This window comes from Festucalex cinctus, chromosome 7 (genome assembly GCF_051991245.1).
Source record: "Festucalex cinctus isolate MCC-2025b chromosome 7, RoL_Fcin_1.0, whole genome shotgun sequence".
NCBI lineage: Eukaryota > Metazoa > Chordata > Actinopteri > Syngnathiformes > Syngnathidae > Festucalex > Festucalex cinctus.
The window spans coordinates 21,220,252-21,281,199 of NC_135417.1; the positions used below are offsets into that span (position 1 = coordinate 21,220,252).

The window sequence follows — 60,948 nt, forward strand, 5'->3', positions numbered from 1 at the left end:
AGCGAGTGAGGGAAAGAGAGTGAGCAACAGAGAGACAGCGTAAATGGAGAGACAGAATTGATCTACCCCTGTATTGCTGCTGTTATTACCTTCTTGAGAAAGCACGGTTGTGCTGTCTTTTGACGGGACATGCCCTTTGCCAACACCAAGCCCAACTTTGAATGAGCCAGAATTCCCAAAGGAAAACAAAATATCTACTTTATAGTTAACAAAAACATTTTTAAACAGAGTGGCTCGTCCCCTGAATCTTTTGATCCAAGTAAAATGGTCTCACCTCTAGTCAGAAACGTACCGTGTATCTCAGTGTCTAAACAATAACAAAACAGCTATGCCGTATATTCTTGATGGAGAGGTTTTAGATAATTTGGACCTTTGGCATTGTCTTTGACTATGTGAAGCATTTCTGTTGACGTGTCTTACATCAAGCGTAATTTGTAGCTTTTGTCTGTCCGCCGAACTACTCTGGAGTTTAGTGATGCCTCCAAAGACTGTCAGTGTCTCAAGCTGAGGATTGTATCACTGTATCCGCCTCCCTTTCATCTTCTTCTGCCTCTGCTTGTTATCCGCTATTACTTTTATCATTTGAAATGCACAATCACTACAGAATAGTGCTGCTGGAGAGTGGAGGAAGCATAAGAGGTACCTTGCCCTCATGTTATTGTTTATGGAGATGAAGCGGCACATATAGGGTGCACGTGAAGATCATCAACACTCAATTCTTAGTAAAGAACTGACTTCCTGGCCAGCAGCAACACTGTGTTTGTATTGTTGCTCATGCGCGATATGTTGTCATTAACTTTTCACATCGCTATAGTATCAGTGCTCCAATGCGTCGTGGCCTGTGGCTCAAGTCTGCTTGCTAGCATGAGTCAGAATCACTTCTGATCAAGAGAAGATGTTTTTTTTGAGCATGTGAAAATAAATTTCCTCAGATTTCACTCCTTGGTTTTCAATGAAAATTCATCGTGAATTTCACTTTATCACTCAATTCACACTACATAAACTCATCATAAAAAAACAAAACTTAATTGTGTTGGTCTCTTGCCATTGACCTGGTGCCCAAGCTAATCGCACAAGTGTTCAGTTGACTTAAACGTCAGGATGGCATTCTTTCTACTCCTGAATTTTGGAGGCAGCTGCTGATGAACACCATTTCATGACCATTTTAGCACAGGTGACAGTACTGAAAGCTCAAAACACGATTCATCAGAACCAGTAAGAAATTAACTGTTTGGCATATCCTGCGGAAAAGTTACACATTTTACATGGCTGGAACAATTATGTTGTTATAAATACAAAAAACAATTGGGCATCCTTTACTAGAGAAATGCACGGGCTTTCCAGGGGAATGAACATCTTTGTCAACAAGCATTCTTGTGAAGGAACTTTCTAGAATGATTGGAAAAGAACTGAGAAGTCCACAGGTTCACTTTATTAAAAAGAACAAAACAAAACAAAACAATGGGCTCGGTGCCACCACGCATCCATCCATCCATTTTCTTCACCACTTATTCCTCATAAGGGTCGCGGGGGGTGTTGGAGCCTATCTCAGTTGGCTTTGGGCAGTAGGCGGGGTATACCCTGGACTGGACTCGAACCCGTGTCCTCAGAGCTGGGAGGCGGACGTGCTAACCAGTCATCCACAGTGCCACCCCCCACCATGCGTCACAATAGTCATTCTTTTTTTTTCGACGTAGTTATGAAGGGATTACAAAAATAAATCACAACAGCCGCAAGTCAACCACTGACCGCACCAATAGGTCGCTTGCACATGTCGTCACTTCCGCCTCGGATTTCTCGTAGTCGCCATGCTGGGTGGCCTCCATTTACGTAGCGATTCGGTCTAACACGTATCTATCACGTTTGTTTTCTGCGTTTAAAATGGTACATTGTTGCTGCATCGTTGGCTGTTCGAACAAAGCCAAGGGGGAAAATGGTCGGTCTTTTTTCCGAATTCCGAAAATAATTAGGAACCAGGGCCTGGAGACAGAGGAGTGCGGACTCCGGAGGGAAGTCGTTACTTTGGGCTCGTGTGTGCAGCGATCACTTTGTGAGCGGTAAGCTTGTTTACCTTTATTTAATGCATGAGGATTAATAACGTTTCGACCGCCCATATATGGGCAAGTTGCTTATGTTTTGGATTCATGAGCAAGCAAGTTCGGTAGTACAAGCTGGCTAGCGGACGTTAGCCGAAAGCTAACATCGAACATTTTCACCCAAGTAGTGCCAGTGCAAAGTGTTTACTGCTGAAATTGGATTGATTAGTCTTGGGCTTTTAATGCCGATAACATGTTTTTTGGTGGCAAAATGTAAACTTGGAAAAAAAAGAGACAGAAGGGGCTGATGCAAGAAAACAGACCCCCGGGGGTGATGCAAGAAAACAGAACCCCGGTAGCCTACACATCATGCTAAAGAACTTATTCACGGCCACCCTACTGCGGTAAAATAACCAGTCTTTCCATATTTTATTTGTTTATATATTTGTTTATTTTAACAGGTCGCCCTGCGCCCGTTTTTCTGTCCAATCATCCCGACTGGGCTCCAACATTAAAGTTGGGTCCCAAGTTACAACATCTATGTCTCAGATATGAACGTGCACAGGAGAGACAAGCAAAGAAAAGACGACTCGAAGTGGCAGAGATTGTTGCAGTTATGCAGCCAGATGGCTCCAGTAACCTGTACCCTCAAGTACTGCTGACATCATTGACTCTGGTATGCCACTCAGAATTCATTACATGATATATTGTATGCATGAGTGAATGTATGTGTTTATGTTTGTGTGTGTACACGCACCTTATATTTTAGAGACATTTGGAAGTGTTTATAGAAATAAGTATTTGCCTGTAGCAATGTTCATACATTAAAAAATGCAACAAAATGTGTACATTTCTTTTACACTGACAAAAAAACTATACTACTTTACTATATTAAACCTATTACTGGTACCGTATTTTTTTGTGATTTTTTCTTTATTTTTTTCTTTAGGGATCTCATGCCACACCGACTTGATTGCCAATGACATGATGGTAACGAAGGCGAGCATCAAAGCATTGGAGGAGGACAACATGCGACTGTTTGTTTGGCGCTAATAAAGGCAGCGTTTATACAAATTCTATTGTTGGGTTTGTTTACAAAGCTATACATAATACAAATGACAGGATTTGACTCAATGTGCAATATGGTCCCTCTTAAAGTAATGGCATAAATCTCTATTATTTCTAAAAGCACAAAAAATGAAGTGAATAATGATTAGATGTAGTAATTTCAGGGTTAAAAATTGAACTGTTAATTAATGTAGTTTATTTTAGCACAGGTGCCTACCATCCTGAGATGACGGTATGATGTAATGTTGATGGGGTACGCAATGACTTTCATTATGCTATGTACAGAGGAAAAAGTTGCTCTCTTTTAAATGTGTTTAATGTAAGACAAGTACCAGTACTGTGTTACAGTTTTCCCAATAATCCTTGTTTCACACTTGTCACAAAACCACTGTCCTTTTGGCAGTCTAGATTGGCACACTTCAAGTGACATCATTTGATTTTACAATCTGCTGCAGCACAAAAAACTACTTTATTCCGCATCTTTGAAGTACATGAGCAAGTGGTAGGTGACAGCGGCTGAGCAGGAACACTGGAAGTCCACTGCTGATCTAGTAAATGCTCTCCCGAGCAGTTCAGGTAAGGAGGGGATTTTGGGGAAAAAAAACTCTGGCTTTTCCAGCTGGCCAAAACGAGCGATCTGGGTGGACTCGCTCAATCACACTTTGTCCACACCACAAAGTCGCAGAAGTCCGTCCAGTTAAACTCATCTGTGCCTGAATCTGAAAATATTACAAACATTGTAATGAAAATATGAAACATAAAATTAAATAAACTACAAAAAGTAAAGCCATACATACCTGGTAATACTATTGGTGTTGTCGTGACAAGTGATGGGAATTGTTGCCATCCGGCACCAGACAGAAATTGGGTGTTGTGACAGCCTCCTTAACCGTGAGATCATAAGAAAAGCTGTCAGTATGCTCAGTAGTTACCATGAACACGTTTTATTGTACTGGAAACTGAAACTAAAAATGCGTCCTCTGAGAGTGGTTAACCTTAACCATTTAGAATAAGTTGATTAAGTAACATGTAACTAGTGAAAGGGTAGCATTAAATTTAATTAAGCCACGGGGAGGCTGTGCAGTTACTTTTTATTCTTATACGCTCTGCCATATTTGCCTGTTATAAAATGATTAGAAAAACCACATCAGGTAAACCTAGCTGTGCATGTAAACACAATGATAACAGGAAGCCTGAGAACAAATCAACATTTTTGTGTGCAGAATTACCAACACCATGTGGTTTACTTACGTGCAACAGCAACCGTTTCTTCTGATGCGATGTTAAAGTTTACACTCTGTATCCACCCGCTTACAAAATAATTGTAAGCCTCCGGGGATTTGTTGGCGTGTTATGGAGCATGTTGTCAACACGAGGTAGGGAAAGATGTCCAGAGATGTCACATTTGGCCAGCAAGCTTTCTCCGTCAAAAAAAAAATCACCCTTGGTCAGGACGTAATTAGGATCAATCCCGCCACACAGAGACACCTTCTGCCTGTATCGTTGTTTTTGATCTTCCGGTAAATCGTGAAAATACTGCGAAAATGACATCAGGTTGATGAGCTCTACCGTGTAACTCGCGAGTGTACCTTGTGAACCGGCGGACACCCAATATGGCGCCCGAAGGAAAAACTCCCATGATGCATTACGATGTGCAAGCGACCTATCGACCTTAAAGTGGCATGCACCTCCCCCGCCCACTAAATGTGACGAGCAACAAATTGCCTCAATTTAGGGTGGGACCAAATAGACACAGTTTTAGAGTAATATTTACACTTGGAAAAGAGTAAAATAAAGAATTGAAACAATAAAAATAAAAGTCACTCAAGGGTTGAGGAACAAACTCACAACCTTCAGCTTGGGAGACAGCCGATCTACTCCCTGAGCCATGCCGCTCCTGCTGTGTGTTAGTATATAACTCGTGTCAGATGGAATATTCCTAATTCCAATGCCAAAATAGATGTTTTTGGTCTCCTCTTGGACATAAGCAAACAGTAGGAGGGGCATAGCTCAAGTGGTATTGTGGCAATTGTCTCCCAAGCTGAAGGTCATGAGCCCATTCCTCAATTCTTGAGTGACTTTTACATATATATTGTTTTAATTCTTTATTTTACTCTCTTCCAAGTGTAAATATTAGCATACTCTAAAACTGAGTCTATTTGGTCCCACTCTAAATAGTTAAATTTACTCTAAATAGAGTCAAATTTACTCTACAGAATTTACTTTGTAAGCCTACTGCACAAATCACTGATACTCATTCTGCATCATGTCTTCATGCTGGTTCTGGCCAGAGGACTTCATCCACGTCACAGGTGATTTTCTCCCTTGCCAGGCAACAAGGGAAAAATACTCTGGTGTGCCGAACCCAGCCTTGAAATGACTCCACAGGTAGATCATCATAGGCCTGCTCCATTGCCTCCAATAATTTTGCCCTGGTGTAAGGCTCTCGGTCATGGACCTAATCATCATTTGAAACGTGTGTGTTCAGTTATGGGTTGTTGTGTTTGAAAGATGACAGATGTGTTGAAGTTGTGTTCATATTCTGCTGCCAGTGTTTAAAATTTTGCAACACACGTGTATCACCATGTGAAAAGTGTTTCCGAAAAGTGTGTAAGGTTTATCAAAAAAAAGAGTGGGTGAGTTTTGAGAATTGGGTCCAACAAAGTGTGTAAGCTTTGGCCGGAAAAGTGTTTGATTTGAGAATTTAGTCCCGGAAACTGAGAATTTTGTTTAGAGAATGGGGTTTAGTATTTTAATGATGGAGAAAAACTGTAATATTTGAGTCACAATTGCATCATAAAAAATTTACCAAGGTGAATACGTTGCGTAAGTTTATTGGCTTCAAATTCATTTGTCATCCACTTCCACACAAATTAATTAAAAAGTTCATGAACTTTATATATTTTTGTATGAACTAATGCAGTTTTATGGAGCAGGTAAAATATTGAATACAATCAATTAGAATAGAATAGAATAGAATAGAATAGAATAGAATAGAATAGATTTTTATTGTCCACCATAGAAATTCGTCTTCAGCTCACCAAGCATGGTAATAATAAACATAAAACAATAAAAATGCACACAGTTCATGTGATAGTTGTGTTCAATTTATTTGTATTTTTAGTGAAGAATAGAGACTCTAAATGTACATATTTAAGTTTCACCAATTTACTTGAGTAAATCCTTAAAGAGCAGAAACACCGCACATTTCCATTAGCATTTTTTAATACAACCTAATCATTTGTACTTAACTCCATCTAATTGTGACACCCTTGTATTGTATGTGATTAGGTCAGGATGTAAATGTGGGGCATCAGGATTTATCTTCCGGGAGTGGTAAAAGTATAGAAATATCTTTTCATGTCCAAAGTTGAAACTGAAATGATGGCCTGCCCGTGGCTTATTTTAACTCGGGCAAAATTCAAGAACAGACTTCATCACATGTCTGATGTGTCAGTGATTTTGGGGTTGCAGAATTGACACATAATGCCACACATTCAGGCTTTCTGCTCAGACAGGCTTTACAAAACAAATTGTCACATCAGGTTTTCCGTTTATGTTTGCCTCAACAATGTTGAAAGGATTTCAGAAGGACTCAGATTGATTAATCCATCCTGACCTGCTCTTTTGTACACCCCAGTGAATTGTAGGAATTGGTTTATCACAAATTGGATTTTCAACCGAAAATCCTGAGTAGGGACGATATAAGGGATAAGAAAAACCTAGTGTTTGATGTATACTGTTTGTATGCTTGTAAGCCTGTTCAAAGAGTGCGAATGGCTCATGGAAAGTGTGGTAATGAGAATGATTTTAACTTTTCAAAGCATTGGCTTGTGGCTGCATAGACATATCTTCAAACATTATCTCTGATATCAACACATGGAACTCGTGTTACACAATACTTCAAGAATGTTACATTTCATCTGCTGGGAGCTGTCTATGCATGCTTGAATCTGCTGCCAGTGTTTTGCTGCTACAGTCACTCTTCTCATTTCATACAAAGAACAGAAAAGGACAAGATGGGCTGGAAAGAGGAGGACCAATTTGCTTGACAACTGAGGCACAGACTAGAACTGGAGTGACTCAAAGCAATTCTAATCTATAGTCGCTTAAAACCTCCATGGGAGAAAATTGCAAAATTCAATGAGAACTAATGCAAGCGCTGTATCACAAAGACTGATGCTAATGCTTAATTTTGATTATCTAATAACAAAAGTAGAAGCAAATCTCATTATGATGCAGTGCTGCAGACCCAAACATTTGAAACTGCTGTCAATACGCAAAATGGGGTTGGTGTCTGGTTCCTGGAATGCGGCTGGCGTGGGCCGCTCTGCTGGGTGAGCTAGGCTGGGCAGCGCACAGGAGTCATCAGGAGAACAACAACGTGCTAGCAACCAGTGGTGCTAGCTGACTAGAATCGAGGCAAAAATTGCTTGAATAGCAATGGGCCGAATGCAAGCCGATCTACTCTTCTGGAAAGCACAACATGTGTGAAAGCTGATCCGAGGTCAGCGAAGACGCTACTGGTGAAGGAGAAGAATTGCGCTTGCCTTGGATGCTCGCCTGGCCGGGTGGGCCTGCTGGTGGCGTCTGGGAACCGAGACCAGTTCCAAATGACTGGGACTAGCCACAATCTACACACGGACATTAAAGATGAACTGAGCGAGCAGTGTCTGGGATAGTATGGGATGGATAACAATAAAAATTAATGACTATTCTAAATCATGTATATGACTGATGCATTCTGATGCGTTATAGTAATGGGTCGATGGGGACGGGTCTCGGATAAGCTTCGGCTTCTACCCGTCAGCCCCTCTTTCGGATGTCAATGTTGCAAATGATGTGATGTGGTTGATGTAAGCTGTAATGTGTCCGAAAGGAAAAAATGAATAAACCTAACCAAACCAAACCAAACATTGCAACATTTTACTGTCAATTTTTCCCCAACTTTTTCAGCTTTGTACTTTGTGTTAGAATTTACAGTGGCAAAAGTATTCATACCTCTTGAACATTTTAAAATGTTGCAACCTTACAATCACAAACGAGTGTATTTTGTTGAGTTTTATGTTATCCCGTCCACCAACGCAAACCAGCACATAATTGTCGTGTATAACAGAGTGACCATGAGCCTATTTGCTGCTTCTCTCACCAATGAGTTCTTCGCATAGTCAGTATAGGCCATGTCTTTTGCAGTTGTGCCACACTCTTCCCATTTGTGGATGATAGATTGAACGGTGCTCAGTGAGATGTTCAAATCTTGGCATATATATGTATATATACATAACAAAAATAGTGATAAGTGTGCCGAAGGAGGGAGGGTAAAAGTCACCTTGCATGCACACGTCTCACTTTGTATTATATTCCAACTTATTTGATTATAATTGCTGATTTATTGTTCATTTAATCTCACTGTATTGAGCGGCTAGGACAAAGATTTATGTGCTGAACCACTGACCGTTAATTGGCTCGTTTGCCAACTCAGCAGTGCCTTCCATAACTGGGGACACGTGCTGATGGGCTTTGTGTGGTGGCAATAGGTAAAGTGCACACAAAGGCCAAAGACAATAGATACAAACTTGCAGTTCATTTTTGAGATGGTCATAAAGCGGAAGTGTCATGAGATATGCTGTCTCACAAGATTTACTTGATTAAAAATTGATGAGTTGTTTGGCAGGCTAGATTTCACAATTTGCATCCAATGAATTATTCCCAGTCTTTTGCTGCTCCTGTGTTACCTGCTTGGAAACACTGCAGGCATCAAATTCAAAATAAGAGAATATATTTTTGGACGTTCATTAGTTTTAACATTAAATGTCTTGTCGTCGTAGTGTAGATAATTGACTAGAGGTTGAAAAAGATTTTTTAATTTGTATTCTGTTTTTATTTACGTTTTACACAACATTCCAACTTCATTGGAATTGGACTTAGTAAATCAAATGTAGGATTATTTTACCAATACAGTTCATTTCCCAAATTATATTCACAATATATATTACCACAAGTCGAGAGACGGACTAGTTGTATCACGGGTAAGTTGTCACATTGCAATTTTCTTCACCACCAGAGGGCGCAACGAAAAAGTGGAATACTAGTTTTCTTCGTATAAATGGTCAGGGGTTGTGTACTGAGAAGAGAATAACACATTGTGAGCTGACACGAGTGCCAGTTATCTGTTTTGCACAACCCAGAGTAAGAATTTTCAACTTCATATATTTTGAAACAGGCGTTGTACAGAGACTAATTCTAGCAGCAAATCATGTGTGCTCGTTCGAGAAGAGATTCAGGCATTTTGTCATGCCTCAGTCAGTGCTCTGTTTTAAGCTAACTTTAAACTAGAGCAAGTATTAGCCAACATGGTAGTTTGGGGCAAGTTGTCTCAGTCATTTGGGGGTTTGTTGTCACATGCTATGCAAAGAATGAGTCAATGAAAAATGCACCACTGGCAACTCTGTTTACGTATGCCAGAATTGTCCAAATCCAATGTGACATCTTACCCCATACAGTGTGACAACTTACCCATTGGTGGGGCAGCATGTCACATGTTCACTCCCTCTATTTGATGGCTTATAACTTTGCACTGACACAAAGTATGAAAATGACATGAATACAAAAAAATATACCTAAGACTTTGGTCTTTCATCTGGTATACATTTTGTTTATATATGATGTATTGATTACGAGAAATATATAAAAGTATAAAAAGTGATACTAGCCCCGGTCTCCCCAAGATGTGAGTGAGGTATGCTCATTACACTACAATTCACTTCCTCATTCCCTACTATACTGTGAACATATGCAGTTTGTTTATGGTAAATGGAAAATATAAGCAAAGAGCAGGTTATTAAATCTGTCTGTATTATATAATGAGCAGCAAAGATGCATGGTACAAAGATTCCTGTTTCCACTGTGAGTACTACAAAAGGAAGAGCCGAGCACCTCTCCCAGATTAATGGCAGGAAAAGAACTGTCATATTCGCTTTGGACCCTGTTAGACAGTTTCTTCAAGGCCTGCTGAGCATTCTAATTTAAAGAAAGAAAAAAAATGAGTACACACTTTGAGAAGGGGGGTGTTTTACCATATGACCTTGTAGAAGTCTCACAGGGTGGTAGAGTCAAGCTCCTTCAAGCTGTCTCTGATCCTGCTGCTTTGCTGCTGTGTCACTGAGGTTGTTAATCACTGCGACAACCTGCACTGCTCTAAAATGTTTTACCAAGCATTTTATAGTATTGCCTAAGGACCATGTGAAAACGCATGCTCCAAATACATCATTAAGTTTGTGAAAGTCCTTTCCTCAGTTTAACCATTGTATAATCACACGAGTACAGTACTTTGAACACATGCACATTCTCTATCTTTTTTTAAGCAAATATTTGACCTCACGGGTTTTGAAGTGTTTGGAGAGGTGTAATTGTGGGTTACGGTGTATTATGAAAAGTTTCACTTCAAAAAGTAACTTTGCTCACAGCTATTGCTTTTTCTTGAAATGACATACACATGATGAGCCAACACAGAATGTTCATCATGTTCATGTTTTTATTGGCACTGTCAAAGTTATTACTTTTAACAAATTATTTTTTTAGGGCTGTGGAACTGCTGCACAATGTCATATAAAGTGGTGTTTCCAATATTTTGGTTTTAGCCACCTCATAAGTAGAAAATGCTCCCTCCTCTGTTATCTCAATACGCTTTTATACACTACAGACTAATGAAAATATTAAATTAGTTTATTTTTGCATAAGTAGGACATTTGTTTTCATTGCATTAATTTGTGCAGGAACATTAACTTAATTGGCTCTGCTTTGATTGTAATAGAAGTGTGGGCCACTGGGCCCTATTTTCATTCCCAGCGCAAGTCTAATGCAATGTGCAATCCAACTGTGCACATCATGGGTGGAGTTTCGTTTCTTTTCCTATTTTCCTAGACTTTGCACATAAGAGGATATTCGCTCGGTGGTGGGATGGAACGTAGCCGACTCACAGCCATTCGAAGCGGATCATGGCTGTGATGTTAAAAATATTTTAGGATGATAATGCGTTCAATGACTGTATGTCTACAATAATAAAGAGGGATTGTCTCACGCTGTTGTCATATTTATGAATTAAATATAACATCCACCAAATGTCTGCGGAGCGCAGAATCTGTCTGCATCTCAAATCCATCGTTTCATCCCCTGTGCTACTAGTTAGACCTGGTTTTATTGAGACTAAAATATCAACTTTTTGTCACCAAATTGCAGATGCACCTGTCTATAAAAATAGAGCACAGTATGTTGACTTGAAAATTCATATTCCCGAGGCAACACTAAACGGACTTATAAAATAGTTTTCACTAATTATTTATATACATTTACTTGGTATTTTAATACTATTGTGTATTAAATATACAGTGGTGATGACAGACAAACAGTCATTTGCTGGGTTTAGTGAGATTCTCATTTTTTACAAGTCTAAACAAATAACTGGTCATGTTGTATGCAGCATTCCCGCTAACCATTATGTGTAAAATTCCAATTTAAAGCTTCTTGACATCATTTAGTCAACGAGTTGGCAGGGAATCAGAACAGTTTGACATATGGATATCTAGCATTGGTTCATTAAAGAAATGATATTTACAGCTTAGTATCTGATGAAACCGTCCACTGAGCTGGAGACATTATTGATTATTTCCCAGTTTCCAGTCTCTCCCCTGCAGACATGCAAGTTTAATTATCTAGCTCTTCATTAGAACATCGATGATATTATCTCCTAATTATCTTCAAACCAAATACCCAGTAAGATAAAATAATGAAAACATATTTCCCAAATGAGCATTAAAATAAAATTTGTAGCACAGTGACTATCGGATAGCACATTTGCATGTTTTTCCCCATGCTTTGTGGGTTTTCCTTCACCCACATTCCAAAAACATGCATGTTAGAGTATTTGAAGACAGACCAAGTGAGTGTGAATGCTTGTTTGCCCATATTTACCCTGTGACTCATGGCTGGCGTGTCACGACCAGTCCATCGTGTTGCCAAAATTGAGCTGGGGAAGGGTCTAACTAATTCTAATTAATAATGTTGGCTGGCAACCAGTCCAGGGTGTACCCCGCCTGCTGCCCAAAACCAGCTGAGATAGGCTCCAGCACCCCCTGCGACCCTTGTGAGGAATAAGCGGTCAAGAAAATGGATGGATAATAATGTTTAGTATAATAAACTATGTAAATTGTTGCCCATTCCATTGCAGCCTGGTCATTCTGGAAGGGGGATTACCACACCTGCAGCCCCTTCTCAAGGTTTTGTTTTGTTTTTAGTTTTTTTAGTTTTTCCTTGCCCTTTTGTGGTTCGATCAGGGGATGTCGATATTTGTCAACTGTGATCATGTGAAGCCCTTTGAGACGTTTGTGTGATTAAGGGGTATATAAATAAACTTGACTTGACTAGAATGGTGTATAGAGGATATCATAGAGTGCAGAGACAATATTTCCATGAGCTCAAGGTAGAAGGTGTTATCTCGACCTGATGATCATGTTTCCAACAATTGAAAACAAACAGCAGCAGTTAATCTAATAACTACAGTTTGTGTAGTTACTTCTATGCCAGCAGAATATTGTCATCTTCTAATTATTCCGAATAAATCTTCCAATATTAGTCTCATTTGTTGGCAGAGTGTGGTTATTTATGGTCTAAGACCAAGTGTCCAAAATGTGTATATAAAATGTAGTTTTTTAAGGCAATAATCACGAGAGCTCTATTTTGACATGGTCTTAATTGTGTATCCATTGACATGATCAAATGTGACTTAAACTATACTATTCAAATATTAAACCACGAGAGAGAGAGAAACCTTTTGGCTGTGCATAGGAGCATTGACGCCAGCTTCTTCACAGGCATGTCAAGATGTCAGTTCATTAAAGAGACAAATATGCACAAAACCATTAGATAACAATCAAATCAGTATGTCCATGCAATTCATAAGCTTTTCAGGAGCCTTTCTGTCTTGATACAGTAACAAATGCTGACGCACATTACTGCAGATGCACAGAAACTGCATTAAAGGCTGTCACATTGATCAGATATACTATTGAACACTGGGAAATTGACACAAAAAATTGTCCATGCATGTATAATAAATTGTTGGTGGTGATTGGTGATGTTTTGTGGTCATGCTTCATTATTTATGTAGGAATGTAACGATACCGGCAATATAGTGTTATCTCAATATTAAAACTGCCACAATATATTGTCGACGTCATGTCACAATATTAAAAGCAGCGCATCTGTTAAAAAAGTTGATTTCCATTTGTGCACTTCTAGCACCCTCTGGTGCCTAGTTTTTTTTAGTGCAGTGTAATTTTCACAAGGCATGTTTTGGCCCTTATATGTTTAAAATCCATGCTAATGGTCAGAAGAAGGGGCACATAATATGTTTGTGAAGCGAGTCAATACGTGGAAGAACTCAGTGGGTGCTTGCATTAGCAAGTGCCTCAATATTAAGTGTTATTAGAGATTGTAGGTTGTTTATATGCCTTGCTGTAATGTACAAAAACAAAATATTGTTTGTTTGTTTGTTTGTTTGTTTGTTTTAAATGAGCTCACTTTTTTTTTCTTTTTTTTTTACAATATTGTGACCTTTTTTTGTATAGCCAACCTCCCTACAATATCGTGATGATTATTGTATCGTGACCTTCATATCATGATAATATTTTTATCGGGATGTTTGGATATCGTTACATTCCTATATTTATGTAAAGTGATTTTTTATTTTTTTTTATTCCTGATATTGTGACTTTCATTTAGAAACTGAAGAATGTTGCAATTGCCGTTTGTATTTAGTATTTTTAAGTTTATTTGAAAAATAATCTGTAAAACATTGAACACATCATAGTGAAATTAATTATTTAATCTTCTCTCTCAATTTGCAAGTTTAAAGGTGACTTATGAAAGCTCAGTATATTCTTAACATTTCAGATCCTCAGCTATACTCAGAAAGACACTAAAATCCTTATTCATTCCTGAAACACTTCCCCCCATAAATGCTATTCTATCTGAGTTGTTTGCCACTTTACAACATATACAGTATGGCATTGAGCCTGAGTCACAATGCTATGTTCCTTGCTGTGTTGCTTTTCCTCGAGAGCATCCCTCAAGCGCATGTGGCGAACGCCTGAGCTATAGCCTCCGAGAGGCTGCGGTGCTGTCAGCTCAGATCCGTCTTCATTAAGTCGAGTACGGCTCAATGGGAGACTTGCTTCCAAAGCATCGAATGTACAGCATCATAAATCCACATTAGAGAAAACGAGGCGTCTCGCGTAGAGGTGGGATGCTGAGGGGGTGATGATAAGTTGTGGAGGTCAGCAATGCCCTACAAAATTCAGACAGAGTATATGTCCTCAGAGGCATTAAATGGCATATCAGCGTGATTCAGGGAACTGGCACTGAAAATCTTTGCATCGTAATTCCTCGTCTTTTGTTTGTGTTTTATGACAGCCTTAGATCGCCTTTTTCAGACGGAAAGGTCACTCACTGGGGCAATTTGCCAGGTGTTTGCGGAGCAGCAGACCAGTGCTGTGTAGTGAATGTAATTATGGCTCTCTGGCAATCTGATGACCCGCCAGTCTGTCTCTCAACACAAGGAAAGAGCACTGGCATATTAAATGTGGCTAAACAAACATGCTTGTCAGAAGGGCACACAGTCTTGTGGGTTAAGGAGGTTTTATGGCGCCAGGTCATTATGGTTTTGAATGTCAGGATGGCCGCCTACTTATTCTGGACCATAAAATTTGATCATTTTCATTCCAAGGGCTAGAATGAAATGCTACTGTTATCCAAAGCCTTGGGTAAGTTTTCTAGTACCTTTGTGTTGAAATTCTTCAACATCTACCTTTTAATTCTGCCGAGCATGAAGCAGTGCTTTACCAGATCTTGATTTTCTTCCTTCAGTTATGTATTGTATTTTGATTGCAAATTAATAATTCCATTGCGTTGTGTGCATTGGTTTCCAAACTATGGCCTGGGGCCCATTAGCGGCCCACCAACCACCAGCATATACAAAAACAACAACAACAACAAAAAAAGACATTTAACACAGCCCACAAACATTTTTTTTAAAAGGTGGAGACGTGCAGAGTGAGTAAGGAGGGTGTAAAAAAAAAAGTGCCACTATAACTAATACATTGGTTCACATACTGTGGGGCTTTTCTAGATATATACATAGATACAAATTAATTATTTACGACTAAAATAACCCAATTTCTCTTCAAAACACCGTGATGAATAAAGATAATCCTAAAAATGGTTTCTTCCACTTTCTACTTTGTGGTTCATTTATGTGTATTAATAATCCTCAAGAAGCTCTATTTTTTTTTATGGACATCTTACTACTGTTTGCTGAATGAGGAGACGGGATTTGGTCGCTGTTCAGTGCAGCGTTGGGTCTAGTCTAGTGGGATACAAAAATCTTGAAAATCCCCAACTATTTGCTTTGTGCAACAGAAAACGGTTATGTAGCATTTTTTATGAATAACTAGAAAATATAAACAATGTATAATTGCTTGCTTGATGATTACAGTGTGATTTTAAAATTAAACTCAAAGAATTTCAACACAGTCGTTGCAGCCTTCCATTTTTCTTAACGCAGCCATCAAATGAAAAAGTTTGGACACCCCTGTGTTCATGTGTATAAATGAACTTGGGGGGTTTTTCGCACTTGTTGATGGGACGTAATAAAACCTGATGAACTCTGTCCAGCTACAAGTAACTGTCTAAAAGAATCAGAGACAATCTGTGGAGTTGCATACGCTACAGCGAACTTTTATAATCAATAGGGATGGCCTGATACCGACACCAGGTATCGGTATCAGGCCGATACCAGCCTTTTTTCGAATGCTCGTGACGCAGACGAGGACAAGCGACCGATGGCAGTGGGGGAAGACGTTAAGTGAGTCCTCCTTGCCTGTAACTGGCGCTAGCTTGCAGCAGTTTTTCACCAAAACTTCACCGGTTTGGAAATACTTCAAAATTGTGAATCTTAAACTTAAAAGAACTTTTTGTGTTTTATTTTGAGAGTTGAGACTATTGAAGAGTGACTGTGCTGTTTTTTTTTGTTTTGTGTTTTTTGTCAAATTAAAGGAAACATATTTGTTTAAAAATATCTTTTAGTGATTTTTTTTATTTGTCAGAATGTGCTACTGGTATCGGCAGTTGGTATCGGTATCGGTGAGTACTGAGGGTCTGAGTATCAGTATCGGTATCATGCTGAAAAAAAGTGGTATCGAACCTCCCTAATAAACAATGGCCATTTGTGGCCTGATGTCCATATTTGAGCGTCCCGCGACATTTACGGAAAATAGTTTCTGACTTGGCCCGTAATGTCATTTAAACAAACAAACAAAGAAACAAAACAAGCAAATGGTGGGGATAGGGTGGGGGATGGTGTAGCTGTTGAAAAAGGGATGTAATGTGAGGAATGGAGGCTACCACTAGTACTACAATAATCACCCTTGATAACATTGCAAAGACGCAAATAAATTTATAGCTGAAATAGCAAGAGAGAATTTCACTATGAAGAATAAAGATAAGTCAGTTTTGGAAACCAATATATTGTACTCATATGCACTTTCTTCTTAGTGTAAAGGTCTGATTTGTGAACATAACCATACTTGAGGACAATAATGATTCAGGGAACTGGCACTGAAAATCACATTATTGTCCTCAAGTATGGTTGTCTTACTACTACAGATTGCTCTTGTTTTGGTTCAGAAGGTGAAGATGCGATTCAGCTGGAGGGGAGGAACACCGCAATGTTGCGGGGACCTACGCGAAGATCCTGTTTGCTCTGCGTTCAACGCCTTCACCCCTAAACTCCTCTCCCCCAAGTTCCTCCGGCTCAGTGTGTCTTCTGACTTCTGCCAGTGGATCTACAACTTCCTGACAGGCAGGACAAAACTGCAGGTGGAAAATATGCACCCTAAAACCAGCAGACATTTCAAAAGCTTCTTTCCACTTCCCCTTAACTGCCTAAACAATGACTTAAAATTCCATAGTGACATAGTGCTCCAATTGTGTGATAATTCGCTGCATCATTTGGACACCTGTCATTGGATGATGATTACTGCACTGTCACTTCACTTTGCTTGATGACTCTCCGCATCATTTGCACAGCTGTCATTGTTTAGTACTTCCGCACAAATGGTATTCTTACATTACTTCACGACTCTCTGTAGTTTTGCGTTACGTCCTAAATGTTCTTTTTGTTATAGTTTCTTAGTGTGGCTCACTACCGGAGAAAAACTCTTAGGGGTATATTCACTAAGATGGCACTGGTAAGAGCACGAAATATTGTACCACAACTGCACCCACAGTCTGCGCCCAGTTACCCACCTATTCATTAAGGATATTGCTCTAATCATATACCGGCGCAAACACGCCCACAAAACTGACAGCTTGGAGCAAATTTGCACCAGATTTACCACACATGGCAATGGATTTGCGCCAAGAACGTGGTTGTTATAGTAACAGTTGCGAGAAAGATGACATTGTCAGAAAGCGAGGTTGGACCAAGAGTTAGCGTTTATAGCGCCATTAAACTATACAGAACAGAGAGGACGACAATGACGTCATTCATTCATAAAGTACAAATTATTGGTGCGATCGTTTTTTTTTTTAAATATATTTTCAGAGGTTGGCGTGGGCGTACGGTATGCATCTGGCACGTAAGAATGATCGTAAAATGCCTCCCAGCCATTGCCGATCAGCCCGGGTTACGTTATGTGTTCTAAACCAACATAGAAAGAAAATCCCCCCAACCCCACCACCCCCCACCACCCCCCCTCTCTCTCTCGCACGCGCGCTCTCTCTGTCTCTCTCATCTCTGCGTTATCAGTCGTGCATGTTGTGCGGCAAATGGCATGCACTGCTCTCATGATCCCGGGATCGAGGTTGCGACAGGTTAATACATGCTTTCCATAAACGTTATTTGCGTCACGCAAACTACATGTGGCTATATGTGCTGGTGTTGGTGAATTAGACGCTGTATATCAATGAGTCTCATTTGCATTGGGGTGGCCATATTTTGCGTCAAATGTATGCAAATTACCTAATTTACATACGCGCAAATAACACCGGCACACCGTGGCGCAATCTGATTGGCAGTGTACTTAGTGACGGATTTTCCCCATCTGCGCGTGTTTAGTGAATTAGGCGCTCCCGGATTGCTCAATTTTTACGGGTTAGCGTCATGCAAAGGCGACGCAAACCTTTAGTGAATAGGCCCCTTCGCGTGTTCTTACATACTTGGCCAATGAAAATACATTCTGATTAAAAAAATATGTGTATTATTATATGCATACCAAATCAGGTGAATTTCCAATGGCAATCTTGACTGCATCGGCCTGCTGCTATCGGCAAAGACAATGTTTAGTTAGTGGGAATAACAGGCATCACTTCTCCTCTTGTCTGCAAATGAGCTCAAGGCAGCAGCCCTGACAGCCAGGAGTCCAGGGAGATGCTGCCCAGGACAAGCGCTGACATCATAAGTCAATGGCTGGCTATTTAGATGTTGGAGGTGTTTGGAGACTTCTGCTAACAAGCACAAAAGGGCTACTGAGTGGACCGGTGAAGGTGTCAAATGGGATTATAGGACAGAAAGGGCTCATTTGTTTTATTCCTCCACCTCCCAAGACCGTTCGATCTTTGTTTCCACTGTGATTCCAATGTGCCGCCAAGCATTGCTTAAGGCGTGGCGGGGCAAAAATCTGTAGTTAGCATGGGTGTGTGTGTGTAGGACTCCTGTTGGTCTCTGTGGAAACGTAATCACCTGTATGTATGAACCCATTGGGACCCAGTGCTAGGGAGGCCTGACTTTGGGGAATTGAGTAAGAAGAGAGGCCATCAATTTTCACAAGGAACCAGCAGAGATTGCAAGACCACAATGAGAAAACAAGTGCTCATGAATCACAGTTTTTAACTTTGGGATGGATGAAATGGACTTTTGAAGTCACAGCTGTTCAAGCAGTCAGAGTGCTAGAGACAATTGAGGAGAGCACCTTCACACCATTGTGAATCCTTTCACAAATACATCCTCTGCTGTTTTTCTACAAATGACTCCCAAGAGTTTTAGAGAAGTGAAACTGGTGCAATGACAAATTTACGGTGTCCAGAGATGATCAGCAGCAGCAGTGCTGTTGTGCTTGTTACATGCCACACAAGACTGGTTGCTAGATAGACAGAAACTAATTAGTTGTGTCTACTCCTCAACACGCTGAGCACAATCAAGCTTTTTTTTTTTTTTTTTATGATTATTTTCGACTGCGATGGGAATAAGTATGAGGCTTCAAAAGGAGCATTTCTTTAGAATTATCAATTCAAATCATACCTGGCACTAAAAGTAGTAAAAATGTCAAGTGATGTAATAAACAGTGATGGAAAACACATTTAGTTAGTGTTAAGTTAAGGATAAAGCTGCTTGGGCTCATTTCCATAATACCTCTCTGTGCCCCATTAGAATCTTGGGAGCATGTTTGCTTTCATTTGCATGTGCCATGAAATGGTTTAGATCTTTTCTGGTATTTGCGGCTAGGGCGACCACTGGAGTATAATGAAATGCATAAAATTGAATGTGAGACTTTGTTGGAAAAAGCCTCTGCGTTTGAAACCTGTCCACTGGCTGCAACTCAAACAATATTTGGGGGGAGGTGGGGGGTGGAATTTACAGTCCAGCCTGGGATTTTTATCAGATTCACAGCAGGAAACAAATTGGACAGGAGATAGCAGTCAGCCACACTCGCCTTCTGTAGACCCACAAACAGATCAATTGCAGCACGAAGTCCTCTATTTACCTTTGTTTAACCTTTTCATATTGGCCTTCCTATACTGTACATGCAGTATGTGAAATAATTGTCACAAACTCATCTAAAACAAGTGACAGCTGAACAGGGCAGGTGTGGAAACTTGTAGCACAACCAGTGAATGTAAATAAAATTTTAGGGACAATTGAAGGAGATCAATTTCAACATTCAGTTCTGAACTATGTTTAGTAAAATACATTTGCAACTAAATGTTTTTGAAATTGATATACAGTACAGTATAATGGAATATGTCTCTTGCATATTCAACAATCATCAGCTCAATATTATTTGGACTAATTACACATTTCATCGTATAAGAATAATTCTGAATTTTTCATTAGTCTTCATGATAATACATCTGTTGCAGTCAAATACTAGTGAGATAGTCAACATTACACAAAGTTATTCACCACTGACTCTATTGACATTGTCTGTGTGACAGCAGAAATACAAATCCCATTAATGGGAGTAGTTCGGACTTTATAAAAATGCTCTTGACTTTAAAGGCCACCTTACCAAAGAGTCAAGGCGAATACTGAGAATGATTTATTTATTTATTTTGATTCAATCCATAAGATATATAATTTTTGCAATTTCATGGATGTTTCAAATCTTAAAGTGACAGTGGCAAGAATTTCTGCCATCTAGTGGTGAACTAATGTAACGACCTAAGTTTGAAGCTCATCCATTTTGAACCACGCATATGATGGTGCATTAGAGAGACCACACTTCGCAAACCTACCACCATTTACTACATTCGCTAAATTTCTCTGCTGATGGCGGCGAATCATGTCAGCTTCATGTAAGGTTGTGGTGCGGGAAAGGGATGATCGATCACTCATAATATTACAGTCAATGGCGCACGCACTTTGAAATAGCTGCAGACTGCTCAAATCTACCAAATTCAACCGATTTTTAAATTTTTTAGGCATGACACAAACAACTATACATTTAAAAAAATATATATGCGATTTAAATATTAAGCCTGAATCTTAGCCACATTAAGGTATATGTAATAAGCCAACCCGTTTTTAAATCCATCAAGAATTCATCAAGTTTGAGTATTTAAAGCAACACTAAGGAGCTTTCATTTTATGTTGATTATGGTGGCACCATATAAACAAAAGCAGTAATGTTATGCCTGAAGGAAGACCAATTTCCTATGAAGACAAGCACATTGCATCGTTTTTTTAGCTTATGCCAGCGAGTGAAATCCGGTCCAATGTTGATCCTTGAATGTCCTTTTATGCGGGTAGCTTCCCTTTGCCTTTTTTCTTTTTTGTCTCCTCAGACAAACTTTTCAGTTGTATTGCTGCTTTTGCCAGGAAAGCAGTAATCGTACATCAACATTCAAATTGACTTCTGTTTTTGTAATGAATGGGGAAAGGGGAGGTGACCTATGCCATAAAGCAGGCAGCACATTTGTAGTTTTTTTGTGTGGCAGTGTTCCTACCAACCTCCTCAAAGTTGCTTGGTGCCAGTAAAAATGATATAGACCCCTTCAGGCCATGGCAAAAGTACCATTCAACTAGTTTTAAGTCGATCAGAAGAGTTATGAAAATATTTTATTAACTCATTTGCTCCCAATAACGTGTAAATATATATTTTTTAATGTTTTAAGTGTCCCAAAGACGTATATATACGTTGTTTTTTTGTTTGTTTTTTAATGCTATTGCATACAGAAGGCTTTGATGCAGCCTCTCAAGTGCAAAGAACGGTTGCAGAAATGGTAGTTATTACACAAATGACCAGCAGGTGGCAGCAGAGCAGAGGAGATCAACCAGGGCCATGTAGAAAAAAAGCTAAATTACTTACAATTTTAAATAGATTTGTGAAAACTGATCAAACTTAGCTCTCTTCTAATACTAATTGCTGCAAAACGGAAACAGATAGAAACACTTTTTTTTTTTTCCTGATGAAGAGACTTTAATCTTTCTTTTGATAGATTCCATGCTTTTATAGCAATAGAACACAATATCCTGTGGGCCTTGCAAACTCAGTCAAAATCCAGGAAAACAGCCGGGAGCGAACGGGATTACTTCTGTGAAAATGGCTGGGAGTGAATGAGTTAAGGTTGAAAAGTTCCTTAGTGCTACTTTAAGTGAGTAAATCATCCAACTTACCGCAGGCTACAGCACAGTGAACCAGAGCATTTCCCTGTCCTAAGATGGCCGACCAGTGGTTACATTGCAGACTCCGCCTTGAATGTTCTTATAAATATCCATGTGTGGTGCGATCTATGTAATGGACAATTCCGAGCTGACGTCACAAGCCAAAATGGTGGTCTTACTCGGGGAAAACAAGCTCTCTGCTCATTGAAAAGCATTGTCCTTTGGATCGCTGTAATTTGATTTGTGTGGATTATTTTGGATTTCAAAACATGATGAAATGTCTTTTTATAACTATAGCATTCTATCTACAGAGGCAAAAGTGTGATATGAACAGAAATTGGATGTTATTGGTCTAGCGTTAGATGAATGTCCTAACAAACAGCCAAGAGGCACTTGTACCCTATTACATTAATAAAAATGTAGGAATCAAAACCGTGTATGTATCCAATTTAGGTCTTAGGTCATCCAAACATTATGCTACATTATGTTAACAATGTAAAAACTGTTCCATAGGAAATTAAAATGTGTGACGCGTGAGCTAAAAGATGTCAAAAGACTAGGATATGGCACGTTAGCTAGCACGGAGTGGTTTGATTTCGGGTTGAGTTTTCCTTGCTGGCCAAGAGTCGGACGTTTGCATCAAACACGTCAGGGATTTGGACAATTTGTCTGATGTTTCGCCTATTTTTAGATATTTAACTCTTTATGTTTGCCCACTTGTTGCCAAGAAAAACGGGTAAATGTCACTCCAGGATAGCGGAGGTGGCTTTACTCAATTTATAGGCTATAGAAAATGATGCAAGCTGGTTAACGCCTAAAATATGTATAAAACAAAATAATGCATTTTATCACACTCAAAAAATATTCATACCACTTAGGAAGTGCTCACTACATAGCACGGTGGTCTTGGTTAGCCTCCATTTCAAACCATTTGGTCCCACTCTTTCACTGCTTTTACACATTTTCTCTGACATTCAGGTTCCATGGGAAAAACATGGAATAATAATTTTGTTTCCATCATGTTATGGTTGGAACATCAAACCGCACAACACCCTTTGGGCATGATTTTCTGAGCACTTTATATGCTAGTCAAGCAAAAGCAATACAATATGCTGTTTGGAAATATCAGAAATGCCCGGATGTTTGGAATTATTAGCGATGATATATTTTAAATAATGTACATTGATGTGATAAAAGGTGTTTTCTTGCACATTATTTGAACATTGGAAAATTCTACACACTGTCCCTTTAATACTGAATATCACACGCTTGTATCATAAAAAAGCTATTTTGGAATCAAAATAGCTACAAGAGTGCAGGTAAACCAGTATCAAAATACATATTTTGAAGATCTACAGTAATAAGATGTACATTGCATATTCTCTGCTTCCCAGTTGTGCGAAATAGTACAATGCATTATAAATGCTGCTATAACTTAACGAGTGATATTTTTAGTCATATGAGCAGGAATTTAGAGGTATTTGATGCACATCTGGAGCAGGTATATAATACAAACTTCTGTTTACCAAATAATGCTCCTATGATTAAAAAGCCCTCAGTCAATGTGAATACAAGCAGTTCAGAGGCATTTTATTTAAATGAACATCTTCACAAGGAAAAATGAGTCATATCCATCTAATAAATCAAAAAATTATGCAATCTGCACTATAATCATACAAATAAGTCCAACTATTCATCACAAGTTCACATACTAAACAGAATAAAACACATACAAGCTTTATATCATTTATCTTCAGTGGAGTCAAAGGGAGAAGGATGTGACAATCAGCAGAATATAGATTCTTCTGTCATTTTGTTCATAAAATCCCATATTGGTTTGTCTGTCAGTTAAAGTAAACATGGAGCATTTCAGTCTTTTCAACCTGTCATGATGATTGATTGTCCATGCAACATACACGTGAGTAAAAAGAACACTCAGCTATATCAGAGAGCTGCAAGGTACAGAACATGCAGCAGCGGTTGAACAAGTGAGGTGATAAAAGGGTTCATTAGGAGTCACAACCGAGAGGGCAGGAAGACTCATGCAACTTTAAGTCATATTAACATGTCACTGGAGGTGCTGAACAACAGCTCAATCCTTGCTCACACATCTGAGTTGATGCTCAGATTGGCCAAACGTGGATCAGCGTTTATTTCATACCTGTAATGATATCCCTCCATGTGGTCCCTACAAGCATCACGGATGTTGTACATCCAGCGCTTGATGCCTTTGCGGTTCAAGTAGAGCACCAGCAGGAATATGACGCCAATCAGTGCCAGCACCAAACCCAGGAAGACGTACGAAGTCTCGAGCACGCCTTCCATGTTGCCCAAACACTTCAGCTGGGACTGCTCCACCTGCAATAGTGGCCGGCGCCTCAGACGCTCGGGGTCTGCACAGGTCAGGTTCATGTCCGTGACTTGAGTGGAGTTCTTCAGCCACAACAGCAAGTCCTCAATAAAACAGTCACAACGCCAGGGATTCCCTTCTAAATGAATATGAAGGTCTGGCTTCAAGTTGAACTCAGTCAGGGTGATGAGAGGAATATTCCTGAGACGGTTGTGCCTCAGGTCAAGATCTTGCAGTCGTGGCACCTTTAGTATCCTGTCGGGGATGGAGATGATGGAGCTGTTCTGCAGGCTGAGGGTGACCAGATTGGATAAACTTGTGAATAAATCATCTGGCAAAAGCACAAGGTCATTGCCGGACAGGTCTAAGACTGTCAGATGGAAGAGTTTTCCATTTTCTAGGACATTCACCAGCCCGTTCACAGAAGAATGATTGTGAAAAGACCTACTGAGGTTCAGCACCTGCAATTTGTTGTCATCCGGGAAAGCGTTTTCGCTGAAAGTTTGGATTTTATTGTTGCTCAGATCCAGCCGCTCTAGGTTTGGCAAGTTATGAAACACCATTTCCTCCACAGCCTCCATCTTATTGTCACTGAGATCAAGATCTGTTAAGAATTCCAGGTGGCTAGTAAAAGACTCCTCATTGATACTCGAAATGTTGTTTCCCGTGATGAAAAGTAACTTGGAATTCGCAGGTATGGAATGTGGAATTGCGTCCAAGTCCTGGTTTTGGCATTTCACTGTTTGCAAGAAACATGCGCATTTTTCTGGGCAGCCTTGACAGGACAGTATGATAGCAAGGAGCAAAAGTAACTGCATCACACCGGACGTTAATGCGTTCATTCGGATTCCTTCGCTTTGACACCAGCACGATGTGCTCACCAGGCGCATCTTGTCCTTTACCACCATCTGTTGTGCAGATTGTGCTCAATGTCAGTCCGGAACAGTCACCTCCGAGTGAAGTTCCACATCAAACTCGAACGCCATCTACCCCCAAACCATCTTCACTGAGGTCTTCATTTCCTTGAGGGGAACGGTGGCGATGTACACGAACTTCTGCGTTTATTCTCCAAACATCAACGTGAGCCTGCACACTATAAAAAAAATTAATAATAATAAAAAAAAACAAAAAAAAAACACGTAAGGTATTTGAATCGAACCGAAAACGACCTTATCTTCAACAAGTGTTATTTAATAGTTCCGTGCTTTAACAGGCTTGCGCTCGGCTCGGCAACCTGATGGGAAACCAAGGCGAGAGAGTCCAAACAGGAGCGCCACTCCGAGCTGTGACAGGGTGGACCATACCATTATACGACTGGGAAAGAGGGGTGTATATGGGCTGCATTTGAACCGCTTATTCCCACGAGGGTCGCCAAATTGTAATTTGTGATTGTAAATGTAACAATTTAACAGGTTGAAGAATGGTATAGTGACTGAGTGGCCTATAACTTTTATATTTTATTTTGAATGAGTGACAATTTTATAATGTATTATTTAAAAATAGTATAGTATTAGTGACTTAACTGTGGACATTTTTTTTCGGTGCTGCAAAATATGTCTATATCTGAGAACTCTGCATTGGAAACCAAAACAACATTGGATTGCATTCTTTTCTTGAAATACAGTTGATCATGCTGTGTCCTCACTCAGCATTTGTGCCAGTATGAAAATGTGCAGGTAAGTACATGCTGTATGTTTGTAATTGTTGAATTGCAATTATGAAAAAAAAATGTTCAACTCGTCCTTGCTGATGTTTGTGTAACACGTAAGTGATTATTACACGCGGTACTGTCATTAATAAGCTAAATCATTTAACCAGTTACTGCCTCCGCAAAATTTGGAATTTAATGTTTGTGGAGTTTGTATTATGTCCTTGATATTTAAGAAGAACTGATGTTCCATAATTAATCAATAACGGATGGAAGTAAAACAAATCTAATCAAATCGGGAAAAATTGCCCTGCTGTCTGCCTCAGATCAGCTTTATAAATGAGAACCTGCTCTCAATATCCTTACCTGTTTAAAGGTTCAATAAAAAATGCCATTTAAGTCGTCTGATATTTGCCGTCCAAACCAATACGCAAATATCAACCAATAGGAGAAAGACGACGATAAAGAAGGGGAACCAATAGGAGACCTGAATGCAAAAGTGATCACCAATCAAAAGTCTCGTTGTTTATAGTATTGCCTAACCCGGATAGGCAAGGAGCAAGTTAAATTTACGTTACAGCATTGAGAACTTATTTTGTAGCAATGGAACAGTGGATATATATGGTTAATGTTACTTATTATACCATCTCCCTTTTTTCGTTTATCTAGCCGAAGGTAATGTGATTGTTTTTCATACCACTCGGTTTTGCATCTCGCTATGCTAGTTTGCAATGATGTCAGTCAACCTAGCTACTTTCTGGCTAATCTTAACTAAACGTCTATTCAAAGCGAACGTGACTTGGGTTGTTTTTAGCCACGCATTATTTACGTATTACGCATTATTATTATTTTTTTTTTTTAACGACACTTAAGTCCTTATTTTTAAGCATTGTCGTTGTCTCGCTTCGTAGCTCCGCCGAGCAGACACCAAGATTGCTAATCAAGTTGGTAACCGGTCTGGGATGCATTAAACTGAGACCTCGTTTTTGCTTCCAAATTGTATTACATGACGAAATCGACTAATTCCACCATTTTAACCATGATGAAGTAACCATGACGCAGCCTGCACTTGAAATTAACCACCCGGCTATAATGCTTATTTAGCTCGCTTGTTACATAATACTAGCCAAGTCACCATTATCAATATGCCATCAAATAATGTTACTGTATTTGCTGAAAGCATTTTTAACGTACTACCGTCATATTTATGGTTATTATTATTATTATTATTATTATTATTATTATTGTTAACAGAAAACACATTTTGAATCAAATTTAAACATTGTGTCAACATTTTTTTGGACCATGCTCACTTGCTCTAATAAAAATCTTTGTATTTCGACTTTTATTTTACAGGTTTATCCTTCAATTATGGAGTTTTGAAAAGCAAGGTGTGAATTTTGAGGGGAAAGGGAGGCTTTCCCCTCAAGTTGATGGTTGGACTGCAGGGTGTGAAGGTTGAAGGAGTTCTTGAATGTGTTGCCTTTTGTAAATTTTCTGAAGAGCTCATAGACAACAAATGATTATTTTTTTAAATATTTAATTGTATAATTTTGTATACAAGATAAACACACGTTGCTGTTGTTTTTGTTGATGTAGTGATGCCATTTGAGGCAAGCACCTTGGCTTGTGCTCAGCATTTTTTTGATATGGTAGACTGAGCAAGTCGCACAGACTGGGGTTGCTAGAGTGCAGTGGAACCTCAACACAAGCACAATTCTAGCACTCCACAGCACGGCCATCTCAACCTTTTTTTGTTTGTTTGTTTGTTTGTTTGTTTGTTTGTTTGTTTTAAAACTCAATGCACTTTTCTCCCCCATTGAGAGAATTTCAGTACAGATTGTCACTGCCTCAGTCTGTGTATTTGCTCCTGCACATTGCTTTGTCCTAGATTAGGTTTGTAATTTAGGGTGGACTGTCAGAAGGTAGCAGGCCTTATTTTGAAGTTTTTGGGTAGCTCAGGATGAGTCTGGAATTGCCTGACTGCACCCCAAAATGCCGCTCACTGCAGCATGCAAATGAGGTGGTAGCAGCAATAACGAGTGGCTCAGAGGGGCAGTTAAGAGCTTTCTTAACATCACACTGCCACAATGCAGCAACTTTGCGGGACGAATTTGGTCGCACAGCATTACACTTGGCTGCTTCACTGGGAAAGAAGGCCTTACTGGAGTGGCTGCTGGAAAATAAGAATGCCGACTTGACGGTAAAGGATAAAGAATCAGGCTGGACTGCTCTGCACCGCAGTGTGTTCTATGGACAGATCCATTGTCTACTTTCCTTGGTCAAGGTACATGTTTACTTATTATCGATGAATGGGCTGTTGACAAAGCTTCATGTGACATTATCAGTTTGTTTATGCAACTTCTTAAAATTAGGCTTCAGTAAGTTTATTAATGGTAGTGTTATCATGATTTTTTATGTCCAGCATGGTGGAGTCCTTACCACTCAGGATAAGGAGGGTCTTTCTGCCCTGGACCTCGTGATGAAGGACCGACCACCTCATGTTGTGTTTAAAAATGCTGGTAAATTTAATGTTTCATGTTTACTCACACAAGGATTTAGTGAATAAAAAAAATAATCCAACATAAGAATCTGAATAGATACAGTATGCTAAATATTGGTATGCCTCTAATTAGAAATGTTTGTGTGTATGTTTACAGACCCAACTGATGTTTATACATGGGGAAACAATACTAATTTCAGCCTTGGGCATGGCAATCAAGAGAGTCGCCAGCACCCGGAGCTAGTTGATGTCTTTGCCAGAACCGGAGTTTATATTAAGCAGGTAGGTTTTGTCTTTTTATAAACTTGCTTCGCCGCACCAAACATCCTCCATTCAGTATGTTTTCTAAATTTCTGTCACACTAGCCAAAGTGTCCCACTTGAATTCAAACTCACTACAAGGCAGTATGTGTTGCATAAAAACATGGCATATCAGTTCGTCCAATGAGGACACCACCTGGGTACCCCAGCAAAACACTGTTCTCCTGAGTCCTGTGTTATGCAACTCTGTCCCTGGAGGAGAGAGGAAATAATGATCTCATCCAAGAACGTGTGTTTCATTGGTGTAACGACCATATGCAGCATTCTGTTTCTATCGCATATATAAATGAAGTACACCTTGATGGCAGAGCCATGTCAACAGAGAGCATTAAGTTAAGTGCCATTTTTAAACTTTCATTTGTCACTTAAGCCTCTGTATGCATGGTTAACTCCCAGGCTGTGCCAACCTGACTGCAATTTCCTGCATAATTTGTCACATGGAGGCTCTTATGTGTACAGTACTCGGTGAGAGACGACGTGGGCTACTCTTTAGCGCAGGATACCTGTGTTTGTGTTGCATAATTTTTCCAGAACTGCTGTACTTGTCATCCCAGGTCATTTCATGAATCCCATTTGCAGTGCAGGTGGATCTCATTTCATGACTCGGCGGCACCGCATATTATTCCCCTTGTCTTCTTAGTCCAGTGCAACAGGTGCCAGAGGTTAAATATTAATTCCACATTGACATATTTTAATTAAATGAACAGCCATGATATGTGTGAATGTCCACATCAATGTCATACTTGGCAAAACATCCCTGTGCTCTATTGAATGTTTTAGGGGAGCCATGTATTAGTAATGATGTTTGCTTTTCCTCTCGTCCACCAGTCTTTTTATTGGCATAGTATTTTACTATCACTACAAGAGGCCTTGGCTGATGGACATGGAAAAAGATGGCAACATCTATTATGAGATCAAATTGGAACAAGTCTTAAGTGCAAACAGTAATTTGAGATATGAGTTTTGTATTTATTCCTCCTGTAACATATTTACGGATGTCCTGTCTGCTATAAAAGTGTCATTTATTATTATTATTATTATTATTATTATTATTATTATTGTTATTATTTATTTATTTATTTTTAGTTGTAAAACATAACAAATTAAAATAGTATTTTTTTTCTTCATCACTCTTTTAGGTGGTACTCTGCAAGTTCCATTCAGTATTCCTGTCTCAAAAAGGTCAGGTGTTCACATGTGGACATGGACAAGGAGGACGGCTTGGCCATGGAGATGAACAGACTTACCTGGTGAGACTTGCAGTATTTGGCAGAATTTTTTGGTCAAAAAGTAGGAAAAAATACAAGCTATCCTTATTTTATGAAGGAGTTCTGCTGCATGCTTATGGCCAAATCTGGGTGTGGTTTGGAACGTGCTGTAGTCTATCGTTAACCTACCCGAACACAATGGTGAAATTCTTAATGACACTAATTAGGGGTGTGAATTGCCTAGTACCTGACGATTCGATTCGTATCACGATTCACAGGTCACGATTCGATTCGATACCGATTAATCCCGATACGAATTTATAAGTCGATTGTTGCGATTTTTTTTCATTCAAATTTAGAAAATACTAATCAGTAAGCTTGTAGAGTGTAAGATTTATATGAAAATGTATTATTTATTTATCTGAAATTTCAGTCTTATAGAGGTTGTAATCTGTTTCATGTTTGAACAGCATTAAAATAAAATATTAAGGCTTAATGTTCCGTTCATATAACATTCTTCCATGCTCAAGGTGTGAATCCTAAAAAAAAAAAAAAAAAAAAAAAAAATCGATTCTGCCCTTATTGAATCGATTCGAGAATCGCGCGATGTAGTATCGCGATATATCGCCGAATCGATTTTTTTTAACACCCCTAACACTAATGATTGTTTTAATTGGTTGGTCAACTTATGTGCCCTTTGATTGCTGGGTGACTAATCCAGGGGAGCCCCTCTCACTGTCAACTGGGATAGGATCCTGCTCAGATGTGACCCGAATGAGTACAAGTGCTATAGAAATATATAGATGAATGTTTGGAATCATCAGCATACTTGTGTACCGCGCTTGTTTTGCTTTCATTTGCAGGCTGAATTGTCACCGCGCCATTTGTCTTGAAATACACACACTCCTAGTTGCTTCTAATTTGTTACCCTGACACGCATCATCGCTCCAATTCCACATGAGCAACGAAATTTCTAATAATTGATGGGGGAAATGCATCGTGCCCCTCCTAGCTACATATAAAATAGAAATAGCCAAGCAGCATTTGCTCTCATTTGCGCATACTATGTTTCACCATCTTCTTACTTCATTTCAGGTTCCCCGAATGGTGGAGGGTCTGATGTCCCACCACTGTTCTCAGGTTGCAGCAGCAAAAGACCACACAGTGGTGCTGACAGAAGGCGGCTATGTTTACACTTTTGGGCTAAATACCTTCCACCAGCTTGGTTTGGCTCCTCCACCAGCTTCGGCACATGTTCCCAAACAGGTGAATGTGACATATAGAATATAGTGATCCTTGTTTTATGTCATCTATATAATAATTATTATGAAGTTGAACCACATGAATCTACAGATTCCTGTCTTGTTTATTTGTTTTTTTTTTCCTCATTCTTTTGGTACATAGGTGTTTTCCAAGACACTTAAAGGGAGAACTATAACTGGAGTTGCAGCTGGAAGGTTTCACACAGTGCTGTGGACTAGGGAGGCAGTTTACACAATGGGACTCAATGGAGGGCAGCTTGGTAAGACCTGCAAAAAACTGGTTTGGCTAGGTGACAAAATATAGCAGTTAAAAATCACCCGTCTTCTTACTCTGATGAAATAATGACATGAACATTTTTTCCCCCCCTGTAAATTGTGGAGCTTTTTGCTATGTGTGAGGTAAAAGTTAAATACTCACTAGAATACTGTATATATACTAGGGCTGGGTATTACCGCAAACCTCACGATACGATACGATACGTATCACGATACAGGAGTCACGATACGATACGTATCGTGATACATATGTATCCCAATACTTCTTCGAGGCGATACGTATCCCGATATGTTACATTAATTTTCTTGCATTATATAATAACTGTCATATGTATGCCTAAAGGATATGTTTGTTATGCTGACTGACAAAAATATTTTGGTTAGCAGCTCTTCTGGTTTACCACCAAGCGGTATGCCTGGTTTAAATGTGCACGCACTGCAGAACAAGGAGCAACTTTCACAGATAAACCGGGAACATTTATTAATAGGCATGAGCCGATAAAACTGCATTTTTTTTCATGTAACACATTCTATTTCTTTTTAAACAAAATATAGGAAAATTGGTGCATTAACGTGCCATGTTAAGTTTCTAAGTAAATAAATGTTGATATTCTTCCTCTGCTTTCATTTATCTTAGCAAGACAGAGTGTCCAATCACTGGTGAGCTATTTTTGCATAAATTGAAGTCAATTAACTTCAAAGACGCTGCTGGTTTTTATTTTTTAGGTACAACGCAAGCTGCAAAGGCAAACGTTAACTGCCTATTTAAGGTTAACGAGCAATATCGATTCTGACACCTGTGTATCGATACGTGTATTGTAATGAGGCCCGCAACGATATATTGCCGTATCGATTTTTTGAGCACCCCCTAATATATACTGAAAAGAACCTCTCTATTCACATTATATTTAAAAAAACAACAGCAGCAGCAATTGGGTGTATTAATGCCTAGTGTATGGCTTGGTTTTCAGGTTACCTGTTGGACCCCAATGGAGAGAAATGTGTAACAGCGGCACGGCAGGTATCTGCGCTACACCACAAGGATATCACCATAGCAATGGCTGCCGCAAGTGCTGGCGCGACTGTGATCGTGACTGAGAAAGGAGATGTCTACCTGTTGGCTGACTATCAGTGTAAAAAGATGGCTTCAAGGTCAATAGTTCATTAATTATGTCTCCAAAAAGTCCAGAAACAGAAATAAAATGGCTACTTTTTCCATGTATAAATGAAAGTATATTTCAAATGATGAAAGTTATTAAAAACAGCATTAAAGGCAGGGTCTTCCGTTTTCACTCGGGAAAATGCACTATATAAATACAGATGTATACCCATAAAACTCCTTCTCAATCTACACCTCTGGGCTTCCGTTAATGTGTGGTGGTGATTTATTTTTTTTTTTTTCGCAAGCTTGCTGTGTGTGTGATTGGCCCCATCTGCCGACAGTGAGTGACACGGCCCCCCGCTCTGCGATTGGCTGGAGGGGTAAACAACTGTCTGTGCACAGAAACGTCCCGCTGTTGACAAAACAAACACAAAATGGCAAAATACAGGGTGGGGTGGTGGAGGTTTAGGAAAAAATCACCACCACACATTAACAGAAGCCCAGAGATGTAGATTGAGAAGGAGTTCATGGGTATACATCCTGTATTTCTATGGTGCATTTTCCTGAGAGAAAACAGAAGACACCGCCTTTAAAGTCAAAACTAAGAACTTGTAGGCACACATTTACAGTACATCATTAAAACATGTATAAACAAGTGAACTTATAAAAGCCAAGGAAATTACTTTCTTGAAATGATCATAAATAATAATGGAAAGTTCAAAATGATATATACTAAAAGATGGTTGTAGCTGAAGCTTTATTACTTTTTTGAATCCATAGCTAATATTACTGCAGTTTGCTGTCACATCTGCTGTATCGTACCAAGCTCACTGCCAGCCCAGTAAAAGTTGATTTTTGACGTTAATAGTTGTCAATGGCAGTGAATGAGTTAAACCCGGCAGTGCCACTTTTTAATTTAGGAAGAGTATCTGAAACTCTTTTTTTTTTTTTTTTTTTTTTTTTTTTTTTTTTTTAAATGTTCATTAATGTACATTCAATACATTGTCCTTCTACAACAGGCTTTCCCAGTCCTGGTTCTTGAGGGCCGGTCTCCTGCAGGTTTTAGCCCTTTCTCTCCACCAGCACACCTGATTCTAAAGATTAGGATCGTTATTAGGCTTCCGAAGAGCGGTTTATATGAATCGGGTGTGTTGGAGGAGGACAGAAACATGTAAAACCTGCTGGATGCAGGACCTCGAAGACCAGGACTGGGAAAGCCTGCATTATAACAAATAAAGAGAAAGAAAAAAACACCAATCACAGCAAAAGCAATAGTGTATAAAATCCCTTGTTATATAAGAGAGTCAAGTTTGCACTCCCTCGTCTGACAGCAATGTCACGACATACTATTAAACCACCTGCCTGTCGCAAGCTGGTAGTTTCTGTTTTGTTTGAGACCATGCTGATTGTCTGGTCTTGGTCCTGTTCAGGCAGCTCAACATCAAGAAAGTCCTTGTCAGTGGTGGAAATCTCGACCATCGTGTGAATCCCCAGATTCTAAATGAGTGTGGAGGAGAAAAGTTGTCCATATTGGCTTTGGATGAAGCTGGTCGGGTAAGTGTAGCCAGAAGTAAGAGGCGGTCACTTTCTTTCTCTTTTTTTTTTTTCAACTGAAATGACCAAGACGGCATTCCTTGTGTTTTATTACCTTTACAACCATGTGACCTCTGTTCTCAGGAAGCAAATTAATAAAGGAAATTAAAGTGAAAGACCAGATTTGGATTTGATTTTGAGCACTATGTATCTATATATCTGTAATGGGGACGGGGGAACAAAACATTTTTCACCTATGGATGCACATCATGGTCTTCCATTGACACCCAATGGTCAAGGGAATGTGTACAGGTATGCCAGGTGCATATTTGTTTGCAGACGCTTCTTGCTCTTGATGCGACATGGTTGACTAAAATCAGTTTTTGGGCATAAAAGCGTACCATATGGTATATTATGACTACAATTTTTTCATAGCTTTTGTCCATTGTTATATAACCCATTGGTGAATAGTGGACTGTTATACAATCTCAACCAGTCTTGTCTCGATGGAAGCTTATAGACGGAAATGATGACTAAGATTTTTGAATAACTTCTGTATTTTTTCCATCCCTGTCAGGTGTTTGGCTGGCGCGCCTCAGGTAGCTCGATGAGACAATGCCGGTGGGCGTATGGGCGCCAGGTTTTCATGTCCGACATTGCTCTCAGCAAAAATGGCATGATGTTTGTGACTCAGGAAGGGGAGGGATTCAGTGGTGTGTGGGCTGGAGAATATAAAAAGTACAGTGAGAAAAAAGGTAAGTTGATTGAAATAGTGATGGTAAGTTACTTCCATCAAGCACATAAAGTTGTTAGATTATTCCATCCAGATACTTTTTGATTTTTGTCTTTATCCCTTATACTACCGATAGAATGGCACGTGTTAACTAGTTAATTATTAAAAACTGGTATGAAAGAAATCTTATGCCTATTCTTGTCATTTTCATGTATGTATTCATACATCAGAGATGAATGTGGAGGTTTGTGGACATTCAGATGTTGGCACGATATTTGAGCGAATTCGTCTGGAAAAGCTCCCCTACGTTCACAGAGCTGTCAGCATCACCATGGACTCCAGCGGTCGAAATTTTGGATTGCTTCAGGTTGATCCCAAAACAAGGTACAGAATCATTATATTATACAAAAGTCCAGTTGATCATTCCTGGGCCTAAGTCAGTGCTGGAAAGTAGCAATAGCTACTAGGAGTAGTCGACTTTATGACTCCACAATGACGTTTAGTGACATATCTGACCTGAGGCACAACTTCACTTCAAAAGAGCAGTTTTTTTTGTTTTTTGTTTTGTTTTTGTTTTTGTTTTTTTTGTTTTGTTTTTTTTTGTCTTCGGAGGGGAGAAAAAGGCCAACACAAGAAACAAAACCACCAGGTAAACCCTACCTTCCCTAACAGTGAACAGAAGAGAAGAAAACAAGTAACAAACTAAGTAACCTAACTCCTAGAGGGAAAAAGGGGACAAAAAAAGGTTTACAAAAGAAAATGTCTCCTCCCCCTACCACTGATCAATGTCACACTTTTTAAAAATAATTTACAATGGATGAAGGTGACTAAAATGACTGGGTTGTTTAAGCTACACATGAAAACTATACACTTCTGGCTGTCTGAGTACCACCCAATACCAGGGCACAGGTGGCTGGGTGTTCAAATACTGGCGGACTGGCTTCTCTGACCAGTCCCGTCACAGCAATCAAGGAGGCTGAATGGGCAACAACTTCTCCCAATTTAACTCAATCCAAACACGAACACACATGCCACACACAGGAGAGAAAAAAAACACTGGAAAAAACAGATACAACACAATAAATGACCCACAGGGGCATAACAACCAACACCCATTTACACTCAAATTCACACGAAAGACAATTTAGGACAAGTCTTCAATTAACCTACCATGCATGTTCTCGGAATGTGGGAGGAGCCTGGATTCAAACTCATGATGTCTGAACTGTGGGGCTCATGTACTAACCATACTGCCAACCAGTTAACAATCACGTTTGTATTGGTTTCAGAAGGTGGTCGAGCCGCTTGCATCTGCAGATCATCAACAGTGTACTGATTGAAATTGGTCAATCAACTTAATTGATTTAAATTGTCTTTTACATAACTGGGTAAGGGGAAATAAAGCCAGGCTCCAGTAGGAAAACTTTGCGGTCCTTACTATCAAAATGGAAGGAGAATGGGGAATTATTCCACAGCACACAGAAATCCCAATTCCCATTATGTAGAACCTGTTGCTTTGGTGGTCCTGGAACAAGGAGAGGTTTCCCTCATGGCCAATTTGCGTCATTGGTGACTAGCTGACATCGACTTGACTCAACATTTGAAAATAAGTAAATAAATAAATAAATAAATAAAAAAAAACCAAAGAGTTGAAAACAAATAAAGAAAAAATGAAGTCATGAGAACCCTACTAGCTACTGACTGATATTAACATTTATGGTTATGATATTAACTGCTGCCTTTTGACTGCTCATCATGCCCTTCAAATACCCTTTGCATTCATATTGGGTAACTTATCAGATGTTCTTGTGACAAAATAGCATTACTAGTACTTGTATCTAGTTGACATCATCCTTAATAGAAATGATAAGGAAGAAACCCGTTTTTCCATTTTAATTTTTTGGATTCAAGAAATCTCCACCCGCCCCCTTTTAAGCCCTTTTCGCACTGTATTTAACAGAGTGCAGTGTGCAGTGATCAAGCTAATTATTATTTATGTGGTGAGGTGTGGGTAGTGGGCACCGTGTGGCGAGAGGGGCTTCCCCCGTGCTGGCAAAGCACCTCAAATTGATAAGGTCCAATAGGAGAGGAACCAGGAGTAATATAGTGCTTTTTTGGGGTAGTTTTTTTTTTGGAGAAACTGAAGCTCATGAACGAGATTTAAACTATCCAAATTCCTACCATGCCATTAGTTTTTTTTTTTTTTTCCTTTCTTTCTCTGCTGCTCTCTCATCCTACTACTTAAAATGAGCAAAACCAGAACTTTCTTTTTGCAACAAGGAAGATGTACCTTGTCGAGATGTTATCTACTTTCCGTCTAAACCAGCTTGAAAAAGTCTCCGTCTTAACTTCCTCGCAGGCTGCTTTGTTAGCACTTCTAAATATGGGCTCACTGGCCCCCGCTGTTACTGTCGTCTGCCTGTTCGTTCTGCTGAGCGCGACCCTTTCACACTTAGCCAGTGCAATGTGAAAAGTGCTTTCAGGTTGTGGATTACTTAGTTCAGTGTTTTGGATGTTTCACACCACTTTGCGCTCAAAACTACTATTTAACTAAGCTTTTAAAAACTTTTTCTTTTGTTCCAGTTTATATGAGATTCCCAGCATTTCGCCTCCCTCCTTTGCCACACACTTCCAGAAACTTTTGGAGGAAGCAGATGAAATGGACAGCATCCATGATGTAACACTTCAAGCAGGCAATCGCACCTTCGCAGCTCACAAATATATCCTCTCCATGAGGTCTGAGTTCTTCCGGAAACTGTTTATGGCTGAGCGTTGTGGGATTGATGAAGAGCTTGATAAAGAAGTGAGGAAGAGTGAAGATGCTGTGGGCTGCGACTTGTTAATTTTGGAGAAGATTCCACCGGACATGCTGGAATATGCCCTCCACTTCATCTACACGGATAACTGTGAGCTTCTGGTGCACGGGGCCCGACCTAGGCACAAGGGATCTCTGATGGAACAAAGCCAGGTATGAAAAGTAATTCGTACATTCGTTATTTTTGGACACTGTGGTCCATCTATGTTGCCAGCAATCATTGTTCAGACGAAGTCATAGTATTATGATATGTCTTGTAACCGCTGTCTTTTTGTCTTGGGCTAGGATTCAGAGGAGGAGAGGCTCATCAGCAGCCTGCAGGACTTGGGCCTGAGAGGTCGCTCAGCACTGGAAGTGTATCGCTCCCTTCCCCTTGCAGCCAAAGGAGATTGTAACAAGCAAGCAAGCAAAGGCTCCAAGCCTGGCAAAAAGGGTAAAGGTAAAGGTGACAAAGGTGCCAATGAAAGACACGACAATCCAGTGAAAATTTTACAGGAAGTAGCAAAGAAGCTCGGCCTGGGCAGCCTTTCTGCACGGTGAGTTTTATGTTCTTAATCCTACATGACATCTTGTTTATTTCAATTTCTTATCAAAATACTTTATTTTCCTGTGACAGACTGGATGATGTCAAATATGAGGGTGGAAAGATCAGTGTTATACACAAGAAAACTGGCAATAAACTCAAACTCAGCCAAAAGAAATGGTAGGTGTTGTAATACTTAGCATGTATTTTTTGTGTGCTGAAGTTAAAAAAACAACAACAACAACAACAACAAAAACATCCTCTTCTCTGCTTGTGGCTTACAGCTCCTACTTGTGTGACATTACTCTGAAATCAGAAGATGGCAAAGAGTTTCCTTGCCATAAAAGCGTCCTCTGTGCGAGACAAGGTATGATGTTGAATAAACAACAAAATTATAGTGCAACAAAAACGCCACACTTTATTTATATTAGAAGTCTTTTGAAATGTGAATGAACTTGTGATTTAACAAAAAATGTGAATTGAGCGTCATGCTCTGCAGTCTTAACCAGAAGTGGGCATTCCGTCAGTACTGAGAAACTTGAAAAAGAGAGGGAAACAATGACGTACTATGCACTGATAGAAGTGGGTTTTCGTCTGTCAGTGTAATAGACCTTTTTCACACAAAAAATAAAAAATAAATAAATATGTAATCACCGGGGAGCTCAACTTCCGGTCGTTCATATTTAGCAATTGAAGCGAGATGATTCGCAGAGTGTACCTGTACACTATCTCAAGCATTTGCCAAAAATCACATTTTTGGATGTGGAAACTAGCATTGTACAGAAAACTCATCACAAAAAATCGAAGATGACGAAAGGGTACTAATTTTTCCGCGAGAAACTCATCGTAAAGGGGACAGTCTATAATGCTTCTTGTACATGTAAAAAGCTTAACGTCGCTTAATGTCAGAAAACTTTGATGAATAGTCACCAAAGTCTACTTATGCCCTCTTTAAACCTTTGAAAATATCAGAACAATTGCCACAGTGTGTTCGATTTTATGGCATTAAGCCTTTTCCTCCCCGTAGACCTTCACTATAAAAAGCTTAACATAGCTTAATGTTAGAAAACTACGGCCAATCAGCATCAAAATTCACATGCACATCTCTACTTACAGTGATGGCATATTTCTGGCCAAAAAATGCGGAACTGTGAACAATGTCAATAGTCACTAACCGGGTCAAGTACCGACGGACCGCGCAGTCTTGGGCTGCTCGATTATGAAGAAAATACTAATCACTATTAATTTGATAATAATTGCAATCACAATTAGGACCATCATTTGTTTTTTGGTACAAATCAAGAAAATGTTTAAACATGTAAAATATATCAAGACAAATTTCTTTGAAACACTAATTATGCAAGTTCCTTTTGGACCAAACAAGTTTTATTAAATTGGTCATTTTAAAATAAAAAGGGTGCAAATAATATATAAATTTAAAGAACTTAAAATTAGTATTAATAATCTTTCATTTTTGTTTACGATTATGCCGATTTTTGTAATTGTGGAGTGCAATAATTCAAACTGTAATTGAATTTTGATTAATTGCAAAGGCCTATCTCAGTCCATCACTGACGGAAGCCCGTTTTGTTGACTACTGACTAATGATGGACTGACAGAATGTCCACCGCTGTCGGTGGGTCCTAAAATAGTAGTGACAAAGTGATGACAGAAGAAGCATGGTTAAATAAAATGACTGGCTAGTTGTGAATTGCCCACCTCTGGTTGGAATATAAATTAAAAGAAATGGCCAGGTCATAGAAGCATTTGTTAATTATGATCTCCCTCGATGGGTCGCTTGGGCACCAGATACTCGGTTTGCACATAGAAGTCAGTTTTCATGTCCCTTTTAAATACGTGTTTTATGTTTGTGTCAATTTCTGCAGAATACTTCCACAGTATGCTAAGCAATCCGTGGATTGAGGTTTGTTGTGCTATTTATTTATTTTCTTACTATCTTGTCAGTGGTGCCATTTGGCTTTCTCTTGGCATATCCCTTACATTAGTTCAATGGTTGATGCTTTGTTGCCCTCCTCAGGCTACTGCTTGTACTGCACTTCAGATGCCCATCAGCTCAGACATTCTGATTGCCATTCTCGAGTATATTTATACAGATGATTGCCCCACCATTAAAGGTAACTTCTCACATTACATGTTTGAAAGACAAGTTGTTTTTATTTACATTGGCTATAATACATATGAAACTAAGAAATATGCTGATGTGCTACTTCTCACTTCAGAGTCTGTGAATGTGGTGTTTGTCTGCAACGTGCTTGTTGTCGCTGATCAGCTGCTGATCACACGATTGAAGGAAATGTGCGAGGTTGTCATCACAGAGAACTGTATGTAACTTTTGTATTTTTTTTAATCACTTTCTAAAATTAACTACAGTGTAACCTGTCTTCTCTGCTCTATTCTTTACATAATGATCAACTTGTGTAATATAAATACTACAGTATTAAAAACATTTAGATATTACTGTACAGTGTATAACTGTTATTTTTTTTTCTTTGTATTGGTGGAGAATAAGCTAGCGAGTAGTTCAGTTCATAATAGGGATGTCCCGATCACAGTTTTTTGGACCCAAGTCAGAGTCACCTCATTTTGACATGGGCCGAATTCGAATCCGATCTGAGACCTCTGCATTTTATCGAGGAGAAAAAATGTTTTTTGCCCACGTGAGCGCTGACATCCCCCAACAGAAAACAAGGGGGTCACCGTTGGGAGCACTCCAAAAAAAAAAAAAAAAAAGTGGGGGGGTGGGGGGTTACCCTGAGCTGCTGTTTGGTGCATTGGTACAAACAACAGTCAAGACCCATCCCCTCACCCGAAGGCCGAAGGCTACCCTCTCTTCTAAAAGGATAAACCATGAACCATGTCCGGGCAAGTGAAAATGTGTTTCAAATATTTTCCTCATCATCAAGGGTCTAGAGCCATGCTTTGTCTGGTCCCTCACCTAGGACCTGTTTGCCACGGGTGACCCTGCCAGGGGCACAAAACCCTAGACAACTTAGTTTCCTAGGATCATTGAGACACACAAAACCCCTCCACCATGGTAATTTGACGGCTCACAGAGGGGTCACGACTAGAGTATGAAAATATTTTAAGTTTGTTTTCCTCAAGAAATACATCATACTGAAGTTGAAAAATGAATAAAAACTGATATTCTTTGACCTGATTGCGTAACTCTTCAGCAACCTTCCATAAGTGGCTAATTAAGCTAATTTGTTCTTTCCAGTAACTCTGAGAAATGCAACAGAGCTGCTGGAATTTGCCTCCATTTACAACGCAGAGCAACTTAAACTCTCCTGCTTCCAGTTCATTGTGCTGAACATGGCTGCGCTACTAGAATCAAAGTGAGAACCGCCATTAATAATTATACAGTGGCTTGAAATGTTTTTCTAAAGATGTCAGTTCATGTGAAGTATTGCTGAAGTATTGAAGTATTGGGCTGAAACGTGCATATTTGGTAAATTTACAGGTAATATTTTTTTCACAAACCTATGCTATTGGTCAGTTGACATGTGTATAAAATAAATAAATAAATACATACATACACATATATATACACACACACACACATATATGTTATATATGTTTTATATATATATATATATATATATATATATATATATATATATATATATATATATATATATGAGAGAGAGACCAATGTGAAGTGCTGAAAACTACGTGCTCTCTAGTGATGCAATGGGAATGGCTCAGTATGCAATTCTTTTATTTTCTTGAAAAATAAATGATTGTTATAAAGATACAAGGAGCCTGCCCAACGCCAGCGATTTGATGTATAGAGTAGCTAAAGTTGGTTTTGGATAAATACTGAAGGATTTTTACTACTTGTCTGTCTTCTCCTTATAATGTATTATTTTCTGTGATAATTTTAGAGCACTGGATTGTCTCAGTGAGGAAGTGCTTGTGGAGCTTTCTGCAGCCTACAAGAGGATGGTCAGTCTCTTAACATCTGCCCAACGCACTTTCCTACTGTTGTTTCCTGTTTTTGTATGTTATAGATTAGGCATATGGGTCGATTACAGGTTTGACATTTGACTGTAATTTGAAAAAGTCAGGGTCTCAGTAACCACTAATGCTGGCAGTCAGCTTGTCACCTTAAAAAACAACCCCCACTGTGCCAGCCGATTTCGAGCATTTTAACTCATCTTTCAAGGCAAACAGAATATTGTGTGCTTCTACTACATATACGATGCGGGTACCACATGAACGATCGCATTACATTCTTTCATTAGAAAAAAAAAAAAGTGTCTCAGAGGAAGGAGGGAGCAAGATCAAAGACTGTGCAAGCATGGTTATCTTTTTGCTCTCATTGTGCATTGTCTGTAGGGGGGGAAGGTCTATAAAATAACTCACCTGTCTGACTTACTAAGACGAAAAACAAGAACAATGCAGAGCTACCAACTATTGCCAAATGCCAAATATTTTTTTTAGTCATTTTAGACATGTAGTATGAATACTGTGATAACACTTTTTGCTCACGTTTATCGTCGGAATCTAATATCGACCCATGCCTAATATGGATCTATTCTTGGTAACTTGAGTCAGAGATGTTTCTTTTCTATTGTTATGCAAATATTTTGTGTACCAATTTCTGAATATTTTTGTTTGTGTTTTGCTGTTTTTGATCAACTTCAAGTTCAGACACTCAAGGATGTCTGAATAATGAATAGGGCTTGTATAGCAACATGAAAAATGGGGGAGAAATGTGTTAAAGCAGCATTATGCAACTTTAGCCTCGGAAATAACAGCTTATAAATCATTTTTGAATTAATGTCTTGAGAATAGTTTCTTCTGTTACCATGCTGAGAAAATGTTTGTTGGACAAACAACAGACAAAACCAATTCACATTGTCACTAATGTCAGATGTCATTTATAATTTTTACATCTAATTTCAGATCTCAGCAATGCATCGAAGAGTTCTCACTCCATATCCTGATGCCCCAGATCTCAGTATGTACGAAGATGAGGATTTTCACTTCGCCTTCAGCCCCAAACAAGAATCTGAACTGGACCAATCCAGCAGGTACACAGCAACATTGTCGCTTATTTTATAATTCTGAATTTTAAAAAATTATGTCTGTAGTGACACCGCCACCCCTAAAAAGTGATTTTTAGGCTGGTTGTATAGCAGAGAATGGCGCACAGCCATGCAGTGGCATTGCATAATTATTACGGTAAATGGAGTGGACTGCTACATGGGCTTTAATCACACAAAGACATTTTGTTTGTGGATCAGAATTATGATGCAGATTGTTTATTTAGTGTTACGAATCATTATAGTATCAGTGGCACCGACCACGTCCCAGAATCGTCTGTTCCTTTTCCTCCAGGACATAGCCTGCTCATGAACACATGCAGTCCCCTCCAAACATTATAGGAACAACAAGGTCAATTCCTTTGTTTTTGATGTATGCTGAAGACATTTGGGCTTTAAATCAAAAGATGAATTCTAGCTTTTATTGTGTGGTATTTATATCTGTAAGTGTTGAAACAACTAATGACAGAGCACTTTCTGTGTTTTTAGAAATGTTAATCTGTTTATTTTATTTAAAATATTCTAATTAATATCCTTATAATTTGATGATACAAGTAAGTCATTTAGCTGTTATTCAACTGTGTTTTACTTACTTTTAAGTTTGTGCCAATAGTATTGTTTCAGTACCAGTATTTAGGTGGTATATGAAGTTATAGTACCGGAGTCAAAATTTTATATTGTGACATTACAAACTAACCTTGCCTGCAAGATAAATTCTCATGGGACAAACACTTGAGAATATATTGTACCATATTGTGACGAAAACAAGAAGTGCTGAGGCCGTGGGGAAAGAAACAAACCTAACGTGGATGAATACGTGGACGCTGCAATTATTTACGACGCAGAATTACTATTTCTTTGTTAAATGAATCTGAACAGGCGCTTTGATGCATTTTTAAGTGGTAAAGAAAAAAAATTATTTATTTTTTTTTTATTTTTTTTTATTTTTTTTTTATTTTTTTACCTATGATGATGACATTTTCATCCGCTGCCGTGACAAAAGTTTGATAGACATGCACAAGCTGCCGCATTGCCCAATCAGCTTGAAGTATTGTACTGCCTTTCCTGATCAAATCACACTGGAACAGTCCCAGATAGATATTGTGCGAACCATCGGCGTCGCCAGACACATTTCACTGGGGCACGTGCCCCAGTATTGATCTGCAGTGCCCCAGTAAAAATTTCACAAAATAAATGAATGAATAAATAAATAAAATAGAATCACTTCAGAGTTTTACGTCTCCATAGCATAGACTACAGCGCACATACTATTTAGTATATAATTCATTGCTACTGTATGTATTCACGCCACATAAACAATGCGCACATGGCTAATTAATATGGTAATTTATTCACGTCGAGAGAGGGAGGGGCAGGCCGTCAGAATCACTGCATGAGTTACGTTAGCAGACAACAACTTGTTAAATATATTTTGATTTTGATGACTAACTGTAACTCCTATATGGATATCAGAAAGTTTGTCTGCCACAGCAGGGAATACAGAGGGAGGAATGAGAGGTAAGTGAAGTCCTGGCTTGCTAAGCAACATGAGTCTGTCCTAAGTTAATGCTAAGTTAGCTAACGTTGTTCGAAAGCAAGCTTGACTACTTCCTTTTGACATTTTGACTTGCATTATCAACGTTTTTATTGAAATTACATATTTTCTACTACCTTTATCATAACGCCATCCCGAAAGTATATTAAATAGCTAATTTAGGACGCAAAGAAACCGCAAGTTCATTACGCCGTCATTGTATGATACAGTACAAGTCTCCGGTGTTCCTGGCTAGCAGCTAGCTGTCAGCGTTAGCATCGGGTGCCTGGCTGTCATAGTGATAGCTGTTCCATGGCTTGCTTGCTTTTCGTATTGTTTTTAATATTGTGGACCTAGGCTACTTTGTAATACACTCTACCTATTTAAACAAAGGGATTGTGCCTTAAATTCCACTTAGATGTATTTTTCATTATTAAAAATAAATAAATAGAACTTTTCCTTCATTTATAATTATTTTATGAAACAATAGCTTTAAAAAACAAAAAAACAAAACAACAATACAAAAAAAAAAAAAAAAAAAAAAAAAATCAAAATCTCCAGTATGGCCATTTGGATTTTAGAAACCAAAACTTCAAGTGCATTACAAGTGCAATGGAACGTAAGATACGTTGTTGTTTTATACATGGAGGATGTATAAAATAATTATGTATCTTCCCTTATATTGCACTTAAAGTTGTATTCCTAAATCCTAATGGATTATGTTAGACATGTTAGACATTTTGAGTTTATATATTAAAAAAATAAAATAAAATAAATAATAATAATAATAATAATAATAATAATAATAATGGGCAAAAACATTTTATAAAAATAAATTAAGACAAAGTTCTATTTATTTATTTATTTATTTATTTATTAAACTGATCCGATCCGTGCCTCTTGTGATCCGTTGCACCACTAGCTGTTTGGGTACGAAAACTATGTGGTGGTCAACAAAAAAATGAATTGCAGTATGTCCAAGATTAGATCACTGACGGTGAGGCAACAACTTCAAATTTCGTTCAACATCTGAAGTTGCTCAAAGAATGGTAAGTAAGATAATGTCAGTTGTTTGTCTAATTATCGTTGCTCGCTGTGTAATTAATGAGACTGTCATCTCACTGGTAATACAATGCAAACACAGCAGTCTGATGCACCACTCTAGGTTCACTCCCTGCACTCCCTGACTCCTACTTTAATGGTCACCCGAAATAAATATAATCTACAATGTTAAAACGACTCGAAACTCAAAGTGTAGGACTTGTGACTCGCTTGAGACTTGTCAGTCTTGACTCAGGACTTGACTCGGGACTTGTCAGTCTTGACTTGGGCCTTGACTCGGACTTGAGGGCAAAGACTTGAGACTTACTTGTGACTTGCAAAACAATGACTTACTGCCACCTCTGAAATAAAAGAACCCGGAGATGTAAGGGTGCTTTATTAATGTTTTTTTTTACTTTTGTAAATGTTCAGTTTTCAGATGTTTACTGAAATAAATATTTCTCTCTCGTGAATTTTTTTTGTGCCCCAGGTGTGCCCCAGTACAGTATTAAGTCTAGTGACGCCTCTGGTGCGAACTCCTTTGAATGATTCACATTATCAATCTGTATCTTGCCAGGTTTACAAACTAAACAAAAAAACAATGTGTCCGCTAAAGATTAAGTGTAATCTAAATGTATGCTGCTGATTGTCCGCAGGGAAGTGCTCTTAAGAAAAGCTAAGATGAAGGCTAAAAAGAAACCAAGGCGACGCTCTGACAGCTCAGGAGGCTACACACTGTCTGATATTATTCAAAGCCCCCCCGCTGCAGGTATGGTTGCACGAACACCACACATGCAAGCTTAAAATACTGACTTGCACTTACCGCTCTCAGCAGTTTCCCCATGCCTGGTGAAGACGGGAAAAGGCACCTCCACTGAGTCTCTGCAAGAACTGCTCACATCAGACTCGGAGGGTAGCTGCATGGGGCTGGGCAGCCCCAGAGATATGCAATCACCAGTTTTTCATGACAGAGCCGTGGTTAGTATTGGATTACGAGTACTGTAATGGTCACATGTTATAAAAACAAGAACATAATTTGTTTCATTATACACAGGAGGAGAGGGTCTTGTGTCAGAGGATGAAGACCCCACCCAATACCTTAACAAGGGATGGCCTCCCATCTCCTCCCAGCTCTGGACCGAAAGATATTCCAAAGATCATTCATGGGTAAGATGGAAATTGCTGAATCTTAGTTCATCCCAGATGGGATTTTTAAGGCACAATCCCCTTAAACGTCGCGGGATCAGATCTGCTTCAGTACGTCACAGTAGTACATGTACATGCATGTACTTAACAATCAAGATGGCGACATAAAGAGGTGCCCTGGTCTTCTGAGTTTTGTCTTCTGGTGTGTCTTTGTGTGTTAATCATGTTTCCATAGTCTTACACCCGTGAAGAGCGCTTTAACACCAGGACTACAATTATTATGGGCCTACTGCCAATTATTTTAACACCTGCTATGGCTCTTGTCCATTTTTGACCAAAACAAAGCGAGGCACTGCACAAGAGAGTAAGCTGGTGTGCATGTGTCATTCAGTAAATGTGGGACAGAAGTTGGTGGGTTGGCCTCTGACAAGTAATTAACTCCAGTTAACTCCTGGATTTACTACTCACAGTTCACAATAAACCATTACTGCCTTGCATTAACCATATATGGAGTGATTGGGGCATATAGAGGGCGGAATCCCTGTGTAAGTTGTTAAGTTCTGTGACTTAACAAGAGATAATTGCCACAATTGTACAGTATGTGTACACACGTTTTGATAGATCTTTTTTTTTTATGTCATTTTCACTGTTTGTATGTACATATACATAACATACTCCTTGATAAGTGAGACCCCAGGGCCCAGGCCCTTGGAGATGAGCTAGTGACACCCAAGCCACAACATCCCAACAGTACAGGAAACACGCAAACGTATTTTGGCAGGTGTTGGAATTGTTTTTGAAACAAGACTATTTAGAGTTATAGAGACTTGGAATGGTTCCTCCAGTTGACCAATTGAAATCTTGTTTCAATATTTGTCTACAGAAATATATTGCATGTGACAATCAGTTTTTACACATGATTAAAAAGCAGGTTTGAGACTGAGTCAGTTGAAGTGCACCTACTGTATATCGGTCCTTGGATTGTCTCTGTGTGATACTAAAATTGGTTTGATGAAATGAAACATTTGCGAGTGATAAATATGCAAAAACCACAGAAATCAGGAAGGGAACAAGTACATTTTCATGGCACTGTACACAGTATTTTCCTTCCACATTATTTGACGGTACAAAGTTTTCTGCCAGAGTAAATAAATTAAATTCTAGCCCTGCGATGTGACTGCATGTTATTCCACTTTATAGACCTTCCCATCCACCTCCAGTTCTGGATCTTCGAGCCATCATGGATATGGAAGCCAACTCTTTGCAGACCCTCAAAGCAGCTCCTAAAAGCCTTGCGAGGTAAAATGTTATAATGTAATGTTCATGTTGACTACAGCTGCTTTTACAGCATGCACAGTTTTGGTATCGTCACCCACTCTACATCTTTTTCTGCTTGCCTTCAGTGTCAGCACCCTCTGCAAATATTCTCCTGGTCCTACGAAATTGTCCCAAAAGCAAAGGAAGATGTTGGCCTTTGCCAATAAAGAGACCAGTGTGGATTCCTCGACATCCAAATCCACCCCCACAGTCACGCCATCCAAGAACAGTAGTGGGAAGGCCTGGTGAGTGTGCTCCAGGATCCATTCATCCATCCATATTCAATACCGCTTATCCTGTTGACGGTTATAGGTATGCTCCAAGATGAGAAGCACACATAACGGTGTAACAAAATAACCTCATCTCCAGTGGAAACACATTTTTTATTTTTTTTTGTTACAGTTACGCAGTGAACCCTCATTACAGTATAGTAGCAATTTGGCATCCGCAAAATCACATATTTTTACCCTATCAGTTATTTTCTGAAAATCTTTTGTGTTTGTGTTCAGGCCAAAGCAATGAAAAACAAGGCTTTGCCACCATTTGATGCCAGGCACTAGTTTGAAGTGAATTAAAGAGACTCACTTAGACAAAGGTTGTACTTGGCCACCATCTTGTGTGATGATAAACCTAATAATTGGCCCGGCCATGTACAGTATCTTGGTCAACATTTGATATTGGACATCAGCCTTTTAAACAAACAAACAAACAAAAATATCCTAGTGCCGATAAGCGATCAATGAAAAACTGATTTATTTTGAGATTATTAATTCTCTGCTGGCACCTCACACTGATGAACTGCTCGTCAGTAACTCTTTTGAGGGTACACTTTATTTATTTTTTTTAACTTAGATAATGAGTGACACGTAGAAAGATTAAAATTATATTAAAATTTTGTAAAACATGATTTATTTTAGAATATTTTAGCCAACTACTTAATTACTTTACTTTGATGTTAGTATTCTACCTGAACTTTTGTTAGAAAATAGGTGTTTTTGTTTAAACATTCTAAGAAAAAAAATAATAATAACCCTTTTTAAATTGCAAAATCTGAATAGCTGGTTAAGAAACATGTTCTTAAAGCAGCTATATGGAAGATTTAAAATTTCAAATCGCTACTGCCACCTGTGGCCGAAAACAAACTGCACGCTCGTACACGCTGCACGCACTCGTACGTGCACGACCTCAATACTGAAGACTGGGCTCTTCATATCCAATTAAACTATGTTTTCAGAGGTAAGAAGTTTTATAATGTTATACAAAGCTGGCCACTTCACGGAATGAGACTCTCGATCCCCACTAAACAATCGATGTCGACGGGACGTGCAGATCATATTGCTTTAGTCGGTCGAAGTCCAGTCCTGTGCTGTACTCCAAAACGATGTGCAAATTACGTCAATTAATTGGACCTCATTCCGATGTTAATATGCAGTTACATATTGTAGTCAACCTGATTCTAGTCATTATTAGTGTATGTCGCCCCCAGGCTAGCGTCATTGTGCATTAGCCGAAAGGTGGGCTGTCATTTATGGAAATTGATGATTGTGAAAAACATATAGACCCATTCACTACTTAGTGTGATATGGCCGTGAATGTTATCGCCATTCAGTAGTACCGTTCACATTCCGTTAGCATAATGTAGCTACAATAGGCTTTTTTCACGGAGGAAAATAAGGCAACATTTAGCCTGATTGAAACGCCGCGGAATGGAACGTCTGTTCTTCATAAAGTCATTCTGTTCTTATTACATTCAACTTTGCCGCCCCTTTCACGCTAAATGTTGCCGTCCACCATCACTTTCACCCCAATAGTTACGACCGAGAAGTGATCGATCTTGAGGTTACTGCTATTTGAAAACAACACATTTTCTTCTAAATGTCAAGACACTCGCTTCTTACCTTTTGGAGTAGAAAGAAAGCCAGCTGTGAATCACTTTTCTAATCCGAGTCCGATCTCAACGCTCTCCACCGCTGAAATGTCAAACCAATGTTCACTCTCGTTCTTGCGTTCTTCGTTCTTTCTTCTCGTTCTCGTCGGTCACTATCAAGCTTAGATTTTTATTTTATTTTTTCGTGGCACTTGACATTGTTTTCATTTTTTTTTTTTTTAAGCAGCCTTCCGCGGAGTAACAGCGGGTGTCTGGGGCAGCGAAAATCTGTACTAGTTCCGTCTTCGCGCGACAGGAAACAACTGACGAGGATGCACATGACGTCACATCCCGCAGACAGAGGACGGGAAATTCGAAGGATTCGGACCGGACGCTTCCTAAATAATATTGGCCAGAGGCTTGTAGGAGTACCCATTGTGAACAGCTAAGATGTTGATCTCCTAATTAGAATATGTTTCAGTCATAAATGGTCAAATAAAAAGGCTATTGTTAAGATATTTTGGGGGGAAATCCTCCATATAGTAGCTTTAAAGGCCTTTAAACTAAGTAAAAAGTTATGACTTATAAGTTTGTAATGCTGGACACCAAATTTAAATGCCGATATTTTATTTGCACCAAATAGTGGTTACCTGCCCCCTTTACTACTAATAATTGTTATTGTATCAGCCTTGTAAAATACATTTTATTTATAGGCGCCTTTCTGGACGCTCAGTAACCGTACAACATTTAATAGCATACAGATTTATATATATATATATATTTAAAAAAAAAATGAAATAAAAAAAAAAAATCATTCCATCAACTAATCATGTGACATATATGCACTTATCTTATAAACCGTTTTTTGTGTCCATTACTGTGGATGAATTTTCACAATGTGTGGCAGGGCTTGGTCCCTAGCCCAGAAGAATAGAAGACTGAATCGAAGGTTTGCTTTACTCGTATTCATTACTAAAAACTGAATTGTTGTATATGATTGATAGTTATACATGGGTTCAATTAGTTTGACTCTCATAAAGCTGCACCACCTCGATGTGTTTCATGTTTATCCTGCATCCATTTCTGTCATCAGGGCAACAGTCGTCCAGTCCCCGCCCATGTCTTGCTCATTTCGGGCACTGCTCGAGGAGGAGGAGAAACCACTCATCGGACCGGGGCATTCTGAAACACAGAGGGGCCAAGGTGCTCAAGCATTCCCTGTCGGTGTTTCACCTGTTAGCAGGAAGGTGACATTTAGATGTGCCGACAGCAGTGAGCTGGAGAAACCTGGGTAAGTTAACTACATGTAGTGTGGTCTGCTATCACTGGGAGGCACTGTTGTCATAAAACAGTGCTTCCACCCTAGACATGTCTAAATTAGTCATTCCCAACTACTGAGCCAAACACAAGAGGTCATGGGGTGTGCCATAGGAAATGATCCAATTTCACTTAATTGGTCCCACCGTGTGTGGTCTTCCTTCAATGCCTGCAAATTGAATTTGTAAATTGAGAGGCGGTCATTATTTGAACAAATACTGTACTTTTTGTGAAACTATTCTATATGTGAACCTATACTATATGTGCTATTAGTTTTTTGTTATGTAAAATATGTACCATCGTCCAATGAATGTTGGGAAACACTGGTCTAAACTGCAGTTTAAAAAAATCACATAATCAGACATCCACTTAAAAATAAGCAACCCCCATATCAGTCTTGACTCCTGACTATATTATACTATAGATTTATGTACATTATTTATATATGTATATATTTTAACCGTCATTATGTGGGTGTTGATTATCTTCCAAGTCACTTTTAAATGGCCATTATGCCGAAGATGAACCACAATCTGCAGACAATTAAATCTAGCCCTTGGAAATCCCTTATTCTGTTGAGTGTAATTTATGCTCTGTCAGTGAGGTTCAGCTGCATCGCTTTGAGTGCCTGTTCTAGAGGCTGTCATGGACACAATGAATGTGGGAGAAAGATTCTCATCTAGTGTTGTCACAATACCAAAATCTTAACTTCGATTGATACAATGCCTGCATTAAGTACCTCAGTACTGCATGGTACCGGAACAATGTAATAAAAACAGTGGAATAATAGCTTCAAATTATTTTATTTATATTAATTCTATTATTATTATAAAGATGCTAATTCGAATACGTACTTTCATTTTTTTTTTTTTTTTTTTTTTTTTTTTTTTTTATAAATACTTATAGTTCTATGGAAGAAATTGAATTTCATATAGCTATTGCCACATCTGGCTGAAAAATAAAACTGCACACTCACTTCTTCACATGCATTCTGTGCACACTCTTACGTGCACAACTATATTAGTGAAGACTTAGCACAGAGTCCATACTTGCCAACTCTCCCCATTCATGCGCAAGAGTCCCGGGTTTCAAATCTATCTCGCATGGCTTCCGATCAGTCATTTCTCCCGCTAATCTCCCGATTTTACAGCGAAGTAAACCGTTTACATCGTGGGGAATATTTTACACAGGATCTGGCATCCCCAGTCTGCTTGTACGGTAAGACTCCTGATGTAGGCAATGATGACATTAATAATGCCAGATAATAATAACATTATTAAAGGTAATTTGAGAAATGTTTTCATTTCAGAAGTATGTATCAAACTGGTAGCCCTTCACATCAATCAGTACCTAAGAAGTAGCTCTCAAAAAGGTTGGTGAATTTGACCAACTACAACTTGTGGTTTATATGATCAATTTAAGTCAACTTAACAAATATGGCAATGCAAATGATGTTTTGTCTGAACTATATAAACAGTAATGACAAACATTTGAATCTTCACATCAAATGCAATGCATTTTTGTGTTATAAGTCAGGAAAACACTGAAGAAAATGCTTACAAAGATGGACTCCAGTGGAAGTGGGATGATCAGCTCAAAATGATGGTCAGCAAGGTTGACCTGACCTTAGACACCGGGTCAACCTGACTTAAAACAACACTCATTTCGAAAAATACACACACATACTCACAAGACTATTAAGCTGGGTGTTATAGTTAATATTTACAAAACACTTTTTCTTCAGAGGTTTTTCAGAGTTCCTGCTAGTCCGGAAAGTTGCATCTCTGCTATCATACTTGTGCTGTATGTTTACCCTGCAGCAGAATTTTGAGAAGTCCCCCAGATGTTAAACAGCTGTGTGAGTCTTGAGTGAACCCAGTGATGCTAATAAGAATTGATAAAGGCACCCCGCATGTCACACCATATCATGCAGAAGAGGGGGCAGGCATCAGGTTACTCTTGGTAATTAGCTGAAGAGTCGAGCACCAGCCGCATCAGCCTCATCATCTGGAATGTACTTTCCATGCGCAGCATTTATGATCGAAGAATCTTAACTCCCTCCCTCCTCTCCGTTTTTAGGAATTCAACTGACTTTATGCAGTCTTCATATGTCTTTAACATAATATAGTAAGGACACAAAAAATGTCCGCACCTCATAAATCAAATTGTGTAGTTCAGCTCAGGTCGCTCTCTATATTACTCTCAGATTTTTGGTCTTCATGGTAGGACTCCCTTCGCATAGAGGGTGTTCACTGTAATAACCTAGCAAAAAGTATGGAATGACCAGTCTTGGACGATCACTCACTCAGACGTTTTATTCTGTAGATCAAACTCAGATAAAAAGCACGAAACAGTCTAAGGTCATTCCAAAGTGCAACATCTTGGCTTTCAGAAACATTAAAAGAAATGAAGAAAATACATTGTGCTGGTCAGTAAATGTTACTTTTATAGAGCAAGTGCAGGGAAATAAATATGGAATCCTTCCATTCTGAGGGGAAAAAAAATGTAATCATGAAAAACAGACAGAAACACATCACTAGTATTTAGTTGCACCACCTCTGGCTTTTATGACAGCTTGCAGTTTCTGAGGCATGGACTTGATGAGTTACAAAGAGTATTCTTCATCAATCTGGTGCCAACTTCTTTGATTACAGTTGCCAGATCATTTTTGCAGGTCAAAGCCTTGCTGTGGACCATGTTTTTCAATTTCCACCACAGGTTTTCAATTGGGTTGAGATCTGGGCTATTTGCAGGCCATGACATTGACTGGATGCGTCTTTCTCCAAGGAATGCTTTCACAATTTTTGCTCTGTGGCATGACGCATTGTCATCTTGGAAAATGATTTCATCATCCCCAAACATTTTTTCAATTGAAGGGATAAGAAAGCTGTCCAAAATGTCAATGTAAATTTGTGTATTTATTGAAGATTTAAACACAGCCATCTCCCCAGTGCCTTTGCCTGACATGCAGCCCCATATCATCAAGGACTGTGGGAATTTTGATGTTTTCTTTAGGCAGTCCTCTTTGTAAATCTCACTGGAACGGCACCAAACAAACGTTCCAACGTCATCACCTTGTCCAATGCAGATTCGTGACTCATCACTGAAGATAACCTTCATCCAGTCATCCACAGTCCATGATTGCTTCTCCTTAGCTCATTGCAGTCTTTTTCTTTTTTGTTTAATCGTCAATGATGGTTTCCTTTTAGCTTTCCTGTATGTAAATCCCATTTCCTTTAAGCGATTTCGCAGAGTTCTGTCACATACATTGACTCCAGATTCCTCCCATTTCTTCTTCATATGTCTTGTTTTCATTTTCTGTTTTCAAGACATATGGCCTTTAGTTGTTTGTCTTGACGCTTAGATGTCTTCCTTGGTCTACCAGTACCCTTGACTTTAACAACTAGGGATGTAACGATATCCCAAAAAAATCACGATACGATATTATCACGATATGAAGGGCGCGGTACGCTAATTATCTCGATATTGCGGGGGGGGTATTTAACACATTCACTGCCACCCCAGCAAAAATGCATCATTTGACGTCTTTTTCTGTCAATGGCAGTGAATGAGTTAAAAAAGACCACAATATTGTAAAAACGAGAGCTCATACTAAAAAAAAAGCACAATATTGTGCTTTTGTACACAACAGCAATGCATATAAACCACCTACAATCTCTAATACCAATATTGAGGCACTTGGTAATGCAAGCACACATTGATCGCTTCACAAGCAAACTAGGTTCCCCTTCATCTGAAAATTAGCATAGATTTTAAACCTAGAAGGCCAAAACATCCCTAATGAAAATTAAATTGCACTAATAAACTAGCCACTAGAAGGTGCTAGAACTGCACAAATGGAAATCAACCTGACTTTTTTTTTTTTCAACAGATGTGTTCCTTTTAAATATTGTGAACACGACGACGACGATATTGTGGCAGTTTTAATATCACAATATCACGATATTGCCCTTATCGTGACATCCCTATTAACAACCTTCCCCTGCTGTTTGTACTTGGTCCAGATCTACAGCTGACTGTGAACACATCTTTGGCAACCATATGTGTAGAGTTACCTTCTTCAAGAAGTTTGATAATCCTGTCTTTGATCTCAAGAAACATCTCCCTTGTTGGAGCCATGATTCTTGCCAATCCACTTGGTCCAGCAGCCCTCCAAGGTGTGATAACTGCACTGTTTTTAAACTGCTGACTAACAAGCAGATGTAATTTGAGGCAGGTGCCCAAGGAAGGGAAATTGACTGGGTGTGTCCTTATTTTCTTCTTACAATGGAGTGATTTCATATTTTTATCCCATCTTTCCCTGCACTTGCTCTATAAAAGCAACATTAACTGACCAACACAATGTTTTTTCTTCATTTCTTTTAGTGTTTCTGAAAGCCAAGATGTTGCACTTTGGAATGACCTTACGACTGTTTCATGCTTTTTATCTGAGTTTGATATACAGAATAAAACGTCTGAGTGAGTGCTTGTCCAAGACTGGTGATTCCATACTTTTTGCTAGGGGTAGTATGATGTCAGAATTTTTCTTATTAGGGCCTGAGTAGCAATAGCTTGCGAGGTCCCTATTGTACCTATAGAATTTTTTTTTCTTCTCTGCAAATGATCACATTATTGGGGACCTAAACGAAAACTCACCAAACTTTGCATACTCTTCAGTCCCGGGGAAAATATGTGAAATTATGAGTCGTCATAACATCATGGCCCTATACCGCCTCCTAGAGTGTAAAAATAACCAATCCCAGCACATTTGACCGATTTGCTACGAAAATTGGCAGGCATGTACAGCACCCCCGAGATGCACAAAAAAACAAGTAGAAGCCATATCCAAAAACGTACAGGAAGTGAGCTATGAATTGTTGACCAGTCTGAACACACTACACACGGCAGGACTCTATTAAGATTATCTTTTATATGATATTTACTTTATATTTATTTATACTTGTGCACAAAATAAATAATCCATATGTAACAGTTATTGTGACATTTTCAAAAAATTCTAACTCGAATATAACAGTACCTCAACATGCAAGTACCCCAAAGTGGCCCTGGGCTGCAAGGGTCCTTGACAGCTGCTCGCAGCTCTAGTTAAAATTGAAATGCCAAGAAAATACCTACCTACCGATGTAGCAATGCAGACAACTGAACTGTCAACTAAAATAGACCCTCTGGTCTATAAAACATTGTGCGGGTGCAGTGTATAGTGATCTCTCATCTTAATCCAAGTTACAACTTAAAGCTGGACATTCTTGTCTTAATACTGTTGGAAGTGAGGTCCACACCATGCAGATGGAGAGTCAGACTCGTTGCGCAGTTACATAACGGGTGTATGCAAGCCAGACGGAAAGGCGGCCATTCACACAGAAGCTTGTCAGTAGAAGTTCACTTAATTTTGTCCTCCCGCTGTGACAGTATTGCCCCTCATGCATCCTCTCTCCTTCATCCCACCTCAGGCCCTGGGTGATGGCAGCAGCGGGAAGCCCGCCCCTCCCCTCCCTGGTGACCTTTGCATCCATCGTGGAGGAGGAACGGCAGCAGGAAGCGGCGCTAATCCGCAGCCGAGAGAAACCACTGGCGCTCATCCAGGTAGCACGGCTTGCCTGTGTGTGGTAGTGCTTTCTTTGACTGACAGACCCACGTGGCATGACACACAACAGACATAGTCTCCCTTTCCCTCTGTGGCAGACTATATTCTGAACACGGTTGGAAAAGAAGTTTTTCTAGTCAGCCTTGTTTCATCACCTTCCTAAAGCCCCTTTTCCCTCAATGACTCTGGTTTAAATCATCAAAAACGTGCAGTGAACCCCATGCAATAGGTGACAATCTGCGATATACGATTTTATTTTTTTGAGAAGGGTGGTTTTGCCCTTCCCACAATAAATTTTTCAACCCCACTTTATGTGGTCCTCAGTGTTTGTTGTCATGGTCTCTCTTGCACAGTTAGCGAAAATAAGAGGTAGTGTGTATGCATCAAACTGTAATTTGTCACTCCCAGACACACATCAAACAAAACAAGCAAAAAATAAATATTTAAACATCAAAATGTGTAATCAAACAATACTTTGATCAAATGAAAGTATCCTATCATAATGCAACTATATAATGCCAAACAACATAGCTAACAGAAATTAGCCTAGGTATGATAATTGTAAACATTCAAACAAGCAACAAGCAACAATGAATATTCAAAAGGCAGATTTTTTTTTTTTTATGTACTCATTTACATTACAAAAACAAACTTATTCTACTATAAACTTTTAATGTAAACCGAATGTGTCCGTAATGCGATTTGGATGCGCACAAAGCACGACATGAGTGATACACATTAAAAAAACAACAAAAAAACGGCGTGGCACAGTGTTTATGAAACTAAATGTGGCCCCCTGTGTTGGGGCTCATTTTATATCTTATCAACAAAGAAACGAGGCAGGAGGAGGTAGAAATATTTTGGGGATATGAGGCCACGCTCCTTGATCTCTGATCATGGAGACGTCTACTAAAGATGACGTCACATCACCGCAGCGTGTAACTAATTAAACCATCCACAATGCTGAGTAACTATCATCACAAATGTCCAGTTAATGTTCATGTTCCAAAGGGCTTAAATTAAAGTCGTATGAAATCAACACTGTTCCGACAACTTCACAGTACGGATGAGTGTATACTGCAGAGACATCGGATACATATCCAGTTTATATCATCCACCTGCGAAAGAGGCTCAGGTCGGATTTGGAAAAAAAATCACAATTGTACCGTTCACACTGCATGAAAAAATCAGATGCACATCCCATTTTGGCAAAAAATAATAATAATTGAAATTGAGCTGCAGTGTGAACATAGCATAGAATGTGTGACTAAATAATCATTTCAAGTAACTAGTGATAGAAGACGTTACTATATCTAATATAGTAATGTGATTACAGTTACCAGTAGAAGACTTATTTCATTACTTTGACTATGAAATTAAATGGATGGTTGACTCATTGAGCCATTTTCAACAGTAAGAAGATATTGGGTCTATAATTGTGATCACGTCATTATTTTTCACGAACAATTAATACCTTTAAAAAGTGATTTTACCACTTGCTGTCGACTGAATATGACATCATCCGTGCTGAAGAAATGGGTAATAACCAATCACGGCTCAGTTTGCTCACCAAACCCAGAAAACAGGTGAGCGGTGATTGGCCGTTACCTATTTCATCAGCACAAGTGATGTCATCTTCAGTCGACAGCAAGTGGAAAAATGTGTTCTGAAAGATATTAATTGTACATGAAAAATACATTCTGGACAAAATATTAACTTCATATTGCTGAAAATGGCTCAATGAGTCAAGTCATCTTTATTTATATAGCGCTTTCAAATATCCTTTTAAAGTGAGCAAAATGTACTGTATGTCTGTGTATCAGGGAAGACAATAGCATACATCTGCCATTAGTTTACAGGAGTGAGTAACACAAGTCATTGATCAACTCACCAAACTCAGCCAGTCTGGTACATGTATGATTTGCCCATGCAAAATTAACAAATAAGAAATGAAGGAGGTAAGACACACCAGCACTAACATGCTTCAGCACAACATGGTTACTACACTTACTTTGTGCAACTTTAATTCGGACTTGCCTGTATACTAGTGTAAAAAGTCCCAAAAGGAACATTGCTTAAAATTGTGTGATCAATTAGCTGTGATGTAGTGGGGTTCAATGTATATCACCTCCCTTTCCCTCTGTGGCAGACCATCTTCTAACCACAGTTAGTTGGAAAAAAAGTTGGCCAAGTTATTCTATTGCCAGCCTTCTTTCATCACCTTCTTCAAGCCACCCCCAATTTCTGTTTGTCACATCCAAAACATGTATTATCATCCAGCTTTTAGTGTCAGCAGTTTTTCTTTTCACCCTCTAAGGGAGTGTGGTTCTGCTGGCCACAATTTCCTCAAATATGTCTCCTTCCCCTGACTTTCTTTTCTTCTCTCCGTGTAGATTGAAGAGCGTGCTATTGAAGACCTTCTGTTCCATTACAAGGCCAATAACAATCCCGATGAGCTGATCTTGGTGGAGAGGGCCCCCACAGGTCCCATGGCAGCTCCAATATGGAACAAACATTGATTACTTGCCACAATGTAGTGTTGAAGTGAGAGGATTGTTGGCAATGTGATAAGCTCATATGCTCATAGTTTAGAAATATATGCTACTTTTTGCAGTTACATCAAGTTGTCCTCATTCGCTGCATTGTGTTGTGCGTTGTCACAGGCTGAATGTTGTCCATAAGAAAATGGAGCCCCTCTGAGGCATTGGAGCTTTTTTATGTGTTACGTACTCACATGGCTTAAGTTAATGCTTCTCAATTGGTATTGTAATGTGATGTTGCCAAAGAAACCAAATTGAGATGATGGAGACACACACACACACACACACACACACACACACACACACAGAAAGTGTGGTTGGACTTAAGCGAGTATTGGTTGATTAGTTGCAAGTTCTCCTTGATCTTGAGAAAGTTTGGAGTGCCAACTAGCACTAGAAAATGGCAGTAGCTTATGTTCTGTTTGCACGATTGCTTTTTCCAGATCATTCAGCTGATCAGTTTGCAAAAATGTTATGTCATTGGCATCAAAAACTGGAGTGAATCCAAATTCTGCTCATCTTCCAGTCCGTGTGGTTTGGTGTGTTCTAGTGACATAATGCATATTTCACAGGGTGGATTTTGTGGAGCTGAAGAAGGTGCTGTAATCTTATCAAACTAAATAAGATTTAGAAGCTCCTAATTACATTTATTTTCAGTCCTTTTTTGCTTTCTTTTTTCTTCAGCCAGTACGGCCAACGTAGGTACCTCAGTTAAAATGTGACATTAACGTTTGTGTGATTGGACAGTCTTTCAAGATGAGAAATGGCATTGCAATAAAGTATCTCGCCTGTGCAATGATGACCCAGTCGAAATGTGAGTGTAATTATATTGCAGCAGTCTGAACAAAAACAGTCTTTAATGTCCTTAATTATTTCCTAGCCTTTTTCCTTTTCTGGTGTAGAATCTGCTGAACTGAAAGCAATAATAATAATCATAATTTAAAAAAAAAAAAAAAAAAAGGTTGCCTCCTGACATATTAGCTGCCCTGCATGAGCCACTAACATTTTGCACATCTCTGCCTCTGATTAACTGTGATGACCCTGATCAGAACACGGCTTGCGGTAATTTACTGCTTTTATTAGGCATAATTACAACATCAGACCTGAAGTCAGGGAGAGACTGCTTGTGAGGGAAATGTTAGTCATTAGCATGTACTGTATTTAGCTGGAGGATTTTTTTCATTATATCACTACATAG

At 39.1% G+C, this 60,948-nt stretch overlaps 2 protein-coding genes and 2 long non-coding RNA genes across 8 annotated transcripts; 2 read left to right on the plus strand and 2 right to left on the minus strand.

Annotated features, from left to right (window-relative positions):
• Window positions 1–1,769: 1,769 nt before the first annotated feature.
• On the minus strand, window positions 1,770–4,735 carry LOC144022093 (uncharacterized). Its single transcript, XR_013284261.1, has 3 exons — window positions 4,356–4,735; window positions 3,902–3,988; window positions 1,770–3,823 (listed from the first exon to the last, which is right to left on the minus strand). It is a non-coding gene; the product is annotated as an uncharacterized LOC144022093 (long non-coding RNA).
• LOC144022092 (uncharacterized) lies at window positions 1,804–3,110 on the plus strand. The gene is made up of 3 exons (XR_013284260.1): window positions 1,804–2,057; window positions 2,498–2,712; window positions 2,986–3,110. It is a non-coding gene; the product is annotated as an uncharacterized LOC144022092 (long non-coding RNA).
• Window positions 4,736–23,606: 18,871 nt separating the features above from the next.
• On the minus strand, window positions 23,607–25,672 carry tpbg (trophoblast glycoprotein). The gene has a single exon (XM_077526279.1). It carries the CDS (start codon window positions 25,297–25,299, stop codon window positions 24,145–24,147), a length of 1,155 nt encoding a protein of 384 aa, XP_077382405.1. The 5' UTR covers window positions 25,300–25,672; the 3' UTR covers window positions 23,607–24,144.
• An 881-nt stretch (window positions 25,673–26,553) lies between these two features.
• Window positions 26,554–60,552, plus strand: ibtk (inhibitor of Bruton agammaglobulinemia tyrosine kinase). 5 transcript variants are annotated; one of them, XM_077526274.1, is made up of 29 exons: window positions 26,554–26,714; window positions 27,396–28,326; window positions 28,465–28,561; window positions 28,700–28,824; window positions 30,002–30,112; window positions 31,166–31,336; window positions 31,475–31,592; window positions 32,580–32,760; window positions 34,141–34,264; window positions 34,821–34,998; window positions 35,207–35,360; window positions 37,560–37,944; window positions 38,077–38,327; window positions 38,408–38,494; window positions 38,599–38,681; window positions 40,201–40,238; window positions 40,353–40,449; window positions 40,555–40,656; window positions 41,553–41,670; window positions 42,220–42,280; window positions 43,244–43,371; window positions 46,615–46,727; window positions 46,791–46,936; window positions 47,013–47,125; window positions 48,305–48,403; window positions 48,508–48,666; window positions 51,382–51,579; window positions 57,077–57,209; window positions 59,604–60,552. In XM_077526274.1, the coding sequence occupies exons 2-29, from the start codon at window positions 28,003–28,005 to the stop codon at window positions 59,727–59,729; spliced, it is 4,020 nt and encodes a 1,339-aa protein (XP_077382400.1). In that variant the 5' UTR covers window positions 26,554–26,714; window positions 27,396–28,002; the 3' UTR covers window positions 59,730–60,552. The 5 variants fall into 5 exon arrangements, with proteins under 5 accessions (XP_077382400.1, XP_077382401.1, XP_077382403.1 ...); XM_077526275.1 differs by having other exon boundaries at window positions 46,794–46,936; XM_077526277.1 differs by lacking the exons at window positions 26,554–26,714; window positions 27,396–28,326; window positions 28,465–28,561 and adding an exon at window positions 29,442–29,515 and having other exon boundaries at window positions 28,712–28,824.
• Window positions 60,553–60,948: the final 396 nt, after the last annotated feature.

Bases quoted from the DNA above. Each gene is read 5' to 3' on its own strand.
- tpbg (XM_077526279.1), bottom strand. From the start codon at position 25,299: ATGGTGGTAAAGGACAAGATGCGCCTGGTGAGCACATCGTGCTGGTGT.
- ibtk (XM_077526274.1), top strand. From the start codon at position 28,003: ATGAGTCTGGAATTGCCTGACTGCACCCCAAAATGCCGCTCACTGCAG. The intron at 28,562-28,699 runs GTAAATTTAATG...GTATGTTTACAG, and splicing joins TGTTGTGTTTAAAAATGCTG to ACCCAACTGATGTTTATACA. The intron at 30,113-31,165 runs GTGAGACTTGCA...ACTTCATTTCAG, and splicing joins GAGATGAACAGACTTACCTG to GTTCCCCGAATGGTGGAGGG.